The 72,089-nt window shown below is 45.6% G+C and overlaps 1 protein-coding gene, 3 non-coding genes and 2 pseudogenes across 4 annotated transcripts in view; 4 read left to right on the top strand and 2 right to left on the bottom strand.

Moving 5' to 3' along the window:
- LOC148670450 (antigen WC1.1-like) overlaps nucleotides 1-1,256 on the top strand; it is an 8,683-nt gene extending 7,427 nt beyond the window's left edge. Inside the window, exon 15 of the mRNA XM_088632482.1 lies at nucleotides 592-1,256. Within this exon, the coding sequence (XP_088488608.1) occupies nucleotides 592-767 (176 nt within the window). The 3' untranslated portion in view covers nucleotides 768-1,256. The remainder of the gene's footprint in view (nucleotides 1-591) is intronic.
- A 14,260-nt stretch (nucleotides 1,257-15,516) lies between these two features.
- On the top strand, nucleotides 15,517-15,588 carry trnap-agg (transfer RNA proline (anticodon AGG)). The gene has a single exon. It is a non-coding gene; the product is annotated as a tRNA-Pro (tRNA).
- A 9,733-nt stretch (nucleotides 15,589-25,321) lies between these two features.
- LOC148670448 (5S ribosomal RNA) lies at nucleotides 25,322-25,440 on the bottom strand (annotated as a pseudogene).
- Nucleotides 25,441-50,280: 24,840 nt separating this feature from the next.
- Nucleotides 50,281-50,444, top strand: LOC148670447 (U1 spliceosomal RNA). The gene has a single exon (XR_015938685.1). It is a non-coding gene; the product is annotated as a U1 spliceosomal RNA (small nuclear RNA).
- A 624-nt stretch (nucleotides 50,445-51,068) lies between these two features.
- Nucleotides 51,069-51,187, bottom strand: LOC148670446 (5S ribosomal RNA). The gene has a single exon (XR_015938876.1). It is a non-coding gene; the product is annotated as a 5S ribosomal RNA (ribosomal RNA).
- A 5,274-nt stretch (nucleotides 51,188-56,461) lies between these two features.
- LOC148670445 (U1 spliceosomal RNA) lies at nucleotides 56,462-56,599 on the top strand (annotated as a pseudogene).
- The last annotated feature ends 15,490 nt before the right edge of the window (nucleotides 56,600-72,089 follow it).

The following is a 72,089-nucleotide window of genomic DNA, read 5'->3' as shown; positions in this document are numbered from 1 at the left end:
CATCCAGCCAATCGGATGCTTTCAGTATCGTTTTCTGGCTATAGTCCAGCCAATCCCTGACCAGGAGTCCTGAACTCTACATGTCAGCCTAGTGTTTCCCTGTCCTGTTCAGCCCTGCTAGAGGCCTGAGATCACCTACTAATCTGACCAGAGAGAGGTCTTCAGATACCCAAAGAGAATGACTAATTTTAGAAAATACTGTCAAAGCTTTTCCGCACTCTGGTTTTATAACACTGGTACATTGTTGGTAAGTAAAATCTGAAGTAATCATCAATTTGTTCTAAAAGGTACATTTTTAATTTTAATTCAAATGAATTCCTATAAAAGCTTTGGATTATAATATACTTTCAATAATTTATTCATCTGACCAATCGTATTCACATGTCTTAAGTATAACATTCTTTTTTGTAATCCTGTCTAATATTATTTGTTTATATAATTAATGGTTGTTAAAATCACAAATATACAACTTAAAAAAAACATGCTTAAAAATTCATGGGTCCAATTCTAAACCAAAAATATAATCTAAGAGAGTCATCCCCATCCATCAGCTGTCCACTGACTGTCTCTTAGTCTGTGTCTCTCTGTCAGGTTTCCTCCACCCTGGCCCTGGAGTGGACAGGGTCCTGCCCACACTGCCCTCTGAAGAAGGAGTCCCTGCCCCTGACAGGACTGACTACGATGATGTTGGGGACGAGTCTCAGGGAGAGGATGGGTGCTGTGAGACTGACAGGGCTGTCTGGGAGAAGCTCCTCCTCCAGGTCTAGACACAGAGGAGCTTCACCAACAGAGTCACACAGTCTTAGAACAACTCTGAGCACTGAGACTGTCTGTGACCTGAGTCCACTTCACTCCACTGTTTCCACACTGACACTGTCTGTGACCTGAGTCCGCTTCACTCCACTGTTTCCACACTGACACTGTCTGTGAGCTGAGTCCACTTCACTCCACTGTTTCCACACCGACACTGTCTGTGACCTGAGTCCGCTTCACTCCACTGTTTCCACAGTGATGCTGTCTGTGACCTGAGTCCACATCACTCCACTGTTTCCACACTGTCCTCAATGTCTGTATCTGCAGCTTGTGTTTTACAAAAGGGAGGCTTGAACATCCCATTTTTTCATCCTTTTCTTCTTTCTACAATTTGATGTTTCAGAAATAAGAAATTAAACCATTCATTGATGTAAATTCTGAATGTAACAGTTTTGATGGGAACAATTTTTTATACATTTTATTAAAGGTTTTTTTGCAACAAACTTTTTTTATGTGCTTATAATTTCTAATGTATGATATTAAAACTATCAATTAAAAATGAAGGAGCTCTTCATATTTCAACTCACAATGAAATTATCAACCACACAAAGAGGAGTGGTGGAGTGTTACTGCAATATCATTCAGAAGGGATGTGATCCAGCTCAGCTCTCTGAGGTCTGTCAGATACATCTTCCTCACATGGATTCCAGCTCGGCATCTTCCGAGTGAAGTCCTGTGATGCATCCGTCTTTGGGCCCAGACGTGCACCACATCATCCTCGCTGTGCCTGCTAGGCGATGAGTAATGTAGAGACAGCTTCTTCAGGCTGAAGGAGGGATTTGCATTTCGGCAGCAGGACCTACTTGAACAGCAACTTTAAGGACCTGCTTTTATCAGGTTGCTTTGAAAAGCATCAGAAGGAAGTTTTTCTAAGTCTCGCAGTTCAACTCTCCATTCAGACACTGAAATGGTTTGTCAGCTACTGGGTTGTCTTTTCAGCTTTGACATGAAATCACAGCACTCTGAAACTGTGTGGGCCAGGAAATAATTAACGTCTGTCTTGGCAAAACAGATCTCCAAATGACTAAGTAAGATCCTGCCACGGTATGAGGTCAGTGTGTTTGCTTTACTCAATTGCAAAGTGATTCCCCAAAAAGAAGCTCGTGATCAAGGTAGGAAGTACTTTTTTAATGCACTGAAAAACTGACTGACCACACGGTGTATCCTGAGGCTTCTTTACACGAAAGCAACACCAATACAAATGAAGAAAGTCTGCAAACACTTCCTCTCTTCTGCTCTTCCTTTATTACCGGATAAATTTATTGAAATGAAGAAATTATAAGGAAAAAAAAGTCGCATTCAAACTTCATGTCACTCTGAGCAAATGTATTGCCTATTTTTACATTGTTTTATACACCACCTCACATAGAACAAAAGCACTGCTTAAGAGTGTCCTGAGCCGATGGACAATTGTGCAATATTTACCAGCCTGTAAATATTGCAGGAGAATGTAAAGGAATGAAAGAGCTGTAACCAAAAGAATAACAACAACAAACAGATTGCTTTGTTATGTAATGTCCTTTCGAGACGAGCAATGTCAATGCACAAAGGCAAATGCTTGACTTTGTTAGAACCTGGACAAATATTTTTTATTGGGACTGTGAAAAGATTTAACAAGTTATTCCGACGCCGGTGAGAGGGAATAAAAGAGCAGACTCTTTATGAGACAAAAACAACACATTGTCATAACCAATGTTAATTAAAACAACTGCACAGTGGTTTACTGAACATTTGAATGATTAAATGCATTTTTTAGTGGGCGTTTTTCTCTACATATTTTCTCTACATCTCTACATCCCATCATATTACATCTTTAACAGAGAAAAGGGATTACAAAACACTTAAACAGCAAGTGTGTTAGTCGTTTAGTGAGTAATTTCAATTACATGAAGCTTTATGATTTTAATATGTAAATACATTAACTCAGTCAATTAAATAAAAACTGAATGAGCATTACGCAAAATAACAAGCTTGCATCATAAGCGGTTTGGTACAATAATGGTGAACATAGCTGCCTTCCAAGCAGTGAATCCGGGTGTGGTTCCCACCTCACGCATCGATAAACCTTTTCCAATGAATATTTGACCGATATAAAAAACTCCTGAGGCATGTAGCCTAGGGAAGAAGCACTATTTGAGTGGACTGCGAAAATACGCTATCGGGCTGTGCAGCTCCAGTAGCTCAATCGGTCAGCGGTGGTACAACAGTTGGCAGCGGAGTCATGCTGACGTTGTGAGATGAAGCTTCAGCTAGAGCGCCATGGCTGTGTTTTCAGCTACGGAAACGTCCTGTTGACTTTAAGTCGGTCTTTGTGTTGCTTTTTCTGCTCGACGGAGCTATATTAATGCAGGCACACATGCTTCCACGGCAAGTTATTTTATTGCTGCTCACATACTGCAGATACCTCTGATACTGTCACTGCTTGTGGGCCAAGTGTTCCTGCTGTACTGAACTTCCCAAGGATGGAATTCACACCCACGCGTGCAGAGCACAATGGATTAGTAGTCCATCACCTTAAACACCACCTCGTCACAGAAGTTAGCCTCCTGACATGAGTTAGCGCTTGAGATGGTCGTCTTTCCTCTACTCAAGGATCATTTTCCTCTTCCACCTGCGATTTCACCATTTTCCTTGAAGATGTCAAACATAAAAAGCATATTGAGTTCCTTGGACTAGAAATTACCAGATAAAAGCCATTTCTCATCACTTGCTCGGCGAGCAGGCTCAGCGCACACAGAACGCAGGTGTCTCAGAGCGGTGTGTCCAAGCGGCTGTAAAAAGAAAGGGCGTGTCTAGCAAATGCAGAGTTTGTCGTTATGGACAGCAACAGGTGTCTGCCTTAAGTTTAATGGAAGTGTTCATTTCTGGAACAACTTGTTTTTAAAAAAATCCACACATATTGCGATAGATTAAATACTAATCTTCCCTGTCGGTGCAGAAGAATTAGTGCCAGCTGGCAAGAAAATGACTACGATTTTTTTTTTGTCTTTAGTCTAAAACCTGTGAATGTAGAACAAAAAATGACGTGTCAGTTTTTATGGCACCGTGAGCGTGTCCTTCAGTCAACCACAACATCGGTAATCCAAACACACCCAGAGACACACTTCGAATTAGCTTTGACCTAAATACTATCTCCTCTAAATGTGAGTGGGCTTCTTTCCACATCGTGATATATGCAGAGAATACAAGCTTTTGGCACGAGTGAATATAAATGTAAACATAAAAAATATTAAATATATTGCAATTTTGTTGTATTTAAAAAATATATTTTAGCTGGGGATCCTCAAATCAGGAGTGTAGAAAAGAGCACCGCTAAACACCATCGGGAGTACAGAACATGTGATAAAAGTGTTCTTTAAACAAAAAGTGAAGATAGTGAATTTGTCTTTCACTTTCATCGAAAGCTCAGTAAACGATAAAGCGGAGGCTGGTGTTCTGAATTCTACTCGCATCTGATTGTCTTCCTTCGACCTTTAAATTGTGCACTGTGTAGACGTGTCACTCTTCCTAACACAATTAAAGAGCCACAGGCAAAAGCGCCTCTCAGGAGCTTAGTTCAGTGGTAGGACTAGCATCGTGTGTATAAGCCTTTGTTTTCTATCGCCACTCTGGTTTTCTTTTTAAACGCGGTATCTTATCTGTGATTATCTTTTGTGTGACTTTCTCTGTGTGTGAATTTCAGCGCGACACATAAAACCGTTTGTCTGTTTTAAAGAGATGCTATTTTTAAAACAGACCAAATGAAAGACCTAGTAGCTAAATACAAGTAGAAAACACGTGATTCTAATTGAGAACATTTGGACCGGAGCGATGTATAGTATTACTAATAGCGGCACAAAGCTCACAGTGGTATTGTCCAGGTATCAGGACCAGTGGCGCAATGTATAACGGGTCTGACTTCGGATCAGAAGATTGTAGGTTTGACTCCTACCTGGTGCGTAAAGCTTTTAAACCACACTTCTCAGCGTCTTTTACACAACCTTTCAATCGACTGGATGACTCTCCCGTTACGTCCACACATTCTGCTTGTTTCACCACTGATATTGTTGGACCGCAGAATCGAGAAGAGATACGGTTCCGAGAAACTGTCCTTAATAATCACGTTGAAAAAGGTGACAAAGTTTTTTTTACTTTAACATAACCTTACATTTGCCTGTTCAGTTCAAGTTATTTTCTGTACCCGCAAATTCCACCATTTTTCTGATGTCTCCTGAGAAATACAAGTTTGTGTCAAATCACAATAACTAATACAAAGAATCTATTCAGTTAACACCCAGATGTGACAGAACACATTTAAGACTTACACCCCCTTTAAATATGTATTTCCTTCATTTAGGTTTTCTTTCCTCCCCAGGATACCTGCAAATTCACTATTGCATATCAAAGGCTGTACATGCATTACCTGTAATACACTAAAGGACCGAAGGACACCCTGACTGATTGTGCCAGAGAAAGTGACACACATTGTGTTTTTTCTACATTCTACATTCACAGGTTTTTGGCTAAAGACAAAAAAAAATCATTATCATTTTCTTGCCAGCTGTCAGTAATTCTGCATTTTATCTTTTTATGGATTTCTTGAATAACAAGTTGTGCCAAAAACGAAATGAACACCTCCATTAAACTTAATGCAGAAGAATGGTGCTATTTATAAAGATAAACTGTACAGCAGAACAAGCACCACTGGGATTTGAATCCAGGATTTCCTGCCTACAGGACAGGCACTTTAACCAAGTGAGCCACAGAACCAACAGAGAAGTGTTTTTTTACGGCCACTTGGACACACCGCTCTGATACATCTGCGTTCGGTTTGTGTTCTGCCTGCTTGCCGAGCAAGTTGAGAAAGGATGGGAAATGGCTTTTATCTGGCAATTTCATGACCAAGGAGCTCAATATGCTTTTCATGATCTACAGGGTGTCCACCACAGCCGGCACTGAAGTGCAACACAGGCTTGGTGGCTTGAAAAAAGTGTAGAAAAGAGCACTGTTAAACACCGTCGTGAGTGCAGAACATGTGATAACAGTGTTCTTTAAATAAAAAGTGAAAATAGTGAATTTGTCTTTCACTTAGATGTTCATCAAAAGCTCAGGAAATTATAAAGCAGAGGCTCGTGTTCTGAATTCTGATTGTCTTGCTTTGACCTTTAAATTGTACACTGTGTAGACGCTTCACTCAATACCTCACAGACTACAATCCCACTAGATAAGGTGTTTAGGATGACCTATATGTAGCAGCATCTAAACTCTAGTTGCTTTCAGTAGCTAAAGACCTGCCCAGACTGACATTGCACAAACACAGGGTGAAACAGGGTTTCGGCATGTTTTCCGTCTACGCCTGGGGGGGAAGGGACAGTAAAATAGCAAGGAAAATACAAGAAAGTTAAAAAACAGTGCTCACTGCAAAACAAAAAGAACATTAAAAGCATATCTAGGGAACAACAAAAACACATAATCTAACTGCTAGAGCTTTTTCAGGTTTTTGGTACTCCATCATGCTCCTCTCATCTAAGAAGATAACTCTCATCTATCTGTGCACAGGCCAGCTGGGGGTCCACAGGTGATGGTAATTTAAGTAAGTAGCTGTGTCAGCATGAGTGGGCTGCAAAGGAACGAGTAAAGGTTTATTCCATCCTGAATAATGTTTCAGCAGTGGAGAAGCCTTCTTTGGGTGTGGTACAGAGTAAAACTTTACTTGTTTCATTTATGTTATTTATGTTAATTTAGACCTGATCTCCAGCAAATACCTAAGAGTACCTAAACTCAAGAGTTGCTTTCAGTAGCTAAAGACACCAGCCTCACTGGTCTACTGTAGGTGAAGCTCAAATTCACAACCTGGGCTTGACTCCGCTGTGCACTGCTACATTAAGTACCACATGCTGACCGATTGCACCACTGGAGCTGCATGGTTTACATTCCTGTACATTGTACATTGTACAAGTTGCACAAACACAGGGTGAAACGTGGTTTCGGCATGTTTTCCATCTCCATGTGGGGGGAAAAGGACAGTAAAAGAGCAAGGAAAATACAAGGGAAGAAAATGAAAAAATTAGTGCTCACTGCAAAGGAGGGAGGAGGTCCCAGGTTTTTTTGCCTTCATTCGTGGACGTAGTGAAAGCAGACGCCCCTATTCTGCAGTGACCCGGATTAAAACCGGGGTTGTTGTGGCCACAATGCAAAGGTTTGGTCATTAGACACATGTCAGGTGTTGTTCTGTTCTTGCTAATTGTTTCTTGCCCGTCGCAGGACAGAGCTCAGAGGGCGCAGCTTGGTGGCTTTCCTTCTGAGTGACATTCCTGCAACACTCTCCCGCTCCTCTTGGTGCGCTCATGCTGCAGCACAGGAAGTCACTTGGGAGAGCGTTAGACTGAAGATCTAGAGGTCCCTGGTTCGTGTGTTGGCCAAGTGGGAAGTCGTTGGTTTTGTAAACTGAAGACCATGGGTTTGAGCCCTCTCTGTGTTTTCTTCATTCATCATCCTGTTCCTTATCTAGGTCTTCAAGTACCTTGCAAAACGTCTGTTACTGTTACTCTTTTTCAAAGTGGAAGCGCATAGTTGCCTGTTAAAGCCTTCTTTCACAAATAAATACAGAATAATACAAAGAAGACATTTTACAGTCATATATAAACCAGCAACAGTATCAATGCACATATTCAGAAGAGATTACAATGCCAATAGAAAAAACGCACTTGCTCCAGGCAAATTACATCACGTATCATGTTTGATTTTCATTTCAAGCTTTATGATAATAAGAGTGTGTTGTGTCGCGCACTGCCTCAGTTTGGGGTTTACGACGATGTTGTGCTTTGGGTTGGGGGTTACCTTTTAACGGTACTCACGTGCCTTGGCGGGTTTTTGCCATTCTGTGTTAGTTACGAGTTATGCACCATAAAGGGCAGACATCCCTGAACTCTGTCCGCCTCAGTCCCTGGTCTTTTGCAGTGTAACATTGGTGACAAGGATGGAGCTCACTGTCACCGCCTTCCCCATTCCTCTCTTTAACCTGGCGAGCCTCCAGTAATCTGGACTCGCTGCCTGGACTTTCTTGAGACTTAATGGGCTGCACTTGACCTCAGAAACGTGCTGGATGCCTGGAAAAAAGTGATCCCCATACACTGCCTAGGGACCAAGGGACAGAGCATTTTACACACTCTCGGCCGGGCTGCAACATATGCTGAAACCGTGGAGCTTCTGAAAGCGCCCTTTCTCTCCACTTCCTCTCCACCCTGACAGCCGGAACTTGACAGCTTGTCGTCACACTCATCAGTGTCTTCCGCTACACAAGGGTGCCCTTTGGATTGAGCTCCGCCCCCAGCTGTTTCCAGAAAGTGATGTCCACTATCTTCACCAGAATCCCTGGGGTCTTCATCTACCTCGATGACATTGTGGTTTATGGCCCAACCCTTGCCAGCCATGATGAGCGCCTCCACAGGGTGTTCAAGGTGCTCGAACACCACCAATCCTCACCCTCAAGAGAGAGAAACGTGTGTTGCCGCTGACGCCAGCAAGTTTGTGGTTTTTCACCTTACAACTGCAGGTCTCACCCACTGCAGTTCAACATCGAGGCCATTCAGTTCATCCCAGAGCCTACCACACCAGCGCAGGTCACCTCCTTCCTTGGGATGACTGCCTACTATCTTCAGTTTCTGACACACTACTCAGCCACTACAGCCCCGCTGCGTCAGCTATTGCAGAAGGAAGCCCCTTGGGTTTGGACTCCTGCCTGCTCTGAAGCCGTCTGTCACTTGAAGGCTCAGCTTAACTCACCGCCTGTCCTGGCACACTTTGACCTCTCCAGCCCCACCTTCGTTATGACCTCCATTCAAAACGGCCAGAAGTAGCCTCCACACGATCGATCACAACTCAGGCAATCATGGGATTCCTGGATACCAACCATCATCACCACCGACAACGGACAGCAGTTAGTGTCTTTCTTGGCAGACAGAGGCATTTGACACATTCGCACTGCTTTCTACAACCCAAAGGCGAATGGGGTTGTGCCTAGCACCAGGTCTCCCCACATCCGCTGCCTGAGGGCATGGGTTTCTATATGACTCCTGAACTGCTGAGCCCAGGCTAACTCAACGTTCCAACGCCTCGCATAGGGGCTTTTTCCGCTCTCTTGCTATTCTCTTTTCAGACATCCGTGACATCATCAGGAGCACAAGCTCCAGTCTTTTTGGTCTTTTCCTTCACAGGTTACAGAGCCGCCACCTTCCGCCTATCAGATGGGTCACGATGGCATGCCAGCCGCCCTCTCAGAGTGACACCGCCCACACACCCTGCAACTTCTGGACACCCAGGTGAAGTCGACTTGTCCGTCACAGTGTGGGAGCAGCCCACAGCCCACCTGAAGGCATATTACTGCCCACGGGCCGGATCCATGGCATGTGGAAAATTGGACAGGTCAAGGGATGCATGGACCCACAAAGTTCGGCAATCCCTGCTTTACTGATTTGATCCACCAGTTCGAGTGGGTCCATCGTACTGTGAGGGAACTTGTACCAAAATGAGCGGATCGAAGAAGCAGAAATGTCAAGGAGAGTTCTTTCCGGACCTTATGCAGATGACACAATCCGGGTTAAAGTGTGAAAACACTGGGAAAAAAGCATGCAGGATACGGGGATGAGAACAGAGAGGGCGTGTCCATGGAGGGCTGGTGGTGGGGGGAGGTGAGGCCGAGGCAAACGATCCAGGGATGAGTCAAACGGGAAATCCAAAAATGGCGCAAAAAGTCCAAGGCCAGGCGATCCATCTGAGACAGAAGATTAAAATCCAGAACCGGCAGGGGGAATGGGAATGGGAACAGAAACTAAAACCATAACGGAGCCAGGCGCATCCAGGTCCCGGGCTCGCATGATGCGGGAATCAATGCTGAGCCCCGAACTGAGTGGGCGTCTGGCTTTTAAGGGGGGCTGGAAGGAAGCTGAAACAGGGGGCAGGTGCACAAAATCAAGTCCGAAGTGAAAGAACCGGAGCTTCCTTAAGGGGGGAGGACTACAATCGTGACAGCACACACATGAATACTAATACACAAAAATACATTTATTAATACATAAAATGTGCATATAAACATAACAGATCTTATAGTGAGGGTTAGCAGAATACAAAAGGTATATATTCAATAATGAAGAGTTACAAACCATAGAGGGACATACATTCAGTATATCATTCATGTATACTGTTTCATAAATGAGCTTTGATTACAACTTCTACACTAGATACTCGCAAGCAAGTACGTCACTCATAGGAATTAAATTGATATCAACTCAGGTTGAGGTAACAATTGAATTCTCGAGCTGTAATGCAGAATGAATACTCATCCAATCTGTGTGGATTCAGATCTCCCGCGGACACAAGGGAACAGAGACAGACTGTTGCTGCATCCAATTGGCGTCCTCCGGAGCCAGAGCCAGCCTGTCCTGTTCGGCGTGAGGTGTGGGAGAAGGAAGGAGAGATTCTTGCTGCTGCGTGCAGTCAGTGGCCTCTCTGAAGACCGACTAGTTAGCCCCGGCTGAACTAGCAGAGCTTTTGTACATGGAAAGTGACTGCAGGTAAAAGCAAGTCACACTCTTTTGACGGTAAGAAGACCAGTTAGATTCCGATGTAGCGCTAGTACTGAATCCTGAGATTCAGCTGTCGACAGTTCCGACCATAGTTCACTCGTTGATCAGGTGAGCTTTGGCGGTGGAGTACCGGTGGTTCACGAGGCTTGCTGCTGGGCTAACCTCGGGCGGATCCTTTGGTTATGCGTGGGCAACCTTCATTCTCGACTCTTAGAACAAAGTAGAGTCCTGGCACTCGGACACACTGGCCTTCACGTGATTGTCCAAGCTGAGTCTGAGAACGTCCTGGAGGGGCCTCTTCTGGGAGTTGTGTTTTATCTGGAGGAACTACAGTAGTTCATTGGTTTAAAGTTCTGCGGGAATTCGAGACCCATGTGGGGTTACCCTGCCCTACCAGTTGCTGATTGGCTGATTGAGGTGTAAGATGAGAAACAATGACCTCTGACCTTAGGGTTGTAAAATGGCCAGAGATGACCATTTATTAGGGTGGCTGGTGAATCTCTATCTGCTTGAAAAACACCTTAAATGTGAACCAGATGGAATGGCCTCTCTGTATCCAGCTCCACTGAGATGAGGGAGAGAGGGACTGGCAAGGGAGCAGCAAACTTAATTCCTGTATTTTAAATAAGCCTTGCCGCTACAGAAGTGTCCTTAGAAGAAAAACATCTTCTATGACAATGGTACAGTCCATCACGCCCCTCCTATAGCCTTTTAAAGAGAAAAAAAAACTGACAATAAAGTATGTCTATGTGTGGTAATCAACCAGGTCTAACAAACATTCTAAACCCTTCCACCTCCTTTCATTGCAAATGATTTGTACATGTTAGAAGGTTAATTTTGGCTTCTGATATTATGGTGGATTAAGAGTCCTGGAATCTTTGTAGAAGGAAAAAGATGAAAGAAAGGGCAGTGTAATCATGGTCGAGAGAAGGCAAATGTTGGACTATCTGCTTGGAGTGAATGGAGCAAAACGTAGGCAACTCCTTGAGCAGAACCTTCCTTCAGACTGGGGTTTCTGAAGATTCACAATCCAACGGGACAACGACCCCAAGCATATAGCCAAGACAGTACTGGAGTGGCTTCAGAACAAGTGAGCAAATGTCCTTTAGTGGTCCAGGCATAGCCAAGACTTGAATTCCACTGACAATCTGTAGAAGTACTTGATTCCAGTTCACCCATCCAACCTGACAGAGCTTGAGCAAAACTGCAAGTAAGACTGGCCGAGCATTCTGAAATCTAGATGTGCAAGACTGACACAGGAAGACTAAAAGCTTTCATTGCTGCAAAAGGTGCAAAGCACAGAGTATCAACTGAATGACAGGTGGATACTTCAGTAAGCCAAATATTTGTTTGTCTTTTGTTAAGTTGTTTTGTTACACAAATGAAAACTTTTTGCTCCCTTTAAAATGTTGCAGCTGTCGTGTGCATCACCAGAAAATCAATTTCAATGCATTAAAAATCTTGTTATCCTTCTGATCATTAAAGTGCCGTTGCTCCAGCACTGTATAGTCTTACTTTTGATGCCTGTCTGAAGTTGGATCCATTTCTAAGAATGGTGACTCACATATCCTCATGCTCAACTTTGGCTCAACCACACAAACTTTGAAGTTAATCATCTGCTTTTGCTCCAAGGGTTTATGTTACTAGGCTCTCTCCTGGGGATCCTTGTGTTCAAACATTGCCCTTATTGTGGATGATCCGTGACAAACAGATTTCTAATAACTCACAGCTCAGATTCTGACTGTGCAGGCTGTCATTACCTGGTGTGAATGTGTGCATAGCTGTTTCTGTGCATGTTCTGTGACCTGCTGTACAGTACATCACAAATGAAAGGGAAATGGAAAACTAAAATAATAATAATAATTGCTTACACTTATATAGCGCTTTTCTGGACACTCCACTCAAAGCGCTTTACACGTAATGGGGACTCCCCTCCACCACCACCAATGTGCAGCATCCACCTGGATGATGCGACGGCAGCCATAGTGCGCCAGAACGCTCACCACACACCAGCTATCAGTGGGGAGGAGAGCAGAGTAATGTAGCCAATTCATAGAGGGGGATTATTAGGAGGCCATGATTGGTAAGGGCCAATTGGAAATTTGGCCAGGACACCGGGGTTACACCCCTACTCTTTTCGAGAAGTGCCCTGGGATTTTTAATAACACGAGAGTCAGGACCTCGGTTTTACGTCTCATCCGAAGGACGGCGCATGTTTACAGTATAGTGTCCCCGTCACTATACTGCGGCATTAGGACCCACATGGACCGCAGGGTGATCGCCCCCTGCTGGTCCCACTAACACCTCTTCCAGCAGCAACCTTAGTTTTTCCTAGGAGGTCTCCCATCCAGGTACTGACCAGGCTCACACCTGCTTAGCTTCAGTGGGTTCCAGTTGTGAGTTGCAGGGTGATATGGCTGCTGGCATGAAAATAAGACTGTTTTATCTTTCATTAACAGTGTTTCATTAGTATCTGTGCTAGATCTTGTCATCCACTGTTTACCACGACAGGCTCTAGCACCGGATAGTAGCTAATACGTTTAACAATCTCACTGCACAATGTTCTATATTCAAGGGCTGATCTTCTGTACCTTTTCTTTCACGTTTCATTTCCTAGAAACTCAGTGCTGCCAGGAATATTCTGAGAACAAAATCAATCTGAGTGAAAATCTAAGCAGAGAAAGATTTACAGAGTAAACAAGGTCTAATTCAAGGTCATCAGCACTAACAACATTCTCTCTGGAGACAGGTGAGAAGAAAACTGAAAGTGTGTATTGTTACACAACAGTAGAGACTATGAGTTATGCTATCCTGAGAATGGTGATGGATTTTTTTCATTGCTTATTTTTGCAGGTTCTGTACATTTGAACTTTCAAAGTGACTAAAGTAAAGGAGTTTTCCCTTTTTACCACATAATTCCCACAGATCAACACTAACAGAAAGCCTAATTTCAGCCAGGATTCAATCACTGTCTCTCAGGCATCCCAGCAGTGGATTTCACGACTTCAGAAAGCCATCTTCAACAGTGGAGAACTCAATGCTCTGAGGTTTACTGGCAGAGTCTCAAACTGGGTAATGTTATATGTTGATAAATAATGTCCTTTGGAATTCTACTATTGATAAATTCTACTATGGAACTGTGATGTGTCTTGAAAAAAATCTTCTATGATAGTGGTACAGTCCAGCACAGCCTTTAAAAGAGAAAAAAATACAAGGTAAGTCTGTGGTGTAATCAACTAGGTCTTGCAAACATACTTAACCTCTTCCAGCTACCAACATTACAAATGCTGTTTACACATTAGATGGTTATTTTTGGCTTCTGATATTATGATGGATAAAGAGCCCTGGAATCTTTGTAGAAGGACAAAAGACGGAAAGAAAGGGCAGTGTAACCATGGCCAAGAGAAGGGAAATGTTGGAGAGAGCTTTTTTCATACTTTTTTAATACTTTTTTTTCATAGAAACCATATTTCTTCCACTACAACCACAATATTTTGGAGAGATCGCTGAGCCTAACTATTCTGGCATGTCTGTTAGCCTCCGTCCTGCTGCAGCAATGAATGCAGCAGGCACATTCTGAGGGAGATGCGGTCAATCAGGTTGCAGGAAAACCACGCTATGCTTTTTTTTGAGATCCTGAAAAGGACAGAGGGGCCATGTATATGTCTGCAGCTGGATATGTATTTGCAGGTGGAGTAGCAAATTCTGCTGAAGCCCCACTGACTGGTGTGGACGGTAGCTGTGCATGTTGCAGCAGCATTGTGCATGTGAGATCAAGGGGGCATGTCATGTGTTTCAGCACTTCACTCCCTTCAGTAGCACATGATTCCCTGAGTTATTTAGATAACCTGTGGACCGATCTTTCATGATGAAGAATTCCTTAAGAAGAATAGATCTCGGCCCACCATCCCAATGCCTCCGTCTCAAAACAGCAACCTCCCACTGCCCTTAGTCTGCAAGGCAGTCCTTTCAAGTGTGATGACGATGCCTGGACCTTCGTTGCCTATTGTACAAGCTGAACTTTTGTGCTCATCAATTCAACACTCTTTCCATCAACTCATCTTGTCTTTTGACGCTTCGTGTTTTGCGCTCCTTTGACTATCGGCATATCGGGTGACTGCAAACACTGAAGTTCTTGCTTACGGAGTGTGGAACATTGTTTTCAAGTGATCGCTGTTCTGTCATGTTGACGCCTAGTGAATCTTTCTTTGGCAACATGGGCAGGCTGACAGCAGCGCGAGCGAAAGTAATGGCAAATTTCTTGACTTATTTCTGAATGTGAATGTTCTTTAGAAAAGGGATGCGGCGTTGCTTCTCCCCCTTGTAAAGGTCACGCATTCCGGACGTGGTTATGAGCGAACAGTTGCCGCAAGTGTTCTGCCCCGTGTGAGGATCAAACTCAGGCCTTTCAGATGATAAGACTGACGCACTACCAATTACGCCAACGAGCCCAGCTGCAGTACACACACCAGAAAGTTTGCCTCACATGGATTTCAGTCGCCCGTTCCCTAATCTTTAGATGCCCTCTGCTGAATGTTGCATTTGCCTTTTGATCTCACCGATACATTTTTGGTCTGTTTCTGTTGCGAGTCCGTCTTTCAGATCTCACCTAGCACAAGTCTCTCTGGCTGAAGTGGCCTCTCTGCTTCAGCATCGTGCCCTCACTCAGCCATTAAAAACGTCACTCGGACTTCTGATATGCTGACATGAAATGTCAAGAGAGTGGCGGAGTGACGCTTAAGCCAGAGAGAAGATGAAAAGGGGGCGTGGCTGCGAAACGCTTGACAGCTGCACAAATGCTCTCCACGCAAGGCGTGACCACAGGCTAAAGGACACCTTTCGGCACATCAAGCTCTAAGCACACACCTGGAGAATGCAGGAATTGATCCTGCTACCTCGCACGTGTAAAGCAAGCGCTGTACTATACAAGCCAACCCCCATCACTGGGGCGCATGCCTCGGCGTCACCTAGTGCCGCTTGTTCCCCTCTTACCGGGCGCAGTTCACTGCCCTTTGTCTGCAAGGCAGTCGTGTAATTGCGGCTTTCTTGACTTATTGATGAAGGTCTGACTGGACGAGCGAATGACGCCTCTCCCCCATCCTCAAGCTCGCTGACAGATTGAAATGGAAAGTGCTGCCGTGGCTCGTTGGTCTAGTGGTATGATTCTCGCTTAGGGTGCGAGAGGTCCTGGGTTCAACTCCCGGACGAGCCCTCGTGTGCTCTTTTCCTCCTCTTCCACAAGACTGGGAACTGATATCCACATCACTTCGCAGCGTCTGCTTATGGCAAACGATGGAATGTGACTAATGACTGAACGAGCCTGGTGAATTCTCATCACGTGGCACAATGAGAGCGTGCAGTCAGCTATCCAAGGCGGCAACCTCATTGCTCGTTCAAAAGAACACGTACTGAAAACTCATCACCACTATGTCGTAGATGAGCACCGCGATCGCTTGTTGTCATGCGTCCTGACTTGGGAAATGCAGAAGCAAAAACTGCCCTCTCTCAGCCACCGAAACGTGTGCGGCTCGCCTTGCGCTCTCTGCGCCTCGCATATTTGTGGAGCTGTCTGCTCTTCTTTCTGTTGAAGTAATCAAGTTACGGGGCGTCCTGCAGCCTATGATATTCTCACTGAGAGCTTTCAAGATTTGAAGGAAAACTATGAGCTTGATGGCTCAAGTCGAACGAATGTGATTGTTAAGCAATCGATGATCAAAAGCACGTCTTCTAACAATTCGTGAGAGTATTATCAGCACTGTTTTCACTCGGATATACTTTTCACTTGCTAAGCTGACAAATTGGACGAGAAAATGCCGGAGACGCACTCAGTGCAGACTGAGGTTGGGAAGGAGGTGTGGCCCTTCAACGCTTGACAATTGAAGGACATTCTCTCCGCAAGGGAGGAGCACCTGTCAGAAGTCGCAGAGGCTAAACGAGAGCACCGGGCTTCCGGAGATCCAAACTCAGACCTGGAGGATGCAGGCATCGATCCCGCTACCTCTCGCATGCTAAGCAAGCGGTCTACCATTTGAGCTAATCCTCCTCGCTTCATGCTTCTCGGCATCATGTCTTACCGCCTCTGCCCCTCTTACCGGGCACCGCCCACTGCCCTTGGTCTGGAAGGCAGTCCTTTCAAGTGCGATGACGACGCTGGGACCTTCGTTGCCTATTGTACGAGCTGAACTTTTGTGCTCATCAATTCAACGCTCTTTCCATCAACTCATCTTGTCTTTTGACGCTTCGTGTTTGGCGCTCCTTTGACTATCGGCATATCGGGTGACTGCAAACACTGAAGTTCTTGCTTACGGAGTGTGGAACATTGTTTTCAAGTGAGCGCTGTTCTGTCATGTTGACGCCGAGTGAATCTTTCTTTGGCAACATCGGCAGGCTGACAGCAGTGCGAGCGAAAGTAATGGCAAATTTCTTGACTTATTTCTGAATGTGAATGTTCTTTAGAAAAGGGATGCGGCGTTGCTTCTCGCCCGTGTAAAGGTCACGCATTCCAGACGTGGTTATGAGCGAACAGTTGCCGCAAGTGTTTGAAAAGAGCAAGAGAGGAAGCAGCCCTGCCCCGTGTGAGGATCAAACTCAGGCCCTTCAGATGACAAGACTGACGCACTACCAATTACGCCAACAAGACCAGCTGCAGTACACACACCGGAAAGTTTGCCTCACATGGATTTCAGTCGCCTGTTCCCTAATCTTTAGACGCCCTCTGCTGAATGTTGCATTTGCCTTTTGATCTCACCGATACATTTTTGGTCTGTTTCTGTTGCGAGTCCGTCTTTCAGATCTCACCTAGCACAAGTCTCTGTGGCTGAAGTGGCCTCTCTGCTTCAGCATCGTGCCCTCACTCAGCCATTAAAAATATCACTCGGACTTCTGACATGCTGACATGAAATGTCAAGAGAGTGGCGGAGTGACGCTTAAGCCAGAGAGAAGATGAAAAGGGGGCGTGGCTGCAAAACGCTTGACAGCTGCACGATGCTCTCCATGCAAGGCGTGACCACAGGCTGAAGGACACCTTTCAGCACATCAAGCTCTAAGCACACACCTGGAGGATGCGGGAATTGATCCTGCTACCTCCCACATGCAAAGCAAGCGCTGTCCCATACAAGCCAACCCCCTTCGCTGGGGCTTATGCCTCGGCGTCACCTAGTGCCGCTTGTTCCCCTCTTACCGGGCACAGTTCACTGCCCTTCGTCTGCAAGGCAGTCGTGTAATTGCGGCTTTCTTGACTTATTGATGAAGGTCTGAATGGACGAGTGAATGACGCCTCTCCCCCATCCTCAAGCTCGCTGACAGATTGAAATGGAAAGTGCTGCCGTGGCTTGTTGGTCTTGTGGTATGATTCTTGCTTAGGGTGCGAGAAGTCCTGGGTTCAACTCCCGGACGAGCCCTCGTGTGCTCTTTTCCTCCTCTTCCACAAGACTGGGAACTGATATCCACATCACTTCGCAGCGTCTGCTTATGGCAAACGATGGAATGTGACTAATGACTGAACGAGCCTGGTGAATTCTCATCACGTGGCACAATGAGAGCGTGCAGTCAGCTGTCCAAGGCGGCAACCTCATTGCTCGTTCAAAAGAACACGTACTGAAAACTCATCACCACTATGTCGTAGATGAGCACCGCGATCGCTTGTTGTCATGCGTCCTTACTTGGGAAATGCAGAAGCAAAAACTGCCCTCTCTCAGCCACCGAAACGTGTGCGGCTCGCCTTGCGCTCTCTGCGCCTCGCATATTTGTGGAGCTGTCTGCTCTTCTTTCTGTTGAAGTAATCAAGTTACGGGGCGTCCTGCAGCCTATGATGTTCTCACTGAGAGCTTTCAAGATTTGAAGGAAAACTACGAGCTTGATGGCTCAAGTCGAACGAATGTGATTGTTAAGCAATCGATGATCAAAAGCACGTCTTCTAACAATTCGTGAGAGTATTATCAGCACTGTTTTCACTCGGATATACTTTTCACTTGCTAAGCTGACAAATTGGACGAGAAAATGCCGGAGACGCACTCGGTGCAGACTGAGGTTGGGAAGGAGGTGTGGCCCTTCAACGCTTGACAACTGAAGGCCATTCTCTCCGCAATGGAGGAGCACCTGTCAGAAGTCGCAGAGGCTAAACGAGAGCACCAGGCTTTCGGAGATCCAAATTCAGACCTGGAAGATGCGGGCATCGATCGCGCTACCTCTCGCATGCTAAGCGAGCGCTCTACCATTTGAGCTAATCCCCCTTGCTTCATGTGTCTCGGCATCATGTCTTACCGCCTCTGCCCCTCTTACCGGGCACCGCCCACTGCCCTTGGTCTTCAAGGCAGTCCTTTCAAGTGCGATGACGACGCTGGGATCTTCGTTGCCTATTGTACGAGCTGAACTTTTGTGCTCTTTCCATCAACTCATCTTGTCATCTTACAGTCTGGGTAATTGGAGACTGCACTGTTCTGCTTCCTAAGGTCATATACGGGTTTTTCGCATGAAGCCGTACTGAACAGTATTTCTCGCATTGTGAACATGTGCACACAGCGGTCTCCCGGGTTCCAGTTAGTGCGTAATTATGCATCGATGAAAAACGAAATTAGCTCACTGAAAGTTTGATGTAGAGAATGTGGAAATTTCCACAAGTTGTGGTCTTTAAAATGCATTTGGTTTGAAGACGTTCTGTGCTTCCATTGTGAAGATATGGACAAAACAATATTTGAGCGTGGTAAAAAAAAGTCATAAAAATGACAAAGTGAAGGCTGAGAAAGCATTCACAATGCATTTTATACACAAAGCAAGTGTTTTTGTAACTCTAAGAGATTTCGCGAAAGCACTACAGGCGTGCCAAAATCGTTTTCGAACTTCAAGCTAACTTTACCCCGGTCTTAGAGAAAGGACTGCCTTTCACTTCTCTGTGTTTTCTTTCACAGCGCTGTGCACTTTTTCATTGCTCTCGCTTTCAGAGCCTCTGCACAGCACACGACTCGACATCAGGAAGCACATTGAAGTGAAAGCAGAAAGCGCTTCGACATGCACTGTGCAGATCCCGCCACACTAAGAGGTGAGTGGGTCTGTTCGATCACAGCGCTAGGCAAATCCCCAAACAGTGTGCGTGGCAACAAAAAAAGCTGCTCTGTTTTGAACTGGGGACATTCCACGTGTGAGGCTAACGTGATAACTACTACACTATGGAAACAGTGGGAAATTGTGCCCAGTGGCCCAGTGATGAGCTTCGCCAATGCTATTCAGGGGCTATTCAGGGGCCAATGCTATTCGATGTGAATTGAATGCTATTCAACTCTCCAATGCTATTCAGGGGTGGAAAAGGGTGGAGCCGTGTGTGTCTTTTGTTCAAAGACACCCCCATCTCAGAGCCGGAAGTACAGGCCTTCCTCCCGCAGGTCCACAAAGATGTTATTTTTTAAGAAGATCCTGCGAAAGTCGGCCATCCGCCTTTCAGCCCTGCAGTAGGCCAGGCTGAGAGAGAAGCAGTCCTTCACCCTGGCAATGTACAGCCTGACAAGGTCTGGCTTCAGGCCATTGTACATCATGAAGTTCCTCCTCTCCCAAACAGCTGTCCTCGTTAGGCTGAGGAGGAGGTTCACTAAAATGGCGTTAACCCCCCCCCTCAGACCCGCGGTACCCAAAGAGGAACAGCTCTTTCCAGGGCACCCCGTCAAGAACAGCTCCTTGAACAGAGCGAAACAGGCCATCCAGCAGATCCATCAAGTACGCCCTGGCTCGAGCTGGGGGAAGATCTTACCCCAGAACACCTCTGAGACCGGGACTCTGAAGCGTTTCGCCACCATCAGCCTGTAGAACATGCTGGTGGTGCACCCCAGGAGGTCCACCCCACGGTCCCCCCACTTCACCCTCAGCTCCGGCCAGGCCGGGCCTGCTGCCCCGTCTTGTAGATGGAGCTTCTCCAGCCAACTGTCCGGGAGACCGAGTTTGAGCTGCTCGTAATCCTGACGGATCTTACTGACAGGCAGCTCGTCGTCGACCTCTCGCACAGCGTCGACAATAGCCTGGGTGGGCAGAAATCCGTCCTTTACTTCATAAAGAAGATCCTTGACCTTGGATATGCCAGCCTCGTAGAGCTGCCTGTTCCATCGAGACACCAGCAGGGGGTTGAGGAACAGAGGCTGTTCCAGAAGCTGGGCCCGGGTCTCCGGCGTGTAGGAGGGCAGATGTTTTATCAACCCCGGAGTCAGCCTCACCAGGAGGGTCTCCTGCCCCAAGCCCCCGCAAGTCTCGAGGTAGCTTGCCATACCAATCTTCCAAATGCTGACATTATCCAGGTCAAGGAACTTCTCCACTACTTTCAGCCTAAAGCTTTTCAGCTTCAGGCCTACATCACACAGCTTCAGCCCACCCCTGGAGATTTCCCCAATGAGGATGTCATGAGTGACCCGCGGAGGCTTCCCCTCCCACACGAATCCCACCACCAGTTGCCTAATCTCATTCTCTACCCGTTCAGGAAGAGGCATCACAGACAGTGGGTACCACAAGAGGGACAGGCACAGTGTGTTAACGAGCAGGACCCTTCCCTTTAGGGTCAGGGACCTGTGTCTCCACTGATTGAATTGGCCCTCATCTTAATGAGCTTCTCCTTCCACAGGAGAAGCCCAGTGGCCTGCTCATCAGCGTTAATGTAAACGCCAAGGACCTTCAGGTGACCCGTCTCAACCCTGAAAGGGTAGCCGAAGAGCGGGGCAAGGTCTGCCCTCCACACCGGCATGACCTCAGACTTCTCCAAGTTTACCTTGGCGCCCGAGGCAGCGCAGTAGGCCTGCACCACCTCTAAAATGGCCGAGATCTCCGCCAACGTCAGTCTGGTGTCGTCAGCATATTGGTAGATCAACGAGGTGGCGGTGCCCCCAGGCAAGGTCACTGGAAAGAAGCTCGTGAGGGAACCATTCACCTTGACACAGCTCACGATCCCCTTGTACACGAGCCTCACCCAGGAGATGAAGGCCTCGCCGAAGCCAAAGCTCTTCAAGACCTCAAACAGGAAGGAATGCTCCACCCTGTCGAAGGCCTTCTCCTGGTCCAGTTTCAGGACGTATCCACCCCTTGGCTGCTCCCGCATAAGGTCCACAACATCTCTGATGGAGCACACCGTGTCCGCGATGTCTCTCCACTTGACGCAGTAGGTCTGCGAAGGCGACAGGATCCTGGGCAGAACCTTCCCGAGCCTGAGGGAGAGAACACGAGTTAGTATCTTATAGTCCGTGTTCAACAGGCTGATCGGGCGAAAGTTTTTCAAAAGGGAGGGATCCCCCTGCTTTTTGTAGACAAGAGAGATCACCCCCCTTCTCATAGATGGGGTCAGAGCGCCGGTCCTGGCAATCTCCTGGAACACCTCGAGAAGGAGGGGCCCCAGGGACTGCTGAAAGTGTCTGTAGAGCTTGGAGGAGAGCCCGTCCCATCCAGGGCTCTTGTTAGGAGACGAGCCCCGAAGTGCTTCAAGCACTTCCTCCAAGCTCAGCGCACTGTCACAGAGCTCACGATCGCTCTGTGACAGGCGGGTACTCACCCACCCCTTCGGACCAGAACAAGGCGCTATAAAAAGAAAACACCTCATTCCTAACGGCCTCGGGGGCAGAGAGCCGCACACCGTCCTCTCCCACCAGCTCCTCGATGAAGGAGCTGCGCTGCCTCTCCTGCTCCAGGCCGAAGAAGAACCTCGTGCTCTTCTCTCCCTTGGCAAGATACTGGGCTCTGCTGCACACCCTGGCTCCTCTCCACTTCTCCTCCTCCAGGGCTTGCAGCTCACCCCTCAGCTCCAGCAAGAGCTCGCAGCCCCCGCCGTGATCTGCCAGGAGCCCGAGCTCTGAGGCGATCCGAGCCCGAAGCTTTCTCTCCCGCCTGGCCTTCTCCAGCCCCTGGGACAGGCCATACGAGATACTGAACTCTTTGATGCCGTACTTGAGATTATCCCACCTGACCAGCTTTTCTGACCTATACAGGGGACACTGCACCTGCTGCCGGATTAGGTCTTCTATGCCCTGACAGAATGAAGCCTCCCCCAGGAGCGCATTATTAAAGCACCAGGGGCCGGGGCCCCGGTCCTCCTGTGCCCCTGCTACAGAGAAGTGAAGCACAGCATGGTCGCTCAGGGTCGTGAACACATAGCGCACCCGGCTCAGGCACGGGAAGAGACTCATGTGCCCCAGCAACAGGTCGATCCGGCTCTGTCTCAAGACACCTTCAACAACCTGCCGCCGAAAAAAGTCCCTCTGCGCACCATAAGCCTGACACCACGCATCCACGAACCCGTGAGCCTCCGCACTGCGCTCCAGGAAGCTGCGAGCAGCGCTGCTCTTAAAGATCATCCCAACCGCGACATTGAGCGCACTCAGTGCACAGTTAAAATCTCCGACGACCAGCCCTGGCTGCTTGAAGAAGGCGAGCCGCTCAGCTTCCCCATTGGGGGCGTAGATGTTGCTCAGCAGCACGGACTGTCCCAGAAACCCGAGACAGATCTGCAGGAGCCGGCCGCCCGTGTCGTGGTGCAGGAGCCTTACGCTCTCGTACACTCCCCTCCTCACCAGCACGGCCACCCCCCTCCTGCACAGGCCGGAGGCTTTGCTTTAAAACAGCTCCCAGTCCCACTGTGCTCGCACCTTCCGGACACACTCCTCGTCCCAGAAGGTCTCCTGGAGGCAGACAACATCCGTCCGCCCCAGCAGAGCTAACACTGCCCCCAGCTTCGCTCTGTCCCTCAGCCCGTTGGCATTTAAAGAGGCGAAAGATGCCATCACGTATATGGCCGGGAAAGAGTGAAGTTAATTCTCCGGCCCGCACAACAGTTTCCCCGCCCTTTCTGCCACATTCTCATTGCCAGCACTTGCTGCTTCCTCACCACCTCCTGTCTCCGCCACCGCAGAGACATCAGGGATGGGTCTGCGGACAACTCTTGAACTGGGCTTGAGGTTGGGCTGAGGCCTGACGTGATGCCACTGGATCCCGGCCTTCGAGGGCCCAGGCGGTTGTACCCCGGCTTGCCCACTCCCCTCCCCCTCCTCCCTGTCCTCCCTCTCCACCCCATCCATCTCCACCACCTCCCCTTCCCCCTCCATCTCCATCTCCATGCTCTGTAATTCCCCCTCCTCCGTCCCTGCCCCATCCATCTCAAGACACCCATCCTCCATTCCTTCTTCAGGTTTGTTAGGTTTGTTAGAGCAACGGGGCGCCCCCGCTGGTGGAGATGCTGGCTGGTCCCGGCTCCTTTCTGCTGCGCTGTACCCAGGATTGGAGGGGCCTCCTCTGCTTCTCCCCCATCACCGGCTGGGGCGTTGCTGGCTCACAAGGGTCCTAGGGCGCCGCTGCTGGCAACTCTCCATGCTCAGCTGCAGCGGCCACTCGTAGTCCATCTTCAACCCCCTCGGCGTTGTGGGCAGCTGCTCCTGCGGCGGCTGGATCTTCCGGCTCCGGCTCGCAGTGCAGCTCATGAGCGCGTGGAGGCAGTCCGGGCACTTGGCAGCGGTGCAGTTCCTGGCGCGGTGGCCGGGCTGTCTGCACTCATAGCAGAGGAACTCAGGGCAGTCCTAGGCGATGTGCCCCGAGTCCAGGCAGACATGACACACCCTTTGTTGCTGGTCGTGGAGGACCCTGAAGTACTGCTCCCCCTCTGCCGTGGCGAAGCGGGTGCTGTATGGCAACGAGGCTACATGCTCGGGAAAGCGAATCCAAACAAACCTCGTGCCATCAGCAATGGTGGTCCCAGGGTAGTGGCGCATCCTGATGATCGAAATCACTCTCACCTCCCAGCTACTCAGCTTCTCCTTGATAGTCTTGTCTGAGATATATGCCGGGAGGTGGAGGAAGGACACCACTACCTCCTTCCGCTCCAGCCAGCGGCAGTAGCAGGGTGTGCCCTGCACATCCAGCCCCACAGCCACCGCGTCCCCATGATCTTTTGAGTCCAGAGTCAGTTCAAACTCTTTTGGCGTCTGGGGGCGGCAGGCAAAAAGAGAGCCCTCCCCACAGATGCCGTGCACCGCTGCGATAATAGCACCCGCAGATGGTTTCTCCATGCCGCTCACATCCACCACAACAGTATGCGCCCTTGCAAAAACCTGCCAGGGGGGTCGGTCTGAATTCCTCATCCTTCTCTTTCTTACACCACTCTCCTCCTCCACTACAATAACATTCTCTGCCTCCATGATTTTTCCAACCATTAAAACACAAACAGGACTCAGAAAGCAACAAAAAAGCAACAACAAAAAACCAAAAGCCTCTCCCCTCCCCAAACAGTGCTAGGCTGAAGGGGAGGGCTTCAAAATCAACCAAAAACACCAAGAAACCACAAAAATTCACAAAAAACAAAGTCTTACTTGAGACAAACAAATCCTTCTTCCTGCTCTCATGCTGACCACGCCCCCTGTGACATCAGAGGGCCTGCTCAAGGGGGTGTGGCCGTAAGCGAGAGCAAGGCTCAATGGCACCCTTCTTATAGAGAGGACAGCTCCGTCACCTCTTTTACAACGCTGCTTTTTTTCCCATGCATTTTTCTCTTCTTCCCACGTTCTCTCTCTTCACTGCCTTAGTCCCCGCTCTATTTCACTTCAGCCTTTCACTCTTGTTTCCTTCGAATGAGGACGGAGCTGCAGGAGAAAGGGCGCTATAGAGGATCTCTGTGGAGAGCTGCTACTGTGCTTTGACATCTGAGCTCTGTGGAAAACGATCTCAATACAATTCTGAAAAATGCGACTCCCAGAACGCCAGCCGAACAAGTCTCCACAGCCGAAGCGCTGTGTCTCTTTTCAGCTGGCGATAAACCTTTCCTCGATCCTTTGCGGACTTGTAAAACTGTTCATGATCAGAATAAAAAACGCTCACACTAATACACAAGCACCCGTGTTTCGCCAAAGCTGACAAATAAACAGACAGAAAAGCCGCACTGCACGTGTGAACAGGGGAATGAGCGAGCGAGCGGGGATAGGGCGCCTCCTGCGCTTAAAAGCTTACAGCACCTGGTATTCCCAGGCGGTCTCCCATCCAAGTACTAACCAGGCCCGTCCCTGCTTAGCTTCCGAGATCAGAAAAGATCAGGCGTGCTCAAGGGGGTGTGGCCGTAAGCGAGAGCAAGGCTCAATGGCACCCTTCTTATAGAGAGGACAGCTCCGTCACCTCTTTTACGACGCTGCTTTTTTTCCCGTGCATTTTTCTCTTCTTCCCACGTTCTCTCTCTTCACTGCCTTCGTCCCCGCTCTATTTCACTTCAGTCTTTCACTTGTAGCGGCAATGCTTGTAAATAAGACATAATTAAGTGTTGCTGTGCTTTTCCAACTGAGGCCCCATCTCTCTGTTCATCTCTGTGGTGCAGCCACAGAGAAACTATTCATGCAGGCTGATTTAAATATGTTTTCTTTTGTTAAGGGACAGCTCCCAAATGGGGATGCACTTAGCTAAGCCTGGCTATCATGATCAATGGTCATCCATTGACGCCTATCTGTCTAGGGTGTGCCAGATGGACATCTGGACTGCATTCCTAAGTGTCAGGAGTAAGTGACTCATATCTTACCTTGATTAACCAATCAGGGACTGGTAGGGCCGAGTAACCCACGTGGGACTCTCATGCCCATGGAACTTTCAGCCAATCAATGAGCTGAAGTTCCTCCAGGTAAAAACAGGCAACACAGAGAGCCTGAGAGATTCTGTGGACAATTCTAAAGGGAGAATCTCAAAGGAGAATTCCAGGGCAGGACGGCCCAGGAGCAGAAGGCTCCCAAGGGCAGGACATTCTCGCAGAGCGCCTCCTGACCATCCTGAGACTCAGCCCGGACAACCACAGAACGGCCAGTATGTCTGAGTGCCAGAACTTTCCTTTGTTCTAAGAGTCTAGAGCGGAGGTTGCCAGAGAGTAACCAGAGGATCCACCCGAGGTGAGCACCAGCAGCAGGCCTCGTGAACAGGTCGGAACTGTGGACAGCTGAATCACTATTCAGAACTAACAAGAATGTAACTGCTGTGCTACGTGCAGATTTTTAGAAGACAGTACGTCAACAAAGTACGCACTGTCTAGGTTACTTTTAGAAGACAGTGTATCAAAACACTATGTATTGTCCGGGTCATTAGATCAGCCGAAGGTAACTGATAAGCTTTGCAAAAAATATATTGGTGCTTCTTTTTTTTTTGTGATGTAATCTGTTTTTGTCTAAGGAAAGGGGAAGTATTAGAAATGACAAAATGCTGAACTTTCCCTTACACTGCAACATCTTATAAAAATCCTGTGCTGCTTGTAATGAGTTGAGTCTCTGATGTACTTTGCAGAGTGGCAACAGGGCTCCCAATATTGCAAAATTGAAATAAAGACCTTACTCAGGTGAGAACTCTCTCTTGTGGCTTCCTTGATAGTTATATTTCCATGACAATTTGGGGGCTTGTACAGGATCACAAACCTGAGCGCGGACGGCTGCTGAAACTTCATCCGGACCCGGACAATTTTAGCAAATTGGACGAACCTTGGGGGATAAACTTTTTATCCTTCGAGAGACCCATCTGGAAAATTCACAGCAGTCTGACATCAGTAAGTGATCTTTTTGTTGCAGAGAAATGGGAGGCTGGTGAGGGTGTTCTCACGCGGGTTTGATCAGTCTGGGACACATATAAAGAACTTATCTTAACACAGACGTGTGGTGTTTGCTCTGCGGAGTAGTTCATGTGATAAGGTTCTAAGTAAGGCACCGATTGGTAAAAATGGGGAATGAAAATTCAAAGACGAAAATGGGACCGAGCAGTCCAGCAAAAGTACATGTACGACAAATTCAGAGAAGCGAGAATAGGTGTAAACGATTATAGTCTGGGTTAGAGTCCCGGCAGAATAAAAAAATTTTTATGTTCATGAACTGGTAATAGGTGTAAGGGAACTTGCACATAATTTATATATGATAATTAGGGGCCCATAACTATGAAGGATCTTTGTAAGTGGTCAGAATGGACAGGGGAAAGTGGAATTAGGAAAAGAAGTTTCCTGAAGATGAGATGACAGGGATAAAATAGAAATGTTAAGGGAAAACTTAGAAGAGAATGAGAAGAAAGGAAAGAAAGTGAATTGGAAAACTGGGAAAGATGAATCACAGAAATGATGGGAAGCTTCAAAAAAGACTAGTCTTGAAACTAAAGAACAGCAAGCTGCAGCTAAAGTCATGGCCATGCGTACTAAAAAGAAAAAGTCTCCACCAAAATTAGAAAGTGGTCCGGAGCCAAAGCCTTTTTACTTGTTCGTGAAATGCCAATGTGCACTTTTACAGGTCCAGAAGGAACTCCAGCATATGTACATTGACCTTGGTCTCCTAGTGAATTATTTGCATTAGTCAAGTCTTTTCCTAAATTGCCTGATGATCGTAAAGAATTTAAAAGAAAGGTAAGCCTTGTTCTTGATTGTCTTAAGCCTAATTACAGTGACATAACCTTGTTGCTAGATCATATTGTTCCTAAAGGTTTACAACGTCCTCTAAAAAGGAGGAGGCAGATTGGCGGATACATGACCCAAATGATGAAGAAGTATCCATCTAAATTAAACCACGCGGACATGGAGAGGAAAAGTTAGGCGGCCGCTTCTAAAAAGAGGTAAGGACTCCTCTTTTCTACAAAGTCGCTTGTCCTCTCCATGTTGCTGTGGTGGGTGCAGGGTTTTTCTGAAGCTGAAGTAACTAGAACTGTACTCGCAGAAGAGCCGAAAATGGTAACTGTGTGTTTAAAGCCAGGATCTGGAACCTGGTCCGTGTTCCTGTATTGTGATAGTTCGTCAGTTTGTCTCGACTGGGGTATTCCGCAGGGCACGTGGGAAACGTGAAAATGGTTTGGTGTGAAGGAAAACAAATTAGATTAATGCAAAGAAATATGGACTGTCAGACGGAATTTAGGCTGAACAGGAATGTAGAAAAGTGTATGAACATTGGGATAAAAATAAACAGATAAGGGTTTTATTTTAGAGGAATATTTGAGAATTCAACAGAATATCATAGATGATACGCAAAATCCCTGACGGAAAAGCTAAAAGCAATGGCTGAATGAAACGAAGTTATATATGTAGAAAAAGAAAAAGCAAAAGAAGAAATAGAACGCCTTAAGAGAGAATCTGGGAGAAGGGTGGGAATTAGTGTGGAGATTTTTGAAAGAGCATTACCCACCGAAAACTGATTGGAAAAAAGTAACAGCATGTTAGCAAAGGAAAGTGAGGATGTTTTAGATTTTACAGAAAGGTTTATAACTTTATGGATAGTATTCTTGGGGTTAGCTGATGAAAAGGAAGTGAATGAAGATACTTCCACAGTAATAAAACAAGTTTACTTGAGTGGGTTAAAACCTGATGTTGACAAGAATGTACAACTGTGTTTTCCTGATATTACGGAGAGCGGAGACAGATTTGATTTAATAACTCGCTAAGCATGCATGCAGAAGTGCGAGCGCTGCAAATGGGAGGTAAAAAGACTCCCAAGGAGGAGAGAAAGGAGCTGCCAGTTTGTCACAATTATTGTGCGACTTTATTATACCAAGATATAAGACCCCTTCAAGAAAATAATGAGGACTGGGATAAATCTCCTGATTGGGCATATCCAGATGGGGGGTGAGTTAACTAGCCCTGGGGGAAAGGGGGGCAAGACCCCACAGACAAAACTACTAATAAGCTGGTGTGCAGTTACTAAAACAAAGGGTGTTTTTTGGAGAAATTGTAAGAAAGAGGCTTGATTTCACAATTAAAGAACATGTCAGAAGCTGAAACGAGAGCCGTGTGTGAACTAATAGATTTAATCTAGTAAGCCCCTTTGTAGCCTTCATAAATTTATCTCAGGATTTAAATAAAAGTGAAATAATCTTACAGTGTGCAGTAACTGGAGCACAGCTGTCCTGTTTTTAGACTATAACTGCATAAAGATGTGATATAAAGTTTTCTAACGGGTAACAGGAGGCTACAGGAGAAGGGGTGCAAGGGTTGCGTTTAAAGCAGATACAAGCTGTCACAGTATGCTTGGGAAAAGATGTACAGTTTCAACTACTGATGTGGGTGGGGGACACCCCAGACCTATTGAGCTGGGATGCCCTGCAGCATTTACAAGGAATTACTGTATGAAATAGAATTTATGTGAACTATCTCAATAGAGTTATGTGATATTGTGATTGTTTTACCTAATGAGGGAATCCATAAGGCCGGGCTACTCCAAGTATTGGATCTAAAGAGGAAAAAAAGGAGTATAAAACCAACTACATGATAAAGCCAGGGTGAATGCCTTCTCGGAACGAGCTTGTCTAGTGACGTATTGGTTTAAGGGGGGTAGTGCAGTCTAAAGACAAAATTGCCTTGACCCCTGCAGCAGAAACCGTTTTTGATGTTTTGAAACAAGCTTTCTTGCAGACACTGGCCCTGGACTGTATTCCCTCAGACGGATCATCTGTATGTAATCTGTCTGTAAGTGAAAGAAATGGGTTGTGAGCCGTTGTGCTGGTGCAGGAGCATGGAGATAGGCATCGTCTGGTGGGTTATTATTATTCAGGACCCCTTGATGCGGTGGCCAAGGGGCCGTGTTTATGTGTTGTGCAGGCTACCTGCCTGGCTGTATAAACTGTGGATAATCTGGTGTAGAACTAGCAGACCGAATGAAAAGATTTAATTGAAACTTGTAAATATGCTAAATGGAAAATTGTAGCAATTTATATAGACTGTATATATACATTTGGTGTATGCCACAATTTTGGATGGCAGTGAAGGAATAGGGATTTCCCCAACATGGCAGGGACTCTAGTCAAGAATGCTGGGTTTGTCTCTGAACTGTTAGAAGCTTTGCAGCTACTGACTGAAGTAGCTGTGGTAAAGTGTAAATCACATAATAAAGAAATGCTTCCAGTAACTCGAGGGAACAACTTTGCAGATGTAGCTGTCAGGTGCACAGTCCTGGTAGAACAGGAGTCTGAGACCCCTGTGAGACCTCTGTTGGTGAAAAGGGGACAGCTACAGGATATTCAGGCTGAGGCCTCTAAAGCAGAGAAAAGGACATGGTTAGAAAAGAGTGTGGTGCTGCCAGCACACTGGACGCTCTGCATGCCCTCACAGCCTAATGCCCTTTGTAGCTCGACTAATGCACTCTGTCGGACACCTGGGTGTGAGTCAAATGGTGGAGGGGCCGTACCAAGGCTGCTGACCACTGCAACTGCTGTGAAAGTCACAGAAAGGGTGCCCTGGATTCATGCTTCCCACTGTAAAAAGGTCACAAACAAACTGAGCAAAGTGCAGGAGTGATGTCTCCACAGGGATAGATGGGGATCACATGCTTGGTACTGATGTGCCCAGCCTTTTTCCTTTTTATGTGGAAGCCTGTCACCACACAGAAAGAGGAAGAATCTAAATTCGAAGCCTTTTTGTATACAAACTGGCTGAATGAAACTGATAATGAGGGGGATATGAGTAATTTGTGGTATAAACTTATAAATCATTCTGTAAAGTTAAAGAAATTTAATGCATCTTGTTATGTATATGTTTTAATGCCTCATTCTACAGCCTCACCCATTTCTCTCCTGGTTAGAATCACTGTTTGGGCCAGGGGGAATGTTTTTCTTTAAGTTACTAACACTGATTATAGTAGCTGTGATACTTGTCTTCCTGTTTTTGTGTTGCTGTACAACATATATTATTCCAATGCTTTGAAATATGGTAATGAATATGTTTGCGCATCAGTATGTTCTGATAAGAACGCAAGAATCCGAAGTATGGGAGCCTCCTGGGAGTCCATATGAAGAATCTAACTTTTAATCATTTTCAAGAATAAAAAGGAGGGAATTGAAGTGGAAATCTAATAAGTAAATTGATTCTTTAAATGAAGAGAGCTTTGCAAAAAAATATATTGGTGCTTTTAGATAATATATTTCAAGGATGTAATTGCTGTGCTACAGTACGTGCAGAATTTTAGAAAACAGTTCGTCAACAAAGTACACTGTTTAGGTTACTTTAGAAGACAATGTACCAAAACAATATATGCTGTCTGTGTCGTTAGAATTAGCTGAAAGTAACTGATAAGCTTTGAATAACAAATCTAGTGCTTCTTCTCTCGCTCTATGATGTAATCTGTTTTGTCTTAGGGAAAGGGGAAGTTTTAGAAGGGACAAAGCGCTGAGCTTTTTTACAGCGCAATGTCTTATAAAAACCCTGTACTGCTTGTAACAAATTGAGTCTCTGGTTGCACTTTTCGAAGTGGAAGCAGGGCTCCCAATATTGCAATATTGAAAAAAAGACCTTACTCAGGTGAGAACTCTCTCTTGTGGCTTCCTTGATAGTTATATTTCCATGACACCGGTTTTAATGTCTGTAGATTGTATCTTATTTTATATTATGTGTTTTCACCCAGTTCACTCCAGTTAATAACAGTTCACCCAGTTAATAGCCACTTTTTATGCGCGAAAAACGGGTGATGTTTCTATCTCGTGATCAGCTTAGTATCTTTCTGTAAGTTTTTTTCTTCTTAATTAAACGTTTAAAATACATGAATTTCATAAAGACAACACACGTTTCGAACAGAAAAAAATCATATTCTGTTCTCTTCCTGGTATGTATAACAGATCAGCAGGTCTTATTTTCCCAATTGCTTTTTTCCACTGTATTTATCATATTGGCTAGCCAATGTCCTCTCTTAGCTAGGTAATGTTACTTGTGGATGTGTTTCTGCGTTGCGTAGAAGCACATGTATCCATAGAAAGTGTATTATACTACTATTTGAGCTACAGTACATAAAAATAATTATATCGTTATTAATTTCTTTAGGTACGTGATTCCATATTATATTCCCTATTAATCAAATTCTAAAAGTATGCTTTTGTTTACTCCGATAACGAGCGCATTCACAGAAAATGTTAATATCTTATGACTTTTCACAAAGTATATAAACTTAAGATGGTCAGAAGGAGCATGTAAAAACATTTCCAAAACGTGGTAAAATCTTACCACATGTAAGACTTTGATGCTTAAAATGTTTAGGAAGAAAGTGGAATACTGGTGTGTATTTTTTCTTTAAACTACCAATACCAGCCATATACAGTTTACACTATATGTTTATGTTCCTAAATTAATATTGTTTATGGTGGTGTATCGTGGTTGTAGAGGTTTGATGGGTTTACTGAGACAATTATTAACTGTAGCAGTAATCACGAGGTTGTTCGTTGTAGCTTTTAGAAAATCAATCGTCAGAACAACTAATAACGCACACACACGGGTTCAATACACGAGATACATTTATTCATATAAATTGTGCACCAAACATATACTAGTCTGCCTGGATACGAGCGGCAGACCTTACTGTGAGGGTTATCAATATACAAGGTATATAATCTCGAAGAGATGCCAACACAAAGAGATACACAACAGAGAATATATGTCAATATATATCGTTCGGTTACCAAATCGCTAATCAGTGTAATTACCCACTGTTACTCTAAACTCGGAAGTAAATACATTACTCATGAATTAAATTGATAACAACTTGTGTTGAGGTACAATTGAATTCTCGAGACGCAATGTAGAACATGGGGTTTACTTATCCACTGTGTATGGATTTGGAATTTCCCGGCACGAACACCAAACCAGCTGACAGGCTCTGTTGCAGCCTCTGTTCAAGCGGTTGTCCAATGGGCATTGTCCTGGCGTCCTCTGGCTACCGGCCAACCAGTCGAGGTGCAGCTCGGAGTAGGACGGGCAGAGGAATCTGACTGTGGCGCGCAAGACTCCGAGAGAGTCCGGCTGGCTAGTAGAAAGTCTCTATGCACAGAGTGTGACCGCGAGTCCTCACAAGTCACTCTTTTGCCTGGGAAGAAGCTGGTTCGTTCCCGGTCCAGCGCTGCTTCTGAATAAGCTATTCAGGTTGTTGACGAGGGTCCAACTGTAGGCTGCCGTTGATCAAGCGGAGCTTTCACGTTGGTAGAATTCTGAGTACGTACGGGATCCTCGGCCTCGCGCTTAGTACAAATTCCAAGTCCCTTTGCAGACAACAGCAGTTGTCACGTGATTGTCTCTGAGGATGCGCGAAAATGGCCAAGGAGAGCCCCGACCTGAGCTTGCGCTCCCTTTTTGACCAAGACACAGGTGTGTGCTGATTGGTTGAGAGTTTGGCAGGCATTGGAGACCCACGTGGTATTACCACGCCCTGCCCGTCCCTGATTGGTTGATCAAGGTGAGATTTTGAGTCACTTACTCTTGACACTTAGGAATGCAGTCCAAATGTCCATTCGGCACTCCCTAGACAGATAGGCGTCAATGGATGACCATTGATCATGATAGCCAGGCTCAGCTAATTGCATCCCCGTCTGGGAGCTTGTTTCTTATCACAATTTCTGGCATTTCCTTACGTAACCCAGACACCTGCCTTCTCAGGGTGGTCAGGGTGACAGTGTTAGCAGCAAACAGACCCGCTGAAAATAGCGAACCCACGGCGGAGGCCGCGGCAATCAGACCCCCCAAGAACCTTTTGGGGCGGCTGAGGCCTGTCATCTCCTCCTGGGTGACTGTTGCCTTCCTCAGCTGGCGGAGCATGTGTATAGTGTCTAGCTGGGCATGCCATACAGTATCCCCAGCCCACTGCCTACCATGATAGGACACCCTAATGTTCATGTTGATGTGCTTCCGAAACACATCATGTGGGTCCAGCCGTACATACACTCGCTGAGTATATGTTCTGCAATTTGTTAACAACAATCTGGGAGCGTCCTGCAGGATTATGCCGGTAGGAGGACCGGGTTCCACAACTTCAAGGGGCTGTGTCGAGGCGATCACCAGTACTGTCAGGACCAGCCGTGGCAGTTTTAGGATTCCCATTCTGGAACACAGATGAGGCACATGGTACAGTTCCACTATATTTTTGAATATATTTTCCTAGCAGGACCTACACTACAGTACCTAACTACCTGCAACTACAAAGGGGCACCCCCCTCTTTGATCGGGTTTAGACTTTTAACCCTATTCTGTGTCCTCCGGCGCCATTTGAGAAGGGCGATACAACCGGAGGTGGTTGCGATGCACCCACTTGTAGACCAGAGATTGCCTTCCTTTTTCAATCCTTCTATGAATTGGCTACATTACTCTGCTCTCCTCCCCACTGATAGCTGATGTGTGGTGAGCGTTCTGCGCACTATGGCTGCCGTCGCATCATCCAGGTGGGTGCTGCACATTGGTGGTGGTGGAGGGAAGTCCACATTACCTGTAAAGCGCTTTGAGTGGAGTGTCCAGAAAAGCGCTATATAAGTGTAAGCAATTATTATTATTATTATTAATCCGAATTCGATAAGCTACCGGTGATACCTTATCGACAATCTCGTGGGGTCCTGTCCAACTGGGTAAGAACTTCCGGGCCACCCCTGTGGGTTTGGCAAATTGGAAGTACAGGACCTTGTCTCCTACTTGGAGTTCCTGGTTAACTGCCTTTCGGTCATAGTATGCTTTCCTACCCTCTGCACTCCTTCCCAGATTGTTCTGGGCAAAAGCAAAGGTTGCCTGCAGATGTGCCGCAGGTCTGACACATACTGATGGGCTGTAGCAGCCCCCGTCGTGCTCAGGTCCTCCACCCCATAAAGATAGTGTAGGGGAAGAGTCATCTTCCGACCTTTCATCATCTCAAAAGGTGGGACCCCCGTAAAGCAATGGGGCGTGGCTCGGATGGCCATCAGAACCAGGGGCAGCTTAATGTCCCAGTCCCTACTGCTGGTGGAGACAAACTTTTTGAGCATACTAACCACCGTTCGGTTTGCCCTTTCTGCCTGGCCCGAGGATTGAGGGTGGTAGGAGATATGCAACTGGGCCTTGACCCCAAGCATATTCCACAGGGTTGCCATTACTGTAGCTGTGAAATGGGTTCCCCGATCCGAGTCCACGGTCAGGGGGAGTCCCCATCGACTGAACACATGGTTCACCAACAGTACTGCAGTTGTCTCTGCCGTGTCGTTGGGTGCTGGGAGGCACTCAATCCATTTTGTGAATGCACACGTAACAGTGAGGAAATATTTGTTCCCTCTGGATGACCTCACCAGCGGCCCCACCCAATCCATTTGTAGATTGGACCAGGGGAATGTCATGCCCTTTTTCTGGAGTGGTGCACGGTGCAAGGGCCGTGATGGTTGGAACTGGCTACAGGTCAGACACCCCTTTACATACGCGGCGATGTCTTGGCCCATGTGAGGCCAGAATGCCACCTGCTGGATAGTGTCGTACGTGGCCTTGATTCCCCGGTGACCCCCACAGGGTTCGTCATGAGCGTGTTGGATCATGACCCCCCGATGGCAGCGGGGAACTACCCACTTTGGGACACCTTGTGCAACTGGTACACAAACCAACAACCCCTTTATGATCTTTAGGTTGTCTTTCACCTCTGCCAGCTCCTTCAGCTCCGGAGACTGGCTCAGCACCTGCTCCGAAAGAGGTTGACGCACTGGGTCAGCAATATGCCAATACATTTGCCCAATTGCTGGGTCCTGTTTCTGCATTTCCGCAAGATCGGTGTTAAAACCCTGTGACGCAAGCACTACAGATTGAGGGTCAGCTCCGACATCCTGTCTAGCCCTGCTTCGGGTGACCGCCTTGACCTCAGCCACGGTTTCTGGGGGTAGCCATTCCTGCTGGAACTGCCAGGGTTCACCCTCTAAGGCGCCAGATTTGGCCAGCCGGTCGGCCTCATCATTCCTGTCTTTGTCTGGTCCCTTCACCTGGGAGTGTCCCTTCACCTTCCTCCAGTAAACCATCATTCCAGCCTCGGTCGTGAGCTTGTCACTGGCCAGGAACAACTCTTTGTTCTTTACTTCCTTGCCCCGGGCATTTTTCATGCCGTTACCCTTCCAATACAGAAGATGGAACACGAAGCTATGTCGGGCGTAGTTCGAGTCACTACAGATGACAAATTGTTTAAGGCCATGTGTAAGGGCCTGCTGGAGGGTGATCAGCACCCCAGCTACTTCAGCATACTGACTAGTCTTTGGTCCTAGCTTATAGCGGGTCGGCCCACAGGGAGTATTGTCTTGCCAGACTACTCCTACCCCTGCTAGCACCTGCTGTTCGTGGCGAAAAGAGCAATCGTCAACATAGGCCATGGGTAAGCCCTGGCCCACGTTCTCATCGTAGTACCGATGATTGTTCGGTAGCTCAGCAGCGGGAATTGTTTCTGGAGCTTCCATGTCAGTGTCACAGCCATGACACACTTGGCCCAAAGCCAGGCCCTGTCCCAGGTACATTTTCTTGCTCTGTTCATAACGTACCTCTATCTCATAGCCTTGTAGGGCCATCATCCATGCCACAATCCTGCTATTTGACACCCTGCCCGCTTTCAGTCTCTGGCTATGCAGGAATGTCACAGGTTGGTGGCAGGTTTCGATGATGATCTTTTGTCCCCCAACATAACTACGGAAGTGTTCTACCGACCAGACCGTAGACAACAGGGCCTTCTCGCAGTCCAAGAACTTTTGCTCCACTGGGCTCAGGGCTCGACTGGCATACGCCACCACCCTTCGCTCTTGGTCATATTCCTGACTCAGAGCAGCCCCAAGGCAGTGCTCTGAGAACCCTGCTTCAAGGTAGAAGACCTTATTTTTGTCAGGGTAGGCCAAGCACGGCGCACTACCGAGTTTGCGCTTCAGCTCCATCACAGCCTGTTCTGGGGAAGGCCCCCACTCAAAGGGCACGTCTTTCTGCAACAGCTTGTGGAGGGGCCTTGCTATTTCAGCGTAATCCTCAATGAACTGCCGGGAATAATTACATACTCCCAGAAAGCTGCGCAGTTCAGACAGGTTAGTGGGCGACTTCATATTCTGTATAGCTTGGACTCTGCTGGACTGTGGCTGTATGCCTTGGGCTCCAACCAACAGTCCCACGTACTCCACTTGGGTCCTACACCACTGTCCCTTAGCCAGGGACAGTTTGGCCCCTGCACGGGAGAGCTGGGTCAACACATGCCTGATCTCGGCCATGTGTTCTTCCCAGAATATTGTCCACATAGACCAGGTTGCCCCTGGCGGCTGCATCACTCATGGCTTTGTGCAGAAATATGTTGAACTCCGCTGGGGAGTTGGAATACCCAAAGGGGCATCGATTCCAGGTGAACTGCCTGTTTCCAAAGGAAAAGACCAGTTTGTACTGGTCTTTAGGTTCTACCTTAAGGGTCCAGAACCCGTTGGCCACATCCACTGTGGTGAAATATTTCGCTGTTGTCACCTAGGTAGATCATTGGCCATCGTGACAAAGGAACCTGTTTATTCAGCTGCCGGTAGTCAATGGTCAGACGCCACTTACCATTGGGTTTCAGCACCGGCCACAGTGGGGAGTTATAAGTGGAGTTACACTCCCTTATGATCTGACGCTCTAGTCGAGCATCCAACGTCTGCTTTATGGACTCGTATGCCGTGAGGGGAATGCGATACTGCCTGACATAGGTTGGGCGGGCGCCAGGGGCCGTGGGAATGCGCACTGTGTGCAAATCCGTCACCCCGCAGTCATAGGTGTCCCGTGCAAACACTTCCTGGAAATCCTGGAAGATCTGACGCAGCTGCTGACACTGGCTTTCCGTTTCCAGGGCATCTGCCTTACCAACCTGTTCCTGTACCTGCTCTAGGAACCCCGCTTTTGACGGCATGGCGGTATCCCGGGTCGCACTCTCGGCTGAGTGGTCCATCGGAACACCTGTGTGTACTGTGTACACAACCATCTCATCCCTATCGCTAAGGTCCACCCTGCACACCTCCTGGTCGCAGAATCCCTCTATTGGCATAATTGCAATCATCCGCCGGGGGTAGGTGTAGTACACCTGCTCGGTTCCCCCCTCCCTGGCCAAGGGACCAGGGAGCTGCCCCAGTACTGGGATGGCCAGTTCGAAATCATAGAAACCATTGTGAATTACCAGTCCCATGTCAGTGCGAGCAGGGATTTTGACATCTTGTTTTGCTATGTTCTGCACCAACAGGCAGGTGGCTCGGCCATTCCGTTCCAGTCTGGGGGTACCACAGACTGCTAGGTACAGTCTGATAAACTGAGCTGATGGTTGGAAGAAAAGCATCTCAGCGTCCATTCTCTGTCCCTTCCTTAGGACTAGGCGTACCGGAAACCCTGCTGTCGACGCAGGAACGATCAGGTCCGATTCGTTTACTACCTGGCAGGCCTGAGGAATCGTCTGACCTGACCGAATGTTCTCGGGGTCGCCGCTTAGAGAGTGGTCATCTGGGTTCGCCCGTTCCACAGCACACTGTTTACTGTGTCCAGCTGGGCGCCCAGTCGAACCAACAGGTCTGCACCAATACAGACCGAATGGGTCAGCTGAGGTGCTACCTGGAAGTAGTGAGCAAACTTCCTTTTTCCGATGGAGATGGAAGCTACACAGCTTCCTTTGCTCCAAATGGACCTATGAGGTGGGGGTGCCCACCACAGAACCTGTGACTGCGTCACCAGGGTCACCTGACGGCTTCGCGACAGGTCCTCGAACAGACCTTCACTGATTATGGACTTCTCAGAGCTGAGGCTAAGAATTACATCATCAACCTGCACTTCTGCCACCTGGACCCCTCCCACCACCATGGGGTGGTAGTCCTGGTCCCCCTGAGGTGCCAGGATGCACAGAAAGGACTCCCATTCATTACCGGACAGGGAGATCCACTCTTCTTCAGGGATGAAAAGGGGGTGTGCTTTACCTGGCGGGTCAAGCAGCTGCTTGGAGCACTGCTCCTGTAGTTGGGAGACCGTGGGAGTGCTGGCCTGGGCAGGACTTCGCTGTAGTTTTGGAAAGCAAGAAGAGACATTTATTTCTCGTCCAGAGGAACCTCCAACTCAGTTATAGTGTTCAGTGGGTACTGTGTGAGCACAGCATAACCACTGAACCCCCCTTTTCGCTGTACGACAGGCTTAGGGTCTTTGATCTGAGCCCACAATTTTCCACGCTGGCAGTCCACCAGAGGCTCCAGCCTGTCAAGCAGGTCTTGGCCAATGAGTAGTGGTTCTGTTTTAAACCTAGAGATGTAAACAGGATGCACCACGTTCATAGACCCGAACACAAGTGCCACCCACACTCGGTGTGTGATCCTGGCATCATCCTGGGTATAGCTGGAAATCTCTATCTTACACGGTTCTACCTTAAGTCTGATGCCTTTTCCTTTCGCTACTCGTTTGAGCTCGCTGAGTAGATCGGCTGACATCAAACTAATTTCAGCCCCAGTGTCAATCAGTGCTTCTCTATCTAAGACATTTTTACAGAGAAACCTTGATATAAATACGCCTTGCTTTGCCTTGCTGGCTGAGATTCCCTAAGAATTGTTTGAGCCCTGCCTTTTCTTTGACTTCAGGGGTGGGGTCAGCGCCCAACTCAGAGTCACAGCCTTCCTCCAGGCAGGAAACCTCCCACCCATTCAGAGTGAGGGAGGGGCTTGGGGCAGATCCCCGCCTCCTCCAGTGAGGAGGGGCGTGGTCCCCCTCAGCTCATTCACGCTCCCGGCAGTCGGTGCGGAAGGTTTACCCTGTCCTGATCTCTCAAGCAGGGCTTGTTCAAGCCGGGCCAGGCGGGCTGCAGTCGACTCCCTTCGTCCAGCCTTATGATAGGCTCTGCCTGAGCTCTTGCCTTCCCCGTAGCGCTCACGGCGGCTCTGACGCTTAGTGCGGTCCTGCCTGCCTTTTTTGCGCCGGGGCTTAGCGGGCTCAGGAACCTCAGCTCCCTCGAGTCAGTTTTCCTGACTGAGGGATGCAGATTAGCAATGAATAAACTTTTGAAATTCACGTTCTCTTCGCAACCCTCTTCATTCCGCCCTGCAAAATAAGTGCTTCTTTCGTGCTTAATATGGTGCGCAGCAGCCAAGGCAGATATGGGATCGATAAAAGCCGAAAATTCTCCGATCATTGCCTGACACAGCTCCTCAAAGCTATTACAGACCTCTGGTCCTTGTCTAGACATCCACTCGTGGACCGCTCGGCTGGTAGTTTTCCTTACTAACAGCCTTTTCCTGTTCGGTCGCTTCGGGCATAAACTGCAAAGTATATCTCCGCTCATCGATGTAGGTCTCCACATTATTCCCTGACACTGACGGGTCAAACCTTTCTACATCTTTGGCTAGCTGCCTCAGGGAGTGGAGGTTAATTTTCACGGTTTCTCCGTGGGCAGGGAGACAGCTGTGATCAGGACCAGGGGGTCTATGCCTGAATTGAATCGCCCTTGCGTCTCGCGGAGGACTCTGCGATCTCCCCCATGCCGATCCACCCACCGACCGACCCTGGCCGGGAGAAACCTCCTCCTGGCGCGCTGGGTGAGCACTCCGGGCTGCTAGGTGGGCTGGCATGCAAGTGGGATCTAGCCTGTTTCGCTTCCAGTACAGTTCAAGGTCGCTTCCAGGTCTCTTCTAGCTACCTCAGACGCAGTTTCTCTGACAGACAGGTCATCTAATTTACCTTAAACTTCCCTGAGTCGGTCTTCACTTTCCTTGTTTTTCACTCTCTTTTCTCTGATTATATCCAACAACTCAACTCGCTCCACCTTATATCTTTCTAGCTTACCCTGAAGCTTTTGAAACTTTGTCAGGTCGGACAGCTGTTTAGCTAGATTTAAGGCGAAACTAGATAGAACCTGAACTGCGTTCACAGACCCTCCTGTGTTAAGCTGGTTTGCTACCTTAGCTACTAAATCTAACTGCAGCTTCTCAATATCATCAAAGTTCAACTTTTCGATACCGCTCCAGTAATCAGGATTGTCGTCGCTAGAAATAGTACTTATAAGCGACTCCACTTCAGACATTTTAGCAGCCATTGTCATTACGTCAGAAAAACTTTAAGAGTATTACCTTTTTTTTCCTGTTACCAAAATACAGTATGGAATCTACACACCCGAGCAGATGGATTTCCAATCAGCACACGTTACACTAAACGCTAGAAAACAGGGGGATTTCTTTACGCAGTTATCAGCACACCCGGTATTCGCGTTTAGAAGCCGCGGTGCTGTGCTGAACTTAAACTCACAGTAGCATCAGTTATTCTGTGTGATTGATTCTCATATCATTCTAAATGAGCCCACCCAGGGAAGCCAAGAAATGTAGTGGTTTGATGGTTTTACTGAGACAATTATTAATTGTAGCAGTAATCACGAGGTGGTTCATTGTGGCTTTTAGAAAATCAATCATCAGAACAACTAACAACGCTCACACACGGGTTCAATACACGAGATACATTTATTAACATAAATTGTGCACCAAACATATACTAGTCTGCCTGGATACAAGCGGCAGACCTTACTGTGAGGGTTATCAATATACAAGGTATATAATCTTGAAGAGATGCAAACACAAAGAGATACACAACAGAGAATATATGTCAATATATATCGTTTGGTTACCAAATCGCTAATCAGTGTTATTGCCCACTATTACTCTAAACTCGGAAGTAAATGCATTACTCATGAATTAAATTGCTAACAACTTGTGTTGAGGTACAATTGAATTCTCGAGACGCAATGTAGAACATGGGGTTTACTTATCCACTGTGTATGGATTTGGAATTTCCCGGCACGAACACCAAACCAGCTGACAGGCTCTGTTGCAGCCTCTGCTCCAGCGGTTGTCCAATGGGCGTTGTCCCGGCGTCCTCTGGCTACCGGCCAACCAGTCGAGGTGCAGCTTGGAGTCGGACAGGCAGAGGAATCTAACTGTGGCGCACAGGGCAGTCGTTGGTCCGAGGGGATCTACCAGCAGTCCGGCTGGCAAGTAGAAAGTCTCTATGCACAGAGTGTGACCGCGAGTCCTCACAAGTCACTCTTTTGCCCAGGAAGAAGCTGGTTTGTTCCCGGTCCAGCGCTGCTTCTGAATAAGCTATTCAGGTTGTCGACGAGGGTCCAACTGTGGGCTGCCGTTGATTAAGCGGAGCGTTCACGTTGGTAGAATTCTGAGTACGTACGGGATCCTTGGCCTCGCTCTTTGAACAAAGTCCAAGTCCCTTTGCAGACAACAGCCTTTGTCACGTGATTGTCTCTGAGGATGCGCAAAAATGGCCAAGGAGAGCCCCGACCTGAGCTTGCGCTCCCTTTTTGACCAAGACACAGATGTGTTCTGATTGGTTGAGAGTTTGGCGGGCATTGGAGACCCACGTGGTATTACCATGCCCTGCCATTCTCTGATTGGTTGATCAAGGTGAGATACGAGTCACTTACTCCTGACACTTAGGAATGCAGTCCAGATGTCCATCTGGCACTCCCTAGACAGATAGGCGCCAATGGATGACCATTGATCATGATAGCCAGGCTTAGCTAAATGCATCCCCGTTTGGGAGCTTGTTTCTTATCAGAAGAAAACATCTTAAATCAGCCTGCATAAATACTTTCTCTGTGGCTGCACCACAGAGATGGAGGGTGAGATGGGGCCTCCTTTAGGAAAGCACACCAACGCTTAATTCTGTCTTATTAACAAGCATTGCCGCTACACATGTCAACCAGGAAGCCTGTGTCATTATGTCTTGTAAAAGAATTTAAAGCCTACAATCAGGATCAAACAACATCACAATCTGATGAACTAATGCATATACATTTTTTTAGATAGATACTTTATGGATCCCATAAGGGAAATTGTAGTGCAACAGCAGCTTAACACAGACAACACAGCCACAGTGTAACGAATGATACAATAAAAAAAGTACAATACATACAGATGCAGCCATTCAAAGTGCGCGGCACAGACACGTACCGGATTATTGGCTACGGCCTCGCGCATCGTGAAGCACGTTGATGCAAAATACCGCGGTACGTGATTGGTTGACCGACAGGGGCACTCGTGGTGCGTTGGTAGGTTGTAGAAAGATTTAAATGTCTTTACTGTGCCCGTTTTAGTGTTGAATATTTATATGGCTGGTCTCGTTACTTTAATGAAAAAATACACATCAGTATTCCATTTCTCCCTAAACATTTTAAGCATCGAAGTCTTTAACTAACGTGATACCGGAGTCAACAAGCATACTTTTAGAATTTGATTAAAAGGGAATATAATATAGAATCGCGTATCTAAAGAAATTAATAACGATATAATTATATTCATGTATCGCAACACAAGCCGGAATCCAGCCGGAGCCATGACTTTATTTTTTAACAAACATTTCTTTGAAAAAATAAAACATTTCCCTGGGTCAGATATTAAAAAAAACTTCACTCGCACCAAACAAATTTATATTTCTAAATATCACAACATGATCGAATTAAGTTATTTTAATAACAATGAATAGTCACCTATGCGTTACATAAACATTTATATTGATTTAAATCTCGTTTTAATTTAAATCGCAAACGCAGGTTTAAATATATGTGTTTTTTGATTCACAATCAGACAAATGCAACATAAATTGATATCTTTGTCTTCTAAGTATCTTAATAAACTCAGCATAGCTTTCTCCCCGTTTAGATGTATTTGTCTTGGGATCTTGGGATCAAACGTGGAAAGATTAGATTGTAATCGTTTTTATTTTTTAAATACATTTTATAAAAGTGTAATCTATACTAAAAAGCTGTACACCACCTGCTATAAAGATACATATTGTAATACTTCCGGGCTCAGATAGGACGAACACAAGAACTCAGACTTGCGGAGTTAAAGCAAGTTAAAGCCTTGATTTTATATATCACCTTTAAAAGTGGCATCTCAAAGCAATACAGATTCCAAAGTAAATACCCAACACTGATTGTACCCATCTGTCATGCTAATAAAGCACCTTGAATTGAATTGAATTGAGAGAGAGAGGGAGGGGAGGGCGAGCGAGAGAGCACAGTCAGGACAGACAGGCAAATAAGATACACTCCACAGACATTCACAACAGCGACATATCATAAAACATTTGTACATATTGTTAAATTATTACTTGTTTTTCAGGAAGTTAAAAAAACACTTGAATTACTTATCCAGTCTCTCGAAATAAAAATATTTTTCAAGCAATGCAACTAATGTCGGGCAACGTGTTTTTTTTAATCCAACATTGACAGGCACATCTTAAATCTTGTCAGTCAGCTCTTTTTTCTCTATTTGAATTGTGGCGATTCAAACAACCTGGGATAACAAGTGGTCCCAAAATCACTGAGCTCCCAGAGCTTCAACAACAGATGACAATTTCCTTAGTCCTTCCTTAGTCTTCCTGAAATTGTCAGATTATGAGTGAATAAAAGCATTTTATTAAAAACACGTTTGTGTTTGTTTGGGAGCTATATTATGTATTTTTCATATGTAAGATATAATGATGTTTTCCTGCTTACACATTGCACGACTTTAAAAGCTAGAAAAACAGGTTTCGATTCACATTAGCTACGAGCCTTGTTTTGTCAAAGGAAAATTCTATTCTACTCTGAGAATGTAGGGGGAGGAAGAATGCCCCTGGTCTTTTCACTTACTCCAATACACCAATGCATTAGCATGTTAAAGCGATTTCATTGAGGAGCCTAGCTTTCTTAACTAGTAAGTACTGTACTTACTGGGTTTTGAAGGGGGGGAGGTGTCTTTCGCTGGAAATCTCGCCCCCTTCTACTTTGAAAATACCTGTGAAACCGGTTTAATTCATCACAGCCAGCACTCCCGCAGAGAGGGGGGTTGTACTTGCAGTGCATCGGTATACATGGGAAAGCCAGAGACGAGTCAAGTCTAGCCATGTGTGAGTCTAGTCTCACAGAGCTTCAACAGCAGATGACAACTTGTGAGTTTGATTAAGAATGAATAAAAGTATTTAATTAATAACGCGTTTGCGTTTGTCTGGGTGCTGACAAAGTAAAAAACAATTACTGTTTGACAATGAAGAACTGTGTGTGTGTCTCTCTCTCTGCTGGCGTTTGTAATTGTTTTTTATTTTTAAATACATTTTAGCAAAGTAATGTACCATAAAAGTATTGTGAGACATATTTGGGTTAACATGTTCAGTGTTCAGTGTGTGGTAATTTGTTGGGTGCGAGTTAAGTTTTATTTAAAATCTGACCCAGGAAAAAGGGAGGTGTGGACGGCTGAGGAAAGAATGCAGGCTCGCGCTGTGTCAGTTATTCTTTTTGTCTTTTTGAGCCAGTGAAAGCTCTGTTGTCCTTCACATGAATGCCTGAATCATTGTACCGAACCCAGGATTTTACAGTATTTTTTCTTTAAAATACCAATAACAGCAACAATAACAGTTTACATAATATGTTGATGTTCCAAAATGAATATAGTTTATGACCTTTATGACCTTCCTTATGCTCTTCGTTAATGTCTAAGCTGGAACACATCATTATATCTCAGTATTGTTGTTATTGTTTTTATCCTGTAAAGCGCTTTGAGGAGCCACCTTTAAAGGCGCCATATACAATAAAGTTCATTATTATTACTATTGTTAATTTGCTGGACAGAGAGGTGAACATTATTACGCAGAAGACAAAGATAGTGATTTACGTTGCATTGTGCATTGTGCTGCTATAATACAGTTTTAAATAATTAAAAGTCTAAACAGTATCAGCTTTATTTATGGGTTTTAAATAAAGGCGATTTAAACGCGATTTAAATCAATATAAATGTTTATATTGCAACCCATAGGTGACTATTCATTGTTATTAAAATGACTTAAATTCGATCATGTTGTGATATTTAGAAATATAAATTTGTTTGGTGCGAGTGAAGTTTTATTTAATCTCTGACCCAGGGAAACGTTTCATTTTTTCAAAGAAAAGTTTGTTAAAAAAAAAAGTCACGGCTTCGAACATGCCATGTGATATAGGAGTCAAGAACCTAACCCACAGCACCACCAGCAAGTTTGCATGAGGAGTGTTGAAAAAGCCCTACAAACATTATCAACAGACATCGTACAGCGTGTACTATTCATGTGTTGCGGTACATGAATATAATTATATCGTTATTAATTTCTTTAGATACGCGATTCCATATTATATTCCCTTTTAATCAAATTCTAAAAGTATGCTTGTTGACTCCGGTATCACGTTAGCTAAAGACTTCGATGCTTAAAATGTTTAGGGAGAAATGGAATACTGGTGTGTATGTTTTCTTTAAAGTACCGAGACCAACCATATACTGTATGTTTTTGTTCCAAAATTAATATCGTTTATGGCTTTCACACACGTTACAGTATGCTCCTATTCTTTTTATGCTCAGCTACTAAGATTTACCTTCAGTAGTAAAATTCCATCTAAATATTCAATACTAAAATGGGCACAGTAAAGACATTTAAATCTTTCTACGACCGACCAACGCACCATGAGTGCCCCTGTCGGTCAACCAATCACGTACCGCGGTATTTTGCGTTATGATGCGCGAGGCCGTAGCCAATTACCTGCAGTATGTGTCTGTGCCGCGTACTTTGAGTGGCTGCATCTGTATACGTATAGCCGTATTTTCGCCTTGACATATACGTATATTCAACGAATCACTGCCCACTGGGTGTGCGGACCTTTTCTTATTTACCTTGTGTAATCGTTTTCCAAAAAGTGTAATTGTATTATAGCATGAACCCCTGGCGATTTTCTTGATACGTTATATGTGCTCTTGTTTGTATTGTATGTATTTTTGTTGTTCAAATAAAAAGTAAAAAGCACAATTTTCCGAATGCAGTTGCTGTAAAAAAAAATGAGATCAAGGGTGCTGTACGCAGACGTCTGAAGCCTGCTCCACAGAAAAACTTTATCCAGAAACTTTATGGATCTCGCCATGAGAGGGGAAGCATCTCAGAAAAAGCAGGTGCAGTCGGTTCCACAGTCATAACGCCACTAAGTTGGATGACAAGAGCAAGAGCCACCTGGCTTCCTCCAGGCAAGTAATGAGACAAAGAGACAAGGCACAGCGGGTAGTGTGGCTGAGCAGTCTAAGGTGCTGGCTTAAGGCTCCAGGTTCTTTGGGGGCATGGGTTCAACATTTGTCTTTCATCTTTCGCAAGCTGTATAGATTTCTTTAAAAACAAGTTGTTCCAGAAAGGAAACGAACACTTGCATTCATGTAAATTAAAAGGCATGGGATTTGCCTATAACGATAAACTCTGTACAGTAAGACATGAAGAAAGGCACTGCTGGGAATCTCCTGTTTACTAGCCAGCTAAGCCAATTAAGCTAAATCTGTTCCACAGATGTACAATGTGCCTTTCCTCTTGTCGTATTCAAGAGAACTGACTGTGTGAGCTCCTCACTATGTGTCCTATACTCTACTGTGATTTCATTTAGATCATCTACATGGAGTACAGTGACAAGATCGCCTTGAATATTTTCACTTTGAGTAAGTCATTGAAGAAAACAGAAGATGTCAGAGTGGCCTCATCAACAATCCACTCAGGCAGCACTCCTCTGTAAAGTGCTGTTTGTTCACATCGATTGTCTTTTTTTTGCCTTCATTCATGCAAGTAGTACAGGCAGACGCCCCTATTGTGCCGTGACCAAGATTCGAACCGAGGTTGTTGCAACCACAATGCAAAGTACTGACCACTATACAATCATGGCAAGTTACCAACACACACTGGGGGTGGAAAAGGCTGTGCTCTCTCGTGTGACAGGAGTCACCTGCTCCTGCTTTCCAAAAGATCAGCACCATGTACGAAAGAGACGCATTAAAACCCCTCAAACATGTGCAAAACGTGCGAGAAGAGGGGGCTCTTGTTTCCACCTGAAGACTTCTCGCATGTGAGACGAACTGATCATTGCTGCAGCTCGGAAACCTGCAGGAGGTGGGAGGGGTACTCTCGTAGACAGTGCTGACCTTCGGCAAGAGGATTTATACTCTCCAAGATGTTATTTGCACTTTCTGGAGAGGAGATTTTCTCCATTTCAGTCGCCCGATTTCATCGATTGCGTGGAGAGGGCTTTAGAATGTGGCACCGCCTTTCCTGCTCTGTCCATGACAGGCGTGCTGGTCTCTGGAGAATGAGCAAGGTCCATCAGCGCACTCCAATAAAGGCACAGGAAGCTGCTGAATCGCATTGGCGAAGCTCGGCACTGGACCACTGGGAACAACTTCCCACCATTTCCGTAGTGTTGTGGTTATCACGTTAGCCTCACACGCGAAAGGTCCCTGGTTCAAAACCAGGCGGAAACAGACCGGCTTCTTTTGTCGCCACGCACACTGTTTGGGGATTCGCCTAGCGCTGTGATTGAACAGACCCACTCACCTCTTAGTGTGGCGGGATCTGCACAGTGCATGTCGCAGCGCATCCTGCTTTCACTTCAATGTGCTTCCTGATGTACCCCAGTCTCCCGCGTCACAGGTGGGGATACTAACCACTATACTAACGAGGAAGACATCGCTCTCTCCGACCCCCGGCATCGTGTCCCGACCCACCATGCTGGAAGCCGACGCGTGCTGTGATTCCTTTATGGAGCAGAAATGAAAACCGAGGAGCCGAGAGATCATTTCAGCATTTCGCATGTGAATGGAAAACACAAATGACCAACTCGGAATGACTTGCTTTTGACGCTTTTCAAAGCATTCTTTGTGCATCGAACAGACCCACTCTCCTCTTAATGTGGAGGGATCTGCACAGTGCATGTTTCCTGCTTTCACTTCAATGCACGTCCTGATGTTAAGTCGTGTGCCTTGCGGAGGCTCTGAAAGTGAGAGCAATGAAAAGGTGCACGGCGCTGTGAAAGAAATGGAGGTAAAGACGTCTCTATACATGGATGACGTCACCCTGCTCCTCTCTGACAATGCCTCAATTAGCAGAGCTCTGCAGTGCTGTGATTGGTTCTCTTTGGCTTCCTCTGCAAAAATTAACAAATCTAAGAGTGAGATTTTTTATCAGAACTGGAGGGAGCCAAAAGAAGGACATGATCTCAGGGTGCAAGAGAAGAGAATTAAGGTCCTGGGGGTGTATTTTGGAGAAGAGATGGGACCTCGGTTTTACGCCTCCCCCGAAGGACGGCGCCTGTTTGTGCAGCAGAGTGTCGCCATCAGGATGCTGGGGCATAAGAAAGCCACACAGACCGCAGGGTGAGCGCTCCCTACTGGTCCCAGTCACACCTCTTGCAGGAGCAGCAGCAACCTGAGCTTTTCTGGGCTGAATCTCCCATCCGGGTGCCGGCTAGGCTCACACCTGCTGAGCTGCCATGGGTGAGCCCAGTCATGAGTGGCAGGGTGAGATCTAGTTACCGGGGAGAAACGATACAAGTGAAGGATTACTCGGCTCCCAGCACTTGAAAAGACTGACAAATGACTCGTTCCCGCCGGAGCTGAATGTACCTGCATGTGTCGTGTCGTCTTCTTCCCCCGCCCCGCTGTGTTTGCTGTATTGTCTTTGAAGCCAGCCCCCGAGATGAGACGGGCTGTTCCTGTGCCCCAATTAACACTTTACAGGTGCCATTCCCCAGCATTGTGGCCATTGTCGGTGGTCACACGCGATAAGATAAGGTGGAGGAGAGAAGGGGCATGCCCAGCGCCAGACAAGGAGGGGGCTGTGCGAGGTGAGGTGAGGTGCGACACGCCGGAGCCCCGACGCTGCTAATGCGGAGCACTTGTTGAACTGGCATTGAAAGGACGTGTGCGCACGGAGCGAGCCTTCCCTGCGGCGGAGCGTAGAAACTTTCTCCCCGCGCTGCAGGAGTTGTGTGCGCTGCAGCGGTGCCGAGAGAACAGCACAGAAGAGAGCGGGTAAGAGACGGAGCCTTGTGGGCAGGCGAGCAGGCCCGTTTTTTGGAAATTGCTGAAAAGGCTCTGGTGTTTGTTCGGTGTGTGGCAGGCGCACGACGCGAGCTTGCGTAGCGATCTGCCGGTCTGGTGTTATGCAAATGAGGCCGAATTGCATCCCGGGACATGCTGCGAATGCGCTATGGCGACTGCAGATGTGTAGGAAACGGCGCGCTCGTTTTCTCGTTTTGCCCACCCTTTTGAGTGTTAGTGTGGCGTGTGAGTGTGCGAAAGAGTGGGCCCAGCAGGAAGCGGTGGCGTGCGGGGCGAGGAGCTGGCCAAGGCTGCGCGATTTGTGCTTCTGGGTGGGAGCCGCTTGCAGGGGCTTGTACAGCTCATACTTACCTGGCAGGAGAGATACCCTGATCAAGATGGAGGTTCACCCAGAGCGAGGCTCGGCCATTGCACTCCGGCTGTGCTGACCCCTGCGAATTCCCCAAATGTGGGAATCTCGACTGCATAATTTCTGGTAGTGGGGGACTGCGTTGGCGCTCTCCCCTGATGTGCTTGGTCCAATATCAGATACGGAAGAGTTACGACACCACGAGCTGCAATAGGATCCCAGTTCGAAAGGAGTCGATGCCACTGCTGGTTCCCGGTTTCTTTTAGTTAGAGGTCCGGAGAAGCATTTCAAGCTGGTTACACTATTCCTTCCGGACATTCATTCCCTTTTCAAAGTCAGTCGTTTTGCTGTAGTCTGCATTATTTAGGCTGATTATCGAGGTTAGCCTTTATTTGGTCATGGGGGCCTCGGTACTGTATGCTAATTCTCAAGACAGTTTTACCCGTTTTCTGATTGCTAGGTTCTGTACCAGTGCAGACATGTCAAACAGTGAATGGCTGTACCTCTATTGTATCCGTGCTCAATGAATGAAATCAGTAATAAATGAATATATGTATAGTTATATGAAAAACAAGTGGTTTATCGACTCATCTTCATTTGCAGATTTAGAGGCAGCTTCGATATTCGTTTTACAAACAGGTTTTTTTTTATATGGGTCACACACATGCCATAGCAACACAAACATCTCTAGAGATGAGGCTATAGATCACCTTTCCATCCTCCAGGTTTTCCTCCCAAAGCCTACGGTACCAATGGAGACCCCTGCTGGCCAAGAGAGCAAAAGCTTGCAGCACCTGGTATTCCCAGGAAGTCTCCCATCCAAGTACTATTCAGGCCCAACCCTGCTTAGCTTCCGAGATCAGACAAGATCGGGAACATTCAGGGTGGTGTGGCCGCAAGCGAAAGCCATGGCGCCTGACTCGCTACTTGAAGCTGTGTGTGGCTGGGGCTCCGTGCCCCCCGAGCGGGACTGAAGGATCGTTCGTGTGCAACTCTTTGGAAAGGAGCTGCTTTCCAAATTGCATTGCGTACCTGGATGTTGACGAATGTGCTCCCTTGTGTTGGCTTGTCCCGCACTGGAGGAGAACAAACAAACTGCTCGGAGGAGCACAATGCAAGTCTTCACGAGACAAAAACCTCCAGTGCACAGCACTCAAAACATTTCTGGGCTGTCGCGTGTTTATTTCAGCACATAAAGCGCACCAGTCCAACACGTCGGCCGGGCGCACGGCGCCTCCGCCCTCTTGTGGCCTTGCGGCGTCAGAGCAAGAGGCTCCTTCTCGCTGCCTTTCCGCTGTGTTGCAGAGCCCCGAGAGGGAACCTGGAGCGCACACTTTGTGGGGGGCGGGGGATCGCGTTCGCGCTCTGCCCCCGGTCTCTTGTGCGAGTACTAAATCTCACAACGCCAGCCAGCAGCCAGGAGACAAGTACAATATCGCGGGACAGGGGGGCCTCGTCATTGATTGTTACATATGAGACGGGGATTAGGAGGAGACCCCGACTGATTGGTAAAGGGGAACACTAACACCAGAGTGACACCCCCGGCGTCTCTTTTTGAGAGACGCCCTGGGATTTCTTAATGGCCAAGGAGGGTCGGGACCTCGGTTTTACGCCTCCCCCGAAGGACGGCGCCTGTTTGTGCAGCAGAGTGTCGCCATCAGTGGGACACCTGGCATCGTCCTGCACTGTGAAATGCTGCAAGACCTGTGGCAAACAGGGACATTTAGCCTCTGACTGTTCAATGCTGCCAAAGTGCAATTTATGTGGCTCGGAAGGACATGTTTTTAAGAACTGCCCTCACGCCTACGCCAATAAACTCAAAATGAGAAAGGATGAGGCAGTGCTTGTTTCAGCCAAACCGGCCCGAAAATCCAAAGCAAATAACAAGTCAAACAAAGAACCCTTGTTGGACAAAGACTCTCAGCCTCCAGCCAGGATCAGTCCTGCTGTGGCTCCGGGGCCGGTGGAAGAGAAATCCACTACACCCCCACAACCGCAGACTGCACCAGACAAGCACGAGGGTTTGAAAACCCCCGAGAACAGCGAGGACCCCTCCCCCACTCCTGCTCCTCAGAACGAGGGCCAGTGTGGGGCCCCCCGGTGGAGCGGGTCCAGCGAGGATACCCAGGATTCAGCGGAGCTGCTTTTCTCAGACTCTGCAAGTGCTACAGATGTCCTCCTCTCCTCCATCCAGTCCATCACGGAGGATCTGCAGCAGCCTGTGGGTGAGGGGGAAGAGGAGACTGGTGCATCGGCTGCACCCCTTTCCCCTCAGTGCTCCCAGGAGCTGGACTTGAGGAAAAGGAAAAATGACTCTGTTTTCTCCCCGAGCGAGGAGGAAGGAGAGCATGGTGATGGGGACAGCTGGAACCCCTCCACCCCTCCCTCTACCCCCTTCCTTGAAATGGACTCCGTGAACGCTTTTACTGCTGCCACCCTGATGAAGGCTCATTCAGAGGATGGCTGGCAGGAAATTGGTAAGAAGAAAAAGAAAAGAAGAAGGTAACAGGTGAGACAGAAGAGAAATGTGTTTTGTAAAGACTGGTTCCACTTTCTTATGTAATACGGCTCTAAACATAATTTCTCTTAACACCAGAGGTATCAATGACAGAGTTAAATGCCAGTCTGTCTTTGATTACCTCCAGCAGAGAGAAGGAGATGTGTTGATATTGCAGGAGTGTGCTTTAGCCTATCAAGAGAGGTATAAAAGCTTTGAAGATAGGTGGGATAAAGGGCCTTCTGTTTCGTCAGGGGACAATAACAACAGAGCCTCTGGCGTGGCCATTCTTTTCAAAGGACGGGCATTCAAACTGAAAAGTATTCAGAGGGTCATAGATGGCAGGTTGCTGTGTGTGGATGTGGAATGGGGGACCGTTAACCTGCGGCTAATCAATGTGTATTGTCCTAGTGACGTGGGAGGAAGGGTGGAGCTACTCAAGGCACTCTCTCCCCTATTGTTATGTAGCACAGACATGATAGTGGGAGGGGATTTTAATTGTATCTTAGAGTACATAGACAGGCAGTCTAGCTCTCCGATAAAATTGGATTCCAGCTCACTGGCCCTGCAAAACTTAGTTCTAGACTTTAAGCTCTCAGACACATATAGATCTATATATCCCACAACAGCAGGATATACATGGTCAGGGAGAAATATCAGTTCCAGAATTGACTATTGCTTTGTCTCGGAGAGAGTGAAAGTTGTTGGGGTCACTCTTCAGCCTGTCTTCTTCTCAGATCATCAGGCTTTAGGGTGTAGAGTGGAACTCCAGGGCGGGACTGTCTTTGGTCCAGGCCTCTGGAAACTCAACACAAAGCTGCTAGAGAACGAGGGGGTAGTATCCCGCTACAAGGAGAAACTATCACAGTGGCTGTCCTTGTAGTGTCTTTACGGGTCAGTAGGAGAGTGGCAGGAGGAGGTGAAGGTGAGGACAAGGGCCTTTTTCGTGGCTGAGGGGAGGAAGGCTGCTGCCAGACGGAAAGGAGTGCTTGCCAGGAAACAGAGGCAGCTGCAGAGTCTCTACAAGATGCTGCACAGTGGCTTCGATGTGCTCAAGGATATCACCCTTTTAAAAAAGGACATCCGGAGCATAGCCGAAGAAAGTAGTCGAGGAGTGCTGTTAAGAAGCAGAGTGCAGTTCTTGGAAGAAAATGAGAAGTGTACTCGCTTCTTTTTCAGGAAAGTGGTAGGCTCCAAGTCTGTCATGGAAAGTGTAGTTGATGAGGAGGGACGAGAGAGAACAGAGCCGAGTGCTATCCTCTCCTGCACCGAGGCCTTCTACTCAAGACTGTACAGCTCTACAGAGGTAAAGGATGAAGAAATTCATTTTTTTACCTCAAAGCTAGAAAACGTTTTGAGTGAAGAAGATAGGGAAGTACTTGAGAGGGTTTTGACAGTAGAAGAGCTGAGACAGGCTATGGAGAGCTTACAGAAGGGAAAAACTCCGGGTGCTGACGGGCTCCCTAAAGAATTTTATTGCACCTTTTGGGATCTGCTTCAGGATCCGCTACTGCTCCTATTCGAGGAAAGCTATAAGACAGAATTGCTGCCTGACTCCTTAAGAGAAGGCACTATCTCTCTCTTGTTTAAGAAAGGAGCAAAGAATGACATAAAGAACTGGAGACCCCTCAGTCTGTTAGGCGTGGACACTAAGATCCTGTCCAAAGCCCTTTTCCTGCGCCTACAAAATGTAGTGGCCTCACTGGTAGGGAAAGACAGACTTGTGGGATAGCAGGACGCCTGATGAGCGACAACCTGGCCTTGTTGAGGGATGTCTGTCTGTACTCAGAGGATCGCTCCCTCCCTCTGTGCATTTTAGGTGTAGACCTAGAAAAGGCCCTTGACCGCCTAAACCGGCAGTACTTAACATCGATACTTGAGCACATGAAGTTTGGCCCCATCATGAGAAAGTGGATTAACCTGCTGTACACAGGTAGCAACAGCAGAGTAATGGTTAATGGCAATAGATCACGCCCCTTTGAAGTCTGTTCAGGGGTGAGGCAGGGCTGCCCATTATCCCCCTTGTTATTCGTTTTGGCTATGGAGCCCTTAGCCTGTGCCTTGCGCCAGGATCAGGCCATTAATGGGATACCAGTGCCTGGAAGTGGGAGAGGAGAGGTAAAGACATCTCTATACATGGATGACGTCACCCTGCTCCTCTCTGACAATGCCTCAATTACCAGAGCTCTGCAGTGCTGTGATCGTTTCTCTTTGGCTTCCTCTGCAAAAATTAAGAAATCTAAGAGTGAGATTTTTTATCAGAACTGGAGGGAGCCAAAAGAAGGACATGATCTCAGGCTGCAAGAGAAGAGAATTAAGGTCCTGGGGGTGTATTTTGGAGAAGAGATGGGAACAGTAAATTGGCAGAACAAATTGCCAATCTTAAACAAAAAACTGATGCAATGGAAGGACCGAGACCTCACCATGACAGGGAAGGTGCTGGTCATCAAAGCCGAGCTCTTGCCTGTCTTGAATTTTCTGGCTTCTACCTTCCCAATCCCACACCGTGTTGTGACGGTGCTGAGGAGATTGATGTTTCAATTTCTACGGGGTGGGAAACAGGAAAGACTCAGAAGGGAAATAATGTACAGGCCGCTACCCCCAGGGTGGAAGTCTGTCCCAGATATTGCTACGAAGCTGCTGTGCATTTTCCTGGCCTCTGTGCTGAGAGGCTTTGCAACAGCACCTGCAGCGCGTACCTGGACTTATTTTTCCAGGCTCTGGGTAGGTAGGGAGGTGTTCAGAATGTGGGGTGTCAGACCCAAGCTGGACGTCCCACTCTCTGACACATGCCCTGCAATTTATGGGACAGTTAAAAGTTTTCTAAGATCTCACCCAATTGGCCATATTCCCCTCCGAGATGTCAGCGTCCAAAAACTGGAAGATTTCGTTGCACCCCAGAACAATAGGCAGACCGCTGTGGGCATTTTAACATCAGCCCAAACAAGGAAGGTGTGGAAACACACATCCTCTAACTTTCTGTGCAACATTCACAGAGATTTAGCCTGGAGTGTCGTCCACCAGTGCTTACCGGTACGAACTTTCTTGTACCGTAGGGGCCTCACCCCCAGCCCTCGCTGCGATAGGGTGGGCTGCGGCGAGGAGGAGACTGTGACCCATCTCCTGTGGTCCTGCTTTTTTGCTAAGGCCTTCTGGGCACAGTTTGAAGATTGGTTGCAAGCTCTCTCGCCCCAATTTACCCTGACCGCTGCTTTCGTCATATACGGCATCTCTCCTGTCAAACTTCCTCCTGACGTGTTTGACAGGATCTGGGCCGTGGTGAACATTGGGAAAGACGCCCTGTGGAGAGTGAGGAACATGGGGCTGTTCAAAGGCATCGAGGTCCTAGTCAAGGCAGCAGGTAGCCTGGCCCTGTTCATCATCCGAGAGAACTATTACCTCAGAGATCTGTGGAGAAAAGGGAGGGAGGAAGCAGAAAATCTGTGGGAAATAGAGAACATAGGTCAATATCTCAAGAAACTGTAAAAAACATTATCATGTTTAAGTAAAGAATGTGATTTGCACCAGAAAAAAATAAATTGTTGCTATGTAACTGGTACCGTGTCAAAATGTAATGAGATGTGATCATATATACTGTTTTAAGTACGTATATTAATGTAAAGCTTTCTAATTTGTGATGTCCTGTGTTTTTTTTGTGAAAAGAAAATAAAGTTCTTAAAAATAAAAAATCGGTTCACCCAGGGCGAGGCTCGGCCTTTAAACTCCGGCTGTGCTGACCCCTGCGAATTCCCCAAATGTGGGAATCTCGACTGCATAATTTCTGGTAGTGGGGGACTGCGTTCGCGCTCTCCCCTGATGTGCTTGGTCCAATATCAGATACGGAAGAGTTACGACACCACGAGCTGCGATAGGATCCCAGTTCGAAAGGAGTCGATGCCACTGCTGGTTCCCGGTTTCTTTTAGTTAGAGGTCCGGAGAAGCATTTCAAGCTGGTTACACTACTCTTTCCGGACATTCGTTCCCTTTTCAAAGTGAGTCTTTTTGCTGTAGTCTGCATTATTTAGGCTCATATCGAGGTTAGCCTTTATTTGGTCATGGGGGGGCCTCGGTACTGTATGCTAATTCTCAAGACAGTTTCACCCGTTTTCTGATTGCTAGGTTCTATACCAGTGCAGACATGTCAAAAAGTGAATGGCTGTACCTCTATTTCATCCATGCATCCGTGCTCAATGAATGAAATCAGTAATAAATGAATATATGTATAGTTATACGAAAAACAAGTGGTTTATTGACTCATCTTCATTTGCAGATTTAGAGGCAGCTTCGATATTCGTTTAACAAATGGGTTTTTTATATGTATGAGTCACACACATGCCATAGCAACAAAACATCTATGCAAATGAAGCTATAGATCACTTTTCTTGGAAGTGTTAAATGTCCATACTTCAGGCTTTCCTCCCAAAGCCTACGGCACCAATCCAGCTCATCCAGCTCTGTCTGTAGAGAAGCCAGGGTATCGGCTTGTTCCACACCCCACCTCTCTCTGTGTACAGTAGAGCCTTCTGTCCTGACTGGAGGAGCTCATCCAGCTGTGTTTGGAGAGAAGCCAGGGTATCAACTTGTTCCCCCCTCCCACCCCTCTCTGTGTACAGAAGAGGTTCCTGTCCTTACTGGAGGAGCTCACCCAGCTGTGTCTGGAGAGAAGCCGGGGTATCGGCTTAATCCACACCCCCACCCCTCTCTGTGTACAGTAGAGCCTACTGTCCTTACTGGAGGAGCTTGTAGGCATCCTCTCACGAGGCACCAATAAATGTAGGTGTCTTGTGCATTTACCGGGACAATTATTAATTGTAGCAGTAAGTCACAAAATGATTCTTTGATGGTTATTAGAAGACCGACCCAGCGGGATAACTCAGCAACGCACACACACGGATACTAATACACAAGAATACATTTATTATTACATAAAATGTGCATATCAACATAACAGATCTTATAGTGACGGTTAGCAGAATACAAAAGGTATATATTCAATCACAGAGTTACAAACCAAGAGGGACATAAATTCCGTATATCATTCATTTAGACAGTTTTGTAAATGAACTTTGTTACAATTTGTACATTAGATACTCAAAAGCAAGTACATGACTCATAGGAATTAAATTGATATCAACTCAGGTTAAGGTAACAATTGAATGCTCGAGCTGTAATGCCGAATGTTGAATACTCGTCCACTCTGTGGGGGTTCAGATCTCCTGTGGACGCAAAGAAGCAGTGGCAGGCTGTTCGACATGAGAGAAGGAGAAGAGAGATTTCTGCTGCGGTGCGCTGCTGATGCTCTCTGAAGACCGGCTAGTTAGTGTTGGCTGAAACTAGCGAGAGATTGCACACAGAAAAGTGACTACAGATCCGAGCAAGTCACACTCTTTAGACAGGAAGAAGACCGGTTAGTTCCCGAAATAGCGCTAGTCCTGAATACTGATATTCAGCTGTCCACAGTTCCAAAAGTAGTTCACTCGTTGATCAGGTGAGCGTTCGCGGTGGGTTCACGAGGCTTGCTGCTGGGCTAACCTCGGGTGGATCCTTTGGTTACGGGCGGGCAACCTCCGTTCTCGACTCTTAGAACAAGGAAAAGTCCTGGCACTGGGACACATTGGCCGTTACGTGACTGTCTGAGCTGAGCCTGAGGATGTCCAGGAGGAGCTGGAGTTTTACCTGGAGGAACTACGGTCGCTCATTGGTTGAAAGTTCCATGGGCATTCGAGAATCATTTTGTGACTTACTGCAACAATTAACAATTGGCCCAGTAAATGCACAAACCCCTACATTTATTGGTGCCTCGTGAGACGATGCCTACATTTATTGGTGCCCAGTGTGAGGATGAGTAACCATGCACTAATCCTTGGGTGTAAACCACTTGGGATGAGACTCTCCCTTGGAATCTCCCAGACAGTGAGGCACCAGAGATGACCATTAATTAGGGTGGCTGATGTGTCTCAGCTTTGGGAGTTGTTCCTTATCAGATTACACTATCAGCTAGAAAAACACCTTAAATGTGAACCAAATGGAATGGCCTCTCTGTGTCCAGCACCACTTGAGATGAGGGAGAGAGAGACTGGCAAAGGAGCAGCAAACTCAAGGTACAACGGTCTCTGTCCTGTGTGAATGCGCTGGTGGACTATTAAGCTACTTGACTGACTAAAACTCTTCCCATACTGACTACAGCTGAAAGGTCTCTCTCCTGTGTGAATGCACTGGTGTGATTGTAAGCGGCTTTTCAGACTAAAACTCTTCCCACACTGATTGCAGCTGAATTGTCTCTCTCCTGTGTGAATGCGCTGGTGGGTTTTTAAGTGACTTGACTGACTAAAACTCTTCCCACACTGATTGCAGCTGAACGGTCTCTCTCCTGTGTGAATGCGCTGGTGGGTTTTTAAGTGACTTGACTTACTAAAACTCTTTCCACATTCACTGCAGCTGAATGGTCTCTCTCCTGTGTGAATGCGCTGGTGGCTTTTTAAGTGGTTTGACTGACTAAAACTCTTCCCACACTGACTACAGCTGAACGGTCTCTCTCCTGTGTGAAGGTGCTGATAGGGTTTTGAAATGCTAGACTGACAGAAACGCTGCTTCTCCCTGTGCCATAATGGCAGTTTTCCCACACCATCTGAGCAAGGCCTTGAGTGATTCTTCCTCATCTCCTGATCGTGCTGGGGTCTCTTATTCTGCAAATGCTCCATGGAATGGCCTTCCTCTGTGTGATGGAACTGAGATTTGTTTTCATCATTATGTCCCTCAGTGTGCTGCTCAGCAGTGTGAATCATCTGGGGCTCCTTCTCCAGCTCTCTGAGACTAAAACCGTCCAGTTCATTCAGTTGTTCCTCTCTTTGCACAAGAACAGACATACTCTCCAGTTCATTAAAACTTTCAACGATTTTCTCAGTAACCAGATTATTAAACCTGTGTGTAAAGTCATCAGATACTAAGGGATCATATGATTGTTTGAGACTCTGCAATGACAGTCTCTCCGCTTGAACAGAACAAGGCCTAATTATTATCAAGCCCTGTAGGAGCTGCTGTTGCTCCTCCCTGTACTGACTCTTCTCAGTATGCTGTAAATCAGTACTGTTCTCTTCATTAGGTACATCAGTCTGCTGTTCTGCAGGGTCAATCAACTTGGGCTCCATGTCCTGCTCTGTAAGATTTAAAACATCCAGTTTTTCACTGTGCTCTTGTACAGAGATGCAGCCCAGTTCATTACAACCTTGTGTAATATTGATTGTGTCCAGATTATTAATAGTCTCTGTAAAATCATCACATACTAAGAGCCCAGGCGTCTCACTCTCAGGCTCTGTCTTCATCATGGGCACAGAGTCCAGATCCTTGACACTCTGTCTACTTTCTGTGTGCTGCTCACTAAGTGCCTCTTTCCCTTCTGCGGCAGTGAGCTCTGTCTCCTGCATCAGCCTGTGCATCTCCACACTGTGCTGCAGTTCAAGAGGAGCCCTTTCCCCAGCTTCAATAAGAGCACTGGCCTCTGAATCTGTAAACACAAGACAAGACCTTTATAAGAATAAACTTTATTTTATAGTTTTATACCTTTAGAGGTGGCTTCTCAAAGCATTTTACAGAATGCCAACAACAAAAAATACACAAACTTAGCATGACGAGAATACACAGTTAGAGGAGACAGTAGACAGTGGTACTAAGTAAAGTAGGAACAGAAGGGTACAGAACAGTTAAATAAAGGCTCTTCTGAAGAAAATGTTTTTGAGTCTGGATTTGGAGTTTAGAGAAGGTGACTCTCTGATATCCTTGGGGAGAGAGTTCCAGAGCTTGGGGCATAAAATTAGAAGGTCCTGTCACCCATACAATGTAGACGGGCTTGGGGGACAGATCGGAGAACAGAATTAGAAGAGCGAAGATTGCAAGGTAGGGAGTAGGGTGATAATATCAGACCAGTATGGAGGTGTCAAGCCAAGCCAAGACATTGAGCGTCTTATAGGTGAGCAGGAGGATTTTTAAGTCGATAAATAACTTGACAGGAAGCCAGTGCAAGGACTCCAGGATAGGAGTAATGTGATCATTTGTACTAGACCTGGTCAGGATTCTGGCTGCTGAATTTTGGACATACTGCAGTTTGTTCAATGTGGATTTAGAAACCCCAGAGAGTAGAGCGTTACAGTAGTTGATTTGGGAGAAGACAAACATTTTCAGCCACAGTTAGTGATAACACAGGGCGTAGTCGAGCAATATTTATGAGGTGAATGAAAGATGTTCTGACAACATGCTGCACATGTGGGTCGAATGTCAAATATCATCCCCAAGTTTTTCAATTTAGACTGAAGCTTAAGTACAAGGCCATCTACAGATAGGGTTACACATTGGTTGTACAAAGTTGATGGGTGGTCCCAATAAGGACGACTTCAGTCTTGTCACAGTTAAAGGAAGGAAATTGAGTCACCCAAGTTTTTATATCGGGGATGCAAATTAATAGAATAGAGACAGCCACATCATCGTCAGGTTTGGTATGGATGGATATTTGAGTATCATCAGCATAGTAGTGATAGCTGAGGCCATGTGATCTTAAAAGCCTTAAACTACACACACGCATACTAGTACACTCACAATCAATTTGGGTTGTTTTAACATAGTGGAATAAGTGGGTATAAGGGCGTGTTCTGATTTAGCTTTGTCAGAAACATAACTACCATGCAAAAAGTAAGACTACTGTAATAATATCACAATTACATTACATTTACATTAACACTGCACTGAGAGAGATAGAGAGGGGTTAATATAGACACACTGTCTAGACACTCCAGTACATTAACACTGCACTGAGAGAGAGGTTAATATAGACACACTGACTGGACACTACAGTGCATTAACACAGCACTGAGAGAGAGGGGTTAATACAGACACATTGACTGCACAATACAGTACATTAACACTGCACTGAGAGAGGGCTTAACACAGGCACTGCGACTGGACAAAACAGCACATTAACACTGCAACCAGAGAGAAGGATTAATACAGACACTCTAAGTCTACACTCTAAGCTCTAAGTCCCACACCTGAAGAAGGCTCCACAGCCGAAACGTTGTGTTTTCTTTCTTCTTTTTTTTCAGCATGGAATAAACCTATTACTTGTTCCTAAATTAAAAATGGATGACTAGAAGGTGACTATGACAGACACTTGACTTGACTAAGACTATGACTAAATCAAAAACTGGAAACTAAATGAACACTGCAAATAAGTACACAGAAAAGTAACACTCAGAATTAACAACTTTTCTAAGCACACATTACATTTGTTGGTATCATACACCTCTATTGACAGCAACAATCAGCATCGACCAGCAAATTCTTAATAACCACGTCAAGGTTTAAACGTGAAAACAGCGTGGTGTTTGGTCAAAGCCCAAGCACAGTCCTCAGTGTGCTGTTTATGGTTGAACTCTAGAAGCAGTGAATGGTTTAGAAAGTGAATTCAGAGGGAGACAGTCTGATACAGAACTGTTTAATTACAGAGAGGCCCCCAGCTGGATCAGAAAGAGGTGAGCTGGTGATTCAGAAAAAAAAACCAAAGAGGGGAAAAAAGGCAAAAAGGCACAGAGATAACCAGTGGGAGAAAATGAGATCAGGGATGATTTTCCACTAATTCATTACTTGATATGTTAAGTGGAGAAGGGTTGTTCTGAATATACCTTACTGAAGATAACGCTAACACGAGTGAGGGACACTTATTAACAACAGCGGATTGAATCATAATAATAAATAAAAAACTTCATTCTATATAGCACCTTTACAGAGGGAAAAAAAGCTACACAGCGGGAGGAGGCAGCAGAATTAGGTGCAGTGTATGGGTACAGTGAGGTTTCAGATAAGGAGGGCAATAAGGAGTTTGATTAAACTGATTGAGATCTAGATTGAGATGCTCATTGAAAAACTGGCCGTCTGATAGTCAGATCTGTTTGAGTGGCAGGGTGAGATGGTGAGATTGCTTATGTTGCTCCTTGCAACTGCAGGATACAGGTCGGACCCAGTCTGGACACGACAATAAAAAGGCAGGACCCCCAACAAAAGCAAAGACCCAAACACAAATGATCCGAACCTGATTCTTTAGAAAGCAGAGAGCATAGATTCTAAAAAAACCCACAAATATCAAATTTAGTAAAATAATATTGAGGTGAATTGTTTAGAAACACCTTCTCCTGATTAGTGGGTGGATTCTGAGAATAAGCAGATAAATTGCCATTAATCTGGTAGCATCAGGGTTAAGCTTTGAAGAGAGATTTAACTGCAGGTAACATTTACAGGCAGCAAGGCAGTTGATCTCTTCTTTAGGTCTTTGTAGGAGCTATTTAAGAGTTGAATACTTAGCAACACCTTCTTTATAAATTGGGTAACTTGCATGCTGTATGTTTATTGTGTGTGTAGATTAGTGTGTGTATTGTCATTGTTAATAAATATTTGTTAGCCCAGTGTGTCTTTCTTCTGCCTCTTTCTGTGTCAGCACAAAGAACACAAGTGCTTCTTAATCTTATTATTGCTCAGTTATATGGGGGTTATAATCATTTCGTTTAATTGTTGATTTACCCTCTGGGCCATTTCAGGCTGTCCCTCTAATTTCAAAACCCCCTATTCGTAACAGCTGGTGTCACCAATTTTCTGTGATGAACTGGTATCCCGTCCATGGTGTATCCCACACTGTGCCACTTGCATGCTGGGATAGGCTCCGGCTCTACCGTACCCCTGTACTGGGTAGAGCAGTGAATTCAACTGAGAGGAAATGACTATCTCTAGAAGACTCATACACCTTCTGCTTTGTGCTTATTCCAAAGAGGTCAGGAAGAGAAATGTGGACCTTGCAGTGCTGGTACTCAACTCAACAGTAAGACAACACTGCCAGACAGTCAGCACAAAAACACCAAGAGAAAAACCCAGGAAACAGAGTTTGGACTTTTAATTCCTTCCAAATCCACAACACTCCTTCTCCTCCAAGATCAATCAACACAGAAGAATCCCCAAACTTCAAACACCCCAATACACTGCACCTTACCAGAGACAATCCAATATTCACTTGCTCCTGCACCTCAAACCCCTGACCGCTGGAAAACATAAGAATGCATACAGCCGTCGACTGATTGACCATTTTTATCCTGTTTACAATTTCACGGTTATTTCCAGATTTTATTTGCGTTTGTAAATCCTAAATCACTGGAAACACGTTTGGCCAAGAATATGTTAAAAATAAGGAAGATGTTCCAAAAATTAAAAAAAAACTAAACAAGGAAGATACCAACATTTTTCCGTAATGATTATGTAAATACAGTAGCTCATCATTTTTTTTTATCTGAGTCATTGAATGATATGGAGTCAGTCTAAATTATGTGTTCTAAGCCCTGTTTCTGAAATAAAGATGTTTTCAGCACCATAATTGGAAAACAACAGTTCAGTACTGTACTGAGAGAGAGAGGGGTTCGTACAGACACACTGACTGGACACTCCAGTACATGAACACTACACTGAGAGTGAGAAGGGTCAATACAGACAAAGTGACTGACATAATAGTCCAAAGGAGTTAGTACAGACAGACCCTGGTGGACTGGAATGTTTAAACCTATCTATATAAATATAAAATCTAAAGATATAACACAATAATTATAATACAAATACAACATTTGTATTTTCCCGAATGACGTCGGATTGTACACTGATTCGGTGAAATAATTATATTATAATACAAATACAGTATTATATACCGTGGAGATATATATATATATCATAATAACGTCGGATTACACACTGATTTAGAGAAACAAATGCTGAATATGAGTTATTTTTATAACCGGCCAACGGTTCAGTTTCCAGTAAAGAATCCCGTTGCTACATCACACAAGTCTTTCCCACTTCACTCTGTATCTCTCCACTATATTCTCACCAGTGAGGAAGTTAAAGACACTGTTTTTAAACACACAGACAAGTCACCACACTGACCTGAGAACTGCAGTTCCGTGTCCATTTCTTCCTTTATTCCTGCAGTGGCTTCACAGGGAAGCGTGTATCCAACACGATCTTTCTGTCCATGATCTCCTGCTCCCGACTCCTTCTCCCACAGCTGCAATCTCCACTTCAGGCTCTCGTTCTCCTTCTTCAGCTGCGCCATTTCACTCCCGAAACTCTCTTCCACACACTGTGTGAATATAAACACAGACCGTCTCACCAGAGTCTGGGAGACGCTGCGGAGTTTGTTTTCAATCTCATCCTCAGAGTCAGACATTCTGTTTCGGAACACATGTGAAACTTCATACACGATCGATTTGAGCAAAACCTCCATGAAAGAGCGAAGTTCAGTTTCCAGATTAAAAATTGCCATATTTAACCAAAGCTGATCACAAATACAGAGAGATTGCTGTGCTGATACTGAAATGACAAACACTAAGACTCCTACGCCCCTACGGGTCTATATTGCAAGGGTTTTAATTCACACCTGAAGCAGGAACAGGAACTGAGCGATCACTCCTCCTACATCCTGCCACATGACGCACTTTCTTAGTGATTGTTGCTATGCACTTCACGTAAAGGACTTTCAGTATGTTGGATCTTGTTGAATATACAATGAAAAATAATGTAGCATTGTTTACAAATATATGTGCGTAAAATATACACATATATGTACACATACAAATATATATGTTGTATTTTCATATATTTCCAGATCATTCGCCTGTATTGAAATAAATAACAGTACTTAAACATGTATTGAAATAAAGAGATCAAACTTTGAATGTAATGGATTCATACAGTATCTAAACAATGTCTGCTAATAGACGGTAATGTGGACAATTCCTGTTGCCAATTGGTTGGATATCTCCAAGACATCCAAGAGATCAGGTATTGAAAATATTTTTTTAAACAGAAAATGTGAAATGGAAAGTAGGTCAAAAGCCTTCTGATAATCTAAGTACACCATACTACATGTTCTGTGCATCCATTAGTTTTATGGGCTTTATGGGATTAAATTAGTTAGACAAATTATATTTCTGATTACAATAGATAGTTTTATATCTCTATTCATAGAAAAGGTTGGTTTTATTATAATTTATAGTAATCCTTTGTTTCATTTTTTTTTTCAGAAAAAAAGACTGCAATGTTGATGGAATAAGAAAAAAAGGTCCCTAAAAGACTGATTTGAATGAAGCATTTTTTGTCCACATTTAACATTTTGCAGCTCTCTGACAAACCAGCAGCATTCTGACAGAAAACTGTCATTGTCTCAGTTGTCCAGAGGAGCAGAGTGACTGAGAGGTCAGAGCTGTTAGCTGGTATTGCCAGTGTGAGAACAGCTCTCCAGCTCTGTCTCATTGACTTCACACCACCTGAGTGCTGATGCTCTTTCTCTCCTGCTCGTCTCCTCTCCACTACCGTCTTTTGTTCTTTTGTTTGATTTATCAGCTGCCCCTCATACATGAAGGAGGCACCAAAGCCAAAACTGTGTCTCTTTTCTTTTCACTATGGAATAAACCTTTACCTGCTCCTATCTCATTCACTCTCTTTCTCACCTTGTCTGCAGTCTCACCTCCTGCTGCTCCATTGTCTGCAGTTTCTGTCCAGAGTTTCACCTCCTGCTGCTCCATTGTCAGAATGAATGATGAGTCACAGGACTGTTCTCACCTGTTAACACCCAGTAACATTTCTGCCCAGGTGGCAATTTAAATACCTGATTCTGTATTTTAATGTGTCTGTTTTGTGTTTAATGTCTTCATCCTGCTCTTTTTTGTAATGAAATTTATGTACTTGAAGTTGTAAAACTCAAACCTTGGTTTACCATGAGATTTTAACGTGATTTCTTGTTGTAATGTTCATCTGCATTTGATATGTTTATATTTCACTATATTTAATCATAATCATATGTACTCATACATAATCCATGTAGATAATGTAAAATAAATCTCATGTCACAGTAAAGGCCCACACAGTGAGAATTCTTGAAGAATAAAATCACACTGCACAACTTTGGGACATCACGTCCAAGTTTAGTGACAGCAACATTAGAGATTTTAAGCTAAGACATTTCAGATCACCTTTTTATTAAAAGTTCAAGCAAAATTGAATAACTTTGCAAGGAACATTTCAAAATCTCAATCAAATCCAGTACAATCCCAATGGATTAATCTGAATTTACTCTCTGCGATCCCGACAAGTTGGGAAACAATTTTATGGTTCTTATGGTAAGAAAAATAACACGAGACCACACAGATTCTTTAATGCTTACATCATAATGTTATTAGACTAGGACACCGATGTGAATATGTGTTTGGGTTTCGATGAGCTGATTCTTGTTGAAGAATTGGTGATTTACGATTAAAGAATCAGTAGTGTCGGAAAGCAGGAGCTCTGTTCCTCAGCGATCTGAGGGAGTGCCCATACATGCTCTGCAATGGGGAAGAAATCGAAATTCTCATCTGTGCTGTGAAGGAGATTCTCAAATGCTTCCATCATATTGCTTTCATGCTAGGATACAAGTGTGTATAAGTGTTTGGTTTTCACTGATTCTTGTTGAAGAATTGGGGATTTACGGTGAAAGAATCAGAATCCTCGGAATGCAGAAGCTTTGTTTCTCAGCAATTGTAAGGATCCCAAAGACAGGTCTATGTAGAGCAGTGTGATGATTTGTATTAAAAAGACAATGTCAGCAATTCAAAGCATGTAGGCAGCATGAATAATGCAGAGCTCAGTAAAAACAATCTGAAGCCGTAATTCCCTTCATATCCCGAGCAGTGCATTCTGACACGGTGGCTGTGCAGAAGAAAATGAGAAATGCCAAACTTTACCCACCTCATTGCGGTTACTGCTACTCCTGCGTCAGTAGCTTTAAGATTCTCCTGACATCTGATTGTCTTGCATCTAATATTAAGAGGATTTCTCTGCTGGCCACGAGACACGAACTGGCAACTTTCCAGCCACAGGCACAGATCCCTAGCCACCACACCACCCCATATACTATGCATGGTACTACAGCGCTGAGCTCACTCTGGTGCAGTTCAGCAATGTGAGAGGAAGGGCAGTAACGCAATGGATAACACATATTAGAAGATTGTAGGTTCATCTCCTGCTTGACTCGTGTTGCTTTTAGACCTATCAGGCTCCTCAGTAATAAATGTCCTCTGTGTAAGTGAACTGCACCTGAGAGCTATAGAACCACACATTGGGTCAATTGCAACAAACTTTCGAAAGGAGCACACAGCTGCGGACTAGTTAACACGGTTCTATCTAGAGATCATCTCCAGCTCTGAGCTCAATTGCAACGAAAAACCATGTGGAACAAACCTGGAGAGCAGCTGAATTTATGCTCAGGTTTCAGCACTGTTGTTTTTTCTAATTAACTGCAGGGGTTCTGAACCAAAACTTTTCAATTATTCTGATCAATGTGTTAATATGTAGGTCATAATTGTTATTTTTTCTGTCTCGTTCAAGTATATAACTGGAAATCGATATTTTAATGTAGTTATTTCCAATTCAACAACGGCATATATTTTAAAATATTGCAGATCTGGGTAAGTTTGCTCTCAAAAGCAGGAAACTTAGAACAGGACTTAACTTCCACATTCAATTTATTGGTGATTCTTTGCTACGCACTGAACCTTTTTATTTTTAGCTTGAACAGAGAAAGCTATAAAGGGGCCTGAATCAAGTGTTCAGAATCATGCGGATCAGAAAATTGTAGATCTGACTCCTGCCTGGCTTGTCAATCAGGCTCCTCAGTAATAAATGTCCTTTATGTAAGGGAACTGCACCTGACAGCTATAGAACCACACATTGGGTCAATTGGAACAAACTTTTCAATGGAGCACACAGCTGCAGACTAGTTAACCAGGTGTTAACCATACTGTCTGGAGATCATCTCCAGCTCTGGGCTCAATCGCAATGAAAAACCGTGCAGAACAAAGCTGGAGAGCAGTTGAACTTGTTCTCAGGTTGCAGCACTGTTGTTTTTCTAATTAACACTAACTGCAGGGGTTCAGAATCAAAGCTTTTCAATTATTCTGGTCAGTATGTTAATCTGTAGGATATGAAGTATGTGGGTATATGTAATATCATAATCATTTTTTTTGTCTGTCCAAGTATATAACTGGATATTGTCGATAATTTAGTTATTTCCAATTAATTATTCCATATATTTTAAAATATTGCAGATCTGGGTAAGTTTGCTCACAAAAGCAAGAAACTTAGAACGGGACTTATACGAAGAGACTTTGTTTATGTTTTTTTTCTTCTTCTACATTGACCCGATGGTGTGCTTAAGTCTTCCATAAAACGTCTATAGAAGAGAAGGGTTTTGCTGCATCAACTTCTGGGTTATGGGCCCAGCACGCGTCAGATGCGCCACTCTGCTGTGTGATGAGAGTGTCAACACAACTATTCTTTCTATGCCTTCTAAAAGTATACCTGAGATGAAAAGTTGCAATGGTAAAAGATGTCATATTAAGCACTTGGTGTTCTTTAGTACAGATCTTCACACTGTGCTCTACATAGACATGCCTTCAAGATCGCTGAGAAATTAGAGCTCCTGCTTTCCGACACTACTGATTCTTTAATCATAAATCACCAATTCTTCAACAAGAATCAGCTCATCGAAACCCAAACACATATTCACATCGGTGTCCTAGTCTAATAACATTATGATGTAAGCATTAAAGAATCTGTGTGGTCTCGTGTTATTTTTCTTACCATAAGAACCATAAAATTGTTTCCCAACTTGTCGGGATCGCAGAGAGTAAATTCAGATTAATCCATTGGGATTGTACTGGATTTGATTGAGATTTTGAAATGTTCCTTGCAAAGTTATTCAATTTTGCTTGAACTTTTAATAAAAAGGTGATCTGAAATGTCTTAGCTTAAAATCTCTAATGTTGCTGTCACTAAACTTGGACGTGATGTTCCAAAGTTGTGCAGTGTGATTTTATTCTTCAAGAATTCTCACTGTGTGGGCCTTTACTGTGACATGAGATTTATTTTACATTATCTACATGGATTATGTATGAGTACATATGATTATGATTAAATATAGTGAAATATAAACATATCAAATGCAGATGAACATTACAGCAAGAAATCACGTTAAAATCTCATGGTAAACCAAGGTTTGAGTTTTACAACTTCAAGCACATACATTTCATTACAAAAAAGAGCAGGATGAAGACATTAAACACAAAACAGACACATTAAAATACAGAATCAGGTATTTAAATTGCCACCTGGGCAGAAATGTTACTGGGTGTTAACAGGTGAGAACAGTCCTGTGACTCATCATTCATTCTGACAATGGAGCAGCAGGAGGTGAAACTCTGGACAGAAACTGCAGACAATGGAGCAGCAGGAGGTGAGACTGCAGACAAGGTGAGAAAGAGAGTGAATGAGATAGGAGCAGGTAAAGGTTTATTCCATAGTGAAAAGAAAAGAGACACAATGTTTTGGCTTTGGTGCCTCCTTCATTTATGAGGGGCAGCTGATAAATCAAACAAAAGAACAAAAGACGGTAGTGGAGAGGAGACGAGCAGGAGAGAAAGAGCATCAGCACTCAGGTGGTGTGAAGTCAATGAGACAGAGCTGGAGAGCTGTTCTCACACTGACAATACCAGCAAACAGCTCTGACCTCTCAGTCACTCTGCTCCTCTGGACAACTGAGACAATGACAGTTTTCTGTCAGAATGCTGCTGGTTTGTCAGAGAGCTGCAAAATGTTAAATGTGGACAAAAAATGCTTCATTCAAATCAGTCTTTTAGGGACCTTTTTTTCTTATTCCATCAACATTGCAGTCTTTTTTCTGAAAATTGAAACAAAGGATTACTATAAATTATAATAAAACCAACCTTTACTATGAATAGAGATATAAAACTATCTATTGTAATCAGAAATATAATTTGTCTAACTAATTTAATCCCATAAAGCCCATAAAACTAATTGATGCACAGAACATGTAGTATGGTGTACTTAGATTATCAGAAGGCTTTTGACCTACTTTCCATTTCACATTTTCTGTTTAAAAAAATATTTTCAATACCTGATCTCTTGGATGTCTTGGAGATATCCAACCAATTGGCAACAGGAATTGTTCACATTACCGTCTATTAGCAGACATTGTTTAGATATGAATCCATTACATTCAAAGTTTGATCTCTTTATTTCAATACACGTTTAAGTACTGTTATTTATTTCAATACAGGCGAAGGATCTGGAAATATATGAAAATACAACATATATATTTGTATGTGTACATATATGTGTATATTTTACATACATATATTTGTAAACAATGCTACATTATTTTTCATTGTATATTCAACAAGATACAACATACTGAAAGTCCTTTACGTGAAGTGCATAGCAACAATCACTAAGTGCGTCATGTGGCAGGATGTATGAGGAGTGATCGCTCAGTTCCTGTTCCTGCTTCAGGTGTGAATTGAAACCCTTGCAATATAGACCCGTAGGGGCGTAGGAGTCTTAGTGTTTGTCATTTCAGTATCAGCACAGCAATCTCTCTGTATTTGTGATCAGCTTTGGTTAAATATGGCAATTTTACTGTTCAGTCTGGAAACTGAACTTCGCTCTTTCATGGAGGTTTTGCTCAAATCGATCGTGTATGAAGTTTCACATGTGTTCCGAAACAGGATGTCTGACTCTGAGGATGAGATTGAAAACAAACTCCGCAGCGTCTCCCAGACTCTGGCGAGACGGTCTGTGTTTAAAATCACACAGTGTATGGAAGAAAGTGTCGGGAGTGAAATGGCGCAGCTGAAGAAGGAAAACGAGAGCCTGAAGGTGAGATTGCAGCTGTGGGAGAAGGAGTCGGGAGCAGGAGGAGATCAGGGAGGGACAGATCGTGTTGGACACCCGGTTCCCTGTGAAGTCACTGCAGAAATAAAAGAAGAATTGAACACGAAACTGGAGCTGTCAGGTCAGTGTGGTGACTTGTATGTAGTCAGAGTGTGTGTGTTTAAAACCAGTATCTTTAACTTCCTCACTGGTGAGAATATAGTGGAGAGATACAGAGTGAAGTGGGAAAGTCTTGTGTGATGTAGCAACGGGATTCTTTACTGGAAACTGAACTGTTGGCCGGTTATAAAAATAACTCGTTCATATTCAGCATTTGTTTCTCTAAATCAGTGTGTAATCCGACGTTATTATGATATATATATATATATTACGGTATATAATACTGTATTTGTATTATAATACAATTCTTTCACCGAATCAGTGTACAATCCGACGTCATTCGGGAAAATAAAAATATTGTATTTGTATTATAATTATTGTGTTATATCTTTAGATTTTA

Source organism: Lepisosteus platostomus, chromosome 5 (genome assembly GCF_059453375.1).
Source record: "Lepisosteus platostomus isolate fLepPlt1 chromosome 5, fLepPlt1.hap1, whole genome shotgun sequence".
In the NCBI taxonomy this organism is placed as follows: Eukaryota; Metazoa; Chordata; class Actinopteri; order Semionotiformes; family Lepisosteidae; genus Lepisosteus; species Lepisosteus platostomus.
This window is presented reverse-complemented; position numbering and strand designations above follow the sequence as displayed.